Source organism: Aquila chrysaetos, chromosome 7, assembly GCF_900496995.4.
Source record: "Aquila chrysaetos chrysaetos chromosome 7, bAquChr1.4, whole genome shotgun sequence".
Taxonomy (NCBI): Eukaryota; Metazoa; Chordata; class Aves; order Accipitriformes; family Accipitridae; genus Aquila; species Aquila chrysaetos.
Window position 1 is genome coordinate 24,101,981 of NC_044010.1, and position 72,089 is coordinate 24,174,069.

Sequence of the window (72,089 nt, forward strand, 5' to 3'; positions counted from 1 at the left end):
TGAACTGAATTTGCATTATTTTGTTGTTGTGAGTAAAACTAAATGCTACAATGAGAATGTGTTTTCAATGCTAGCCTAATAGACAGACTACATATTAAAGAATTGGAAAAGGCACTGTTGGGCCATGTCAGATTCCTGCTGGAAGTTATGATCATGCAAAAGAAGTGTTCCAAAGACTCCTGGTGGTTTTGCATCAGATTTATTAACCACGCTTCTCGTGAACCTCGTTTCTTGTGTGCGACATCAGTGATTTTAAAAAGAAAAGCCTGCAGCTAAACGTACATCCTGGTAAGCTGGTGTTTCTCTGCCATTCCACACAGTTGGTCAAGTGCCCCCGAACAACTTTAACAGTGACACTGCTGCCGCTCTCAAGTGAAACACTACTAGTTCATTTAATGCCTTCCTCTGACGGCATGATGATGCGTAGATCTGATGCATTCTGAAAAGGTGACATCACGGGATTGTTCCAGTAACCCAGCAGGGCCTGCTCCGCTGCCACCTCAACCCACAGCAAGAAATCAATTGGAAACCCAGTGTGTTGATCTCGGCTTGCAGGGACACCACGGGATCGCGTTGCCAGCATTGGAGCATCTCAAGAAGTCAACCCAGTTGCAGCAGTGGAGGAGCTCAGCCCTTCTGCCCACAGCCCTGTGACTCCTCCTTATTCCTAAGCACCCGGCAAAGCTTTCCCTGTGGTTGGGGCATTCCCAGACCCCCCCCCCCCCGCTCTCCCTCCACTGATGCTTTGGTGTGATCCCGTCCTGCAGAACTGTTTCTTTCCTCGTAAGTGGAACACCTGTAGAGGGCTTCATAAAATCTCCATGAGCCACATCATCTTCTAATGATTTTGAGATTTTTTTAGCTTTCTATCACATTTCTATCAAGTTTGGGTAAAATTAGCAGATTCCTGAGTTACTGGGGTAGAGTGAGAGAACAGGACAGAGAGCTGCATAAGCCTTCCCTTCTTAGGTATTAGGTGATTATTAAGAATCATGCACATTTCTCATCAGTGCTAAGTAGTATCTTCCCCAAAATAACATTTTGAACATTTTCTTTAGTATGTAGCTAGGCCCTTTTTCACCTCATGATCAGCTGCATTTCATTAACGGATGGCATGTTGCCTGACCTGATCTCCCCTCATGCTCTTCCATTAGACAAAGACTATAGGAGTATTGCCTATTTTGTCCCCCTTTTTAATATAAAAAGGGTTGAAGCTTACCCACATAACTTCAAAAGATGAGAAATGCAAAACCAGTGTTCCTATTCATTCTTTCTGCTAGCATAGGGGCACATAGGTATGCTATTGCAAATGAAATACGAAGAATTTTTTGATTTTCTTTTAGGTGTACCAGTAACACATCCGGTGTATGTTTAATGACAACTTTAAATTTCACAGTTAGAATGTTTTTGTCTCCATTTATGCACAAACAAAACTTCCTTAACTCTGTAAGTGATCACTTTCACTGCAAATTTATGACCTATACATAGCAGTCAGGTTTTTTTCCCCCTGAAATACTTGACCTGTAGCATTGATACCCGTATGTAGCATCAAGGACATTTGCTGCATGCTTATCTCAGGTTCAGCCAGCATAAAACAATATACCTGCATCTACCTAGAGACTGTACTTGCCATACACAGACATCTTTTATTGCTCGAGTCATTATATTTGGCCATCTGTAGCCACGCACAGAGGCTCTGCAAGTCAGATACATACAAGTACAAAGCAACTGTTTGCTGTTTCTCTCTCTCTCACACACACACGATCAGCAAGGCTTACAGAGTTACTCTGCTAAGCACCATTGTGCTGACACCCAGGTAAGATGCTTGAAGAGCTGCTGCTGAGCAGGTGGGCGTCGGTTCAGGAGGGCTGGATGGGGGACCCGGGCGTGAGAGCAGAGCTGCCAATCTTGGGGGCTGCTGAACTGCACTCATGCACCAAATCCACCGACGCCGTCAACACCGATGACCTGACTGCCAGCTGCAGGCTCAACACCCTTCTTTTCTTCCCAATTTCCCACCTTTTCATGTTGTTCACGCTTTACTCTTGAATCCTTGAGCTACCAATAAACTGCTGTCAACAATCTTACTTCAGCCTGTCATTTTACCTCTCCTCTTTCTCACGGTGCTGTCTCACATGGCAGCACCGTTTCCAAAATCCGAGCGGGGGTTAGGCAGCTGTGCCCAGGTCCCGGGGAAGGCCGGCAGCCGAATGGTGAGGGGGTGAGCGGAGAAGGTACCGGCAGGTTACCAAGAGTGCAAGTCAAGAGGGGCAGAGAGGAAATTCACAGGTATTACAAGTACTGAGAAGTAAACTATGATTTTTTTTTTGTTGTTGCTTATGCTAACAGAAGAACAATGGCATTTCTCAGGCTTTTCATAGCAACTCAGGAGCGGAGACTACAATGAGCAGAGGACACTAGTGCAGGCAAGGACCAGGAGGTGTCCGACGTGGCTACCTTAGGAAGGGCCTATAGAAAAGAATTGACTACATAACTACACCTTCAACTGGCAAATTAATTTGTTCTCAGTAACTGAGGAAAACAGTCCTCTAAATAAACATTCAAACAGATGGTAGATAAATGATTGCAAGACATTTCCTGCAGGTTTCAGGACTTTATGGCAATAGGCACTGTATGGGATATAAGTTAAATGGAGGTGATAAACCCAGTAAAGTTCTGGCTTTCATTCCACTGTGGGATCCACCATTGACTTGTGTTATTATTATGCTACCAAACAACAACAGTAATTTAGTAGCATCTTTGTTTTTTCCACCCTACTGCAGAATTTAATCTACCTTGAGAGCTATGGCCACTGGCATTCCTACTTCCCTTCATTCCAACACACTGTCTTAACATAAGATTCTTATGAAATCATTTTTTAAAAACTTGAAGCCAAGAGATGCTAACATACTTAATCATTGCAAAATAAAAGTGAATAGAGGGCTGCTTCACACAACACAATAAAAAAAAAGGATTATAACAAACAAATAGATTTACTTGCAGTCTTTATGCATTTAAACCCTTTCTTTCTTTAGCCAGAAGCATCATGATTTTGAGTTTTAGAACCACAGCTATCGTGTGAGAGTTTTCTTAACATGTGACCCAATCGACTTTAACAGCTTCAATGCTATTGCTACAGACAGTTTCCTTAGCGTTGTTTCGGTTATACATCACTAACTTTATATCCAGTAAAAAACAGAAACATTTTATTCATTCTTAAAACTAAAAATCCTGAGGAAAAAATAATAAAGCAAGCAATCTGCTAATCTGAAAAAGAAATTAACAGATTGCTTTATTACATTTTCCTCAGAATTTCAGTATTTAAATACATATAAGTCAATCTGTATCTTATAACTGCAAAACAAATTTAACAGCCTATGCAATCTATTACATATTTGCCACATGTAATTAGCATTTCCAATTTTGACATAAACAGCTGCATTATCTAGAAAGTGTCATGTAGCAGAAATATTTCTAATAAAGAAAACCAACCAGCCAACCAAAAAAATCAATTCTGTTCCTACAGTTTGATTAACCGAAAAGCAGTAACAAGCCCCAAGCCCCCTACTCACTTTCTGGAAATGGCTTGTCGGCTTGGAAACCAGCTCATGCATTATCATTTGGGGGTGCTAAGAGAATACCCCTGCCCAATGTGAGATCCCAAGTTTGGAAAAAGGGAGAGCAACATTTTTATAATGCAGTTACCAAGTTGCTCCTAAAAAAGGAAGAATCTGCATGAAAGTAATAGATTAAGCTCTTAAATGGATTTAACTTTGTGGTATGCTCTTTTATACTCGTCCAGATCTCATTTTCCTCAAGCAAGACTCCTCCTTGTTAATTTAACTACTGTTTAATCTGCCTTAGATGCAGCTGTGTTCTCACTGTTGGGGTCTCCAGGCACTACAATAAAAAAAAAGTAACAAAAGGTTTCAGGATTCAGTTTAGGTGAATGTTTTTATTGGTAGTATGTTCCTTTGTTAAAAAAAAAGAATTCTGTTTCTGCCCTTTACCACTAGCAATTGGGGAAAAAAAAAAAAAATCTGTAGCAATTCTACCTATGTTTTCAGAGAGGATTTCATTAAGATCCTTCTGTTTAAGTATGCCCGTTTCTGGCCAGTTCTTGTTACCATTTTAAATAAGCAATAGTTTATAATGTAAATGAAAACTGGTAAGCTTTAAGCTGTTAAGACTCTCAAACTGGATTTTATTTGATAGGTGTTCATAGCCTCAAATACCACTTTTGCAAATGCAAGTCTTTTCCCCTCTGTCTTGTTAAAGCTTTTTCACTACTTACTCAAAACACATGCATCTCATATCTGAATACCCTAAGAATCAACATTTCATATACAGAAACAACTCAAATTTAATGCAAGATTTACACCAGACAGATTTCCCAGTGAAAGTCAGGAAAGCAATGAGGAAAGAAATCCCATGCATGTGATGGTATGAGCATTTTCTTATAGCACATTATTTTAAACGAAGAACACAGCCATGTCTATCTTCTTAAACTCCTCTGGGCTACAGAGATGTGCAGCAGCAACTCCAGTTCAGAGCTGACAGACAGCTGGGGTACCTGCTGACCGCTTCTGCATCTTAGGCTTAAGAAAGAAAAGCTATATAGTTAGATTTTCTTTTAGGCCCACATGCTAGGTATATGCTTTCCTTTCCCCCTGACTCACAATACGATTGAGGGCAAAGCATAAAAAAATTTTTTTCTCCACAGCTTACGTGTCCCAGAAGTCATCCTTCCTAATTATAATCCTTCTTAAAAACAAAAGAACCCCCCCCCCCCCCCCCCAACCATGCCTGGATCAAAAACCTAATCTAATACAACAAAAATAAAATACTTTGAAACGTAGTAGGAATGACTTAAAAGTGTAGATGCTATGCTTTTAATTCCCACAAAAGCAAACAGCAAAGTTCAAGTCCCCACTCATATGTACTCTCAAGCTGTTCCAAACTCCTTTCAGGGCCCTTCCAGAAATGCATTATGGAAAAACAGTAAAATTAATCAACCTGTCCTATGTAGTCCAGATATCACTATAGGGAGGGCAATCAATAAACCTAGTCTGAACTTCAGCTTACTTCTCAGTTTGACTTTAAAATCAAATCTAACTGTTCTTCATGCTAGTCATTCCTTCAGCTCAGCTATATAAATTACTCCCTGTTTTCACTTGAAGTGATAAAATCAGAAAGCACAAGGCTAACTTTGGGCGGGGGGGGAGAATTTCTCCTCCCACCGCTGACTTTCTCAGTGCAACTCAGCAACTTTCAGTTACGCAAATGGAGCTTGACAAACTTTGGCAAAGATTAATTGAGTTTTCTTGGTATGGTAGACTGATAAAAGTTTTAAAAAAGCAAAGGCTGTTCTGTTTTATAACATATCACTATTTGCATTTCAAAATCAAAATGCTTTATCATAGTCTGATCCAACTTTATAAAAAAATCATAACAAGGTAATACAGTATTACAAATTTATTTAGTTTCTTCAAAGTAATTTTTCAGCATTGAAAATTTCACATATAAAACAACTTCTATGCATTAAAACCAAAGTATGGATTATTTTTTTTTAAATTTAAAGGAAGTGCTGTGCTTTTTTTTTAAACATCTCTCACGAACCAAATTCTTCAGTTATAAAGCTGATAAAAATAAGTGATGCACCACCACATTTTTTTAACACGCAAAATTAATCTCTTTGGGAAACAAGTTGGGTTCTTTTTTTTTAAATTGTATCATGAAAGATACAGACCTGAAAAAGGTTAAACAATCGTACACAAGGCATAAACATTACACAGAGTAATTCAGACATTTTATAAAGAGATCTGGAAAAGTACCTAAAATAGTGATATTTATTTAGTATAAAATTTCAATAATAAAATATTGCTCATAATAAATAAAACCCCATGAGTTTCATTAATACTGTTCTCCCCTTAAAGCTCTCTAGAATGTAATATGATCAGACCTGATCAAAACTCAAATTTTTATTTTTCCTCTGTATGAAGGAGGCAGGTTTACAGGCTTCAGGTCATTCTTTGTTAGAAACAATTTTATTATCAACAAAGCACAGAATTCATTTCAAGGCTCATGCGTAGTTATGGGCAAAAAAAAAAAAAATCCCTAACTATGAATAAACCTTATTACAGTAGATTTTAATACCTAAAACATTTGCCTTTTTTGTTAAAACCGAAGAGGAATAAGACTTCTCATGGATTATGAATGCAAAGAGAAAGCTGCCCAAGTTTCCTCAAAAGCTTCTAAATATCTGTGCAGCTGTACTTAATGGTTAACAAAGCTGTTTGTTAGGGAAAGTTAGCTCTATATGGGGATAGAAGTTCCATCCCCTTTATATGGGGACATTTGATTTCATCCCTGCTCGTCCCATCTGTAGACATGGCAGTTTGGAGTAATTCTTCAGGAGCTGCTCAATTGCAATATGACGGACGTTGAGCTCTGAGGCCAAAGAGTCCTTTTCTTGAACTTGCTGCGTCAGCTCTTCAAACACATCTGCAAGAACATTATTAGGTTAATGCACTTGGTCCCTGTACTTTCATAAGAGTTAAGAAGCAGTGCCAAACATTATTATGAAAGAGACACAGACATTTAAGTGGACTTATGCACAAGAACACCACACTTTTTCTGGTTCCAGAGCAGCTTGGAGTATGCATTGTGAACTGAACAGGTCACCAGTTTATAGTTTTAGGTGACCTGAGCCAAGGTGGATCACTTTGTAACTCAAAATGAAGTTGATTTCAATTGTAACAGAAATAGTGTGGCCAGCAGGACTAGGGAAGTGATCATCCCCCTGTACGCTGCACTGGTGAGGCCGCACTTTGAATACTGTGTTCAGTTTTGCTCCCTCTCTAAAAGACAGACATTGAGGTGCTAGAGTGTGTCCAAAGAAGAACAATGAAGCTGGTGAAGGGCCTGGAGCACAAGCCCTATGAGGAGCGGCTGAGGGAACTGGGGCTGTTTAGCCTGGGGAAAAGGAGGCTGAGGGGACACCTTATTGCTCTCTACAACCACCTGAAAGGAGGTTGTAGCGAGGTGGGTGTCAGCCTCTTCTCCCAGATAACAAATGATAGGACATGAGGAAATGGCCTCAGGTTGCACCAGGGGAGGTTTAGATTGGATATTAGGAAAAATTTATTCACTGAAACAGCTATCAAGCATTGGAAGAGGGCTGCCCAGGGAAGTGGTTGAGTCACCATCCCCGGAGGTATTTAAAAGGTGTGTAGATGTGGTGCTTGGGGACATGGTTTAGTGGTGGACTTGGCAGTGTTAGGTTTATGGTTGGAGTTAATGATCTTAGAGGTCTTTTCCAATGTAAACAATTCTATGATTCCAGTCAAAAGAACCCTTAAAATAAAATATTGTATTCTTCCAAGTGCCAGTTTGCAACACCGAGGGAGGTTACATAATAAAAGCAACTTGAAGTTTCTTGTTTTATATGGAAACATGATAGGTTCACTTCAAAACTTAACTGACAGAAAAGCCATTACATTTTCTTTTTTCAAACAAGACTTACTTTATTACAAAGCAACACAAACCCAAAACAGAGTATTGAAAAATTCTCACCCTGGATTTGCTTGAGCAGTTTTTCATTAACTTGCTTTAACTCTCCAGAAGTCATCATAGTCACTGTAACAATAAAATGTGTTATTACTACTACTAAAGTCACATAAGCATCCCTAAACAGACTCCTATTTTCTCAATTTGTCATCATTTGTATCCTAATAATCAGCAAATGTGTGGCAGTAAGTCAGTGGCAATATTATTCATCGATCATTTATGGAAAGGTTGAAAATTCTCCCTTTTATGTTGTCATAGACAAAAATTTACCCCACAGGAAAGCCCCTTCTTCAATGTCAAAAAGCTAGAAACTCAAGTCCCCAAAACAGTAGTGTCCAGAATCAGAATTGCTTGTAAGTTGCTTGACACCTTTGAATACTTTACCTTCCTCTGATTGCAAAACATGGTTTCCACAGTGTAACCAATGCAAGTACATCTCTTTAATTGTGGGCAAGTGGACAATTCTGAGGTAAGTCCTGCTGCATTTGCAAGCCTACAGGGAACAGCTTCCGGACAGAATTTTCAGCACACAGCTACCTGTTTTGGCTATCAAGTTTTGTGCTTTATGCATATAAGAATAATGTACATAGTTTCCACTGAGTACCTCAGTGGCAAATGATGAAGAAAAATCTAGTCTGATATAAAGACCAGCATATAAAAATAGGTTTACTTCTCACTTTCTCGTGCTATGTTCTTAATGAGAACTAAAAGATCCTCTGCATTGCTCCTAGTGAGAACTAGAAGATCCTCTGCATCATTCAAAAGCCCTTCTGTCTCTCACGTTATGTGCACATTTATCATCCTCATAAAAAAAAAAAATTAAACCTCAGAGGACAGAACTGCGAAAGTACTCTACGCTGCTGTCGATCAACATCAACAAGTGGGGAAGCACTGGCCTGCTTCCTAGAAATTCCTCAATCCTGCCATACCTGCTGCTGAGATGCTCTTGGCAGCACGGTGAAAACTGACAATCCTGATCACCACAGGAAGATACAAGGCACTGAAACAAGCTTTAAGACCTTGTAATTTTAAAATATTTTATTTAAATGATGCTGCAGCTTAGCAAAGCTCTCACTGCATACTTGAAGAAAACCTGTGCTGCTAACATGCAGCTTTTGTTCAGAGATTTCTCAGTGCAAGAGGTTTCTATGTTGTAAATTTAAAGCGTAAGTTTTGAAGCATAAGTATTTGATTATCCTAAGCCTTCTCTTTCAATCTTTCTCACATCTTGCAGCTGTGGGATATTAACTTTCTGTCAGTAGTGCCAGACCAAAGAAGTTGGCAGCAGCTAAAGATAGCCTACTTGTTACTCAAGACATAAGGCCATTTAAGAGTGACACAGATTCACCTTTCTCCTCTAACAGCCAGGTACAGTGGTGCTCCTTCCTACCTTCAGCTATCAATACAACCGAAGATTCCTTTCTTGCATCTTACCACCCTTTAAGCTCCATGAAAACCCTGACTGGATTTAATACAGTAATTGACAGCTTCATAAAAATGTCAAGATTTTTTTTCCCCCTTTTATACCCAGTAGTAGGAAGTTACTTCCCATTTCTTCATTATTGTCATCAATATTTCATCAACTGTAGCGGACAGGCAGGTTCACACATTTCGTGTGTGTGCATCAGGATAGGACTGTTTCATGTCACATAATTCTGATACAGAAGGAAAAGGGAGAAGGAACAGAACACCGAATTTAAATGATAAAACATTCTTCTAGCTGTAGCTGAGGTAAATTACAAAGAAATATTGGCCAAGCTATTCACAATTACATTAACAATAGATTTTTTTTTTTTTTTTTTTTTAGTAGACTGCTATGTCATTACAGTGGAGTTACTGCAATAAGAAGGTACCTAATTCTGGCAGAGAAGATCTGACTATATTTTTCTCCAAAATACAAACTTTATATAATCATAGAGTCTCCAAATGAATGCCTTTTAAAGCTAAATACTGCAAAAAGATTAAACAAATACTTGTAATACAACGCAAAATTGCCTCAAAAGTGCATTATGCAGTCATAACAGAAGAAAAAAATCTGTTACGGTGCTTAAAACAGCTTTATGTTCCCTTGTCCCAAAATCAGAGATCAGAGAGATAAATTCCAAGTCACTAACTTCAGTTAGATAACCCCATAAACCAGGTCAAGCCTTCACAATTCCTCTGTTAAGTGCTGTCCTGGTTTATGTAATCCCAATTTATGACTCCAGAGGACAAGTGGTCAAACAGCACAGCATATCTGTTTTGATTTATGGCTTTAAGACTACTAATTCACTACAAATGCAATATAAAGCATCATACAGCAGTTAAATAATATCTTTTTATAAGGAATGAGAAATGGCCAAACTGTGCAAGGACAGGTTTGTTAGTTTGTTAAAAAAACGGGAGCCTAAAGAAACTGATTCCAACTTTTTACAATACCTCTTTCTCACTCTGTCTTCTGACATTCTGAATTCCATTATTACCTTGTTTTTCATCACCTAGTTTTCCACTGAATATTCACCAGCCTTTGTCTTCTTTCTCAGGTCTTCTGAAATTCAGAAACCCTCCCCAACTGCTTCCCTCATCTACAAAAGTAAGAGTGGATGTATTCCATTGAGGACCAGGCACTGTTCTAAAAGCAGGATGGTAACTGCAGAGATCTCTAGGAACTTAGTCCAAACACATTTCATATAGGCTGATTCCAGATTCCAATATCCTAGATTTTTCTAAAGACTTCTTCTGGTGAACTTCTTAAATAACTGGAAAACTTATTTTCCACTGCTTTCAGTATCACCACTCTCATCAAAAGATTGCTCAGGTCTACTGCTACAGCCTTTAAGAGGACATGGTGGCATAAGGGCCTTCCCATTTTCTAAGCTCAATAAATAGAAAAAAAATAATTAGTAAAATGCACAAGGAAAGCCTGCTACTATTAAGAACGTTTAACTTCATGTTATTTCACAAGTTTGCTCTACTACCTTACCTCTAATTTCCCCTATTGCTTAGGGCAGGTCTCTGTAAAATGTAACTCAAGGCACCGCACAAGTTCAGTAAGACAGTTATTTTCAGGAGCTTAGTAATCTCCACAGGCATGACTGTGCAACTGCCAGGACTGACATATTGAAGTGACTGCAATCAACTGTAACAGTAACTTTTTTGTGTAAGTTAGGCATGTCCTGTATCACACCAAGGTATAACTAACAGGAAAATTAAAAAACACAACCAACCAGCCCCCCCCCCCCCAACAACCAAACCCTCCACACTATTTGCTTAGCCATGTAGTGTTTTTCTTCACAGATTTTACAGTAACTCCAAACTGTTAAAAGCTGGATTTCAGGATGTGAATTAATGCCCTGTGGGGACATTATGTGGCCAAGAGATATTTCAAAGAATGCCCTTGCTTGCTAGGTTGCATGTAAATAGACATATACTTACATTCTTCCCTGCTGTATTGAGGATGCCTTCTATGAACGCTGGGAAGTGAATCACCTTCAGCTTTTTCAGCTTTCTGGACTTGGTTGTGATTAGACCACAAAACACTGCTGCAGCAGAAGGTAGCACCTGTTTCTTGTAACACACCAAGTCTGAAATCAGTGGATTCTCTTTGTTCCAAAAGAGTCTGCGAGCAGCCTGAGATGTCTCCAGAATTCCCATCTATCCATTTTGCAGAGTATCTAGGTACTGGGGAGTCAAACTGTGGGAGTAATTTTCTATCAGTCTGATGTCTGAAGTTAAAATGCTGGTGTTGGGATGTTTTTGAGCTTTCAGGATCAGTGTCTAAATCCTTGTTTTGTGCATACTGTATGATCCAGTTAATTTTTTTGCTCAAGATATTTTTTACTTCTGCATATGGACTTTTAGAGAGTTTTGATCGTGGACAGTCCTGATTTGCTATTAAGTGACATTTTTCAAAGCAGTCTCTGTGCCCTCTTAAAGATCTTGTATGTAGAAGATCTGACTTTGGTACTCCTGTAAAGACAGAATAGAAAAAAGTTCACTTAATGTATACTCAACTGATTTTTCAAAATCTTTACTCACAAGCAACCAAGAAAACAAAAACTTAACTGATCCTTTCCTATTAACAGTCTAATCACTGTAGTAAACAAGGATATGTGATACTCCACAATTTTTGAAGTTCCACTCAGTCTTGAGTCCTTAGCATATAAAGTTTTTTGCACATAGTAATCTCTAGTGCAGGAATTATAGATTACCTGCATGTGCCTCTTGGATGATAATGCAGATGAACCAAACTGCTAACCCTGTACATACTGCATCACACCTATGCACAAGTGTGTAAGCTGTAAAACAATCCCAGCTATGTATCAGAAAGTTCTATAGAACAATACTGAAGAGCATTTTGAGAGCAGTCATACATGCTCCCATCTTCCAGGGATAATGTTATGAGCCATCTGCTCAACAAATACTGCAGTGTGTGGGCTTGTGTCATACAAGTGGTCAAACATAATTCAGATTTCAGTCTTAGTTTATTATTTTGCATTGGTACAAGCCTTCAGCCTAGCTAGGTAAGTTAATACCTAATACTAATAATACTAATAACTAATAACTAATACTAATACTAATACTGTCAACACTTGCCAACACTAAACTGTCCTGAAATTAATTTCATGTAAGATGGATGTTTATTCTCCTCTTTGCTTGTCCTCCTTCAAAGACTATTCAAATAGCTACAGCAGGTAAGTTACTCAAAGTAATTGATAGTGATTGACATGTTAAAAAGGAACACAATCTGTGAAGATCTACAGTTGGTGAGTGAACACAGATGGTATGAGAAATTACTATTTCAGAAAGTTAATAGTACTGCAGTACAAAATAACTTTCTGCCACTTCAGTGGATATTTATTTTTCTTCAGAGTCATCTGTGCAATAGATTCAGTATCCAAGCCCACAATATTGGACAGTTCGTCATTTATCTTAACACCCAGTATACTACTTGGGAGGTTCCCAATATAATGAAAAACAATTTCATCAAACAAGTTCCTCATCACAAACAACAATATACCTGTGAACCACTGTTTGAAAGTGCTCAATGCTTACTAAAGACAGAATATTTAAATCAACATATGATAATGTAATTTGATCTTTGAAACTAGGCGACATGAACCAAGCTGCAGCCATTTTACCTTTTAGCCCAGAAGGAAGTATATAAAAGTGATTAAAATAAAAGAAAAACCAAGAAATGCAACATGTAAAATTTTATAATAGAGACTTTAATGCGCAATTAGCAGAAAGCTGCATGTTACAACAATCCTCAGTTATATCTGACTTACCCTCTTAAATCCTTGTGGTAAACTTTAAGCCCTCCACCCCAAATGATTAACAAATGATAAGCTGTTAAATGATTAAATTCTGTAAACTCCCAAACTACTCTCAAAACTAAGCTACAAAAGTAAAATTCTTAACATGAAACTAGTGAAAACAAATCCAAACACTTCATTTTGATTATCTCATTTGCTGGTAACTGGTGTTTGAAGTTAGGGAGTTCAAACACTGAGAGTAGCCATTATGAACTTTTGATTTTCCACTCTTTGGGCAGCGTTGAAACTCAAGAGCATTACTGTTCTGGTTGAGTTTGTAAGCGTATACACAAAATTTATGGGGCAAAATGACAAAGAGTGGAAAATGAATGAGGACAGTAGTGGAATTTATTTTGTTCTTAGCAGCTGGGGAAAAAGGTAAGGTCATGAAAACAGACACTCCTTCTGCCCATGAACTAAGTATTAGAACAAACAAAAACCACATCCCAAACAGAGGCACCTTTCAAGAAGTTCTTCAGCAAAGTACTAAGACAGATGTTGTCTTCATGGGTACAGAGTCAAGATTCTCACTCTACACCTCAAAGTATCTTTCAACCTCTTTCAGCAAACAGACATTCACTGACTATCCTTAAGCTCTACATGATCTATTGCCTACCTGCAAGGCTATTTTCCCTCTCTATCTTTACAGGGACTTTAAAAAAATCCAAATAATCATTTCTAGTGAAAACAAGGAAAGAAGTAATTTGTTTCATGACTTATTGGCACAATTTAAATATAGCAAGTCTGTTTAACTCTAGGAGCATGATGGAAACCCTTAAATCTTTAAGCCACAGGGAAGAGCAAACATTGTCAATTGAAGGTATAAGGCATATATTCACAACACTGCAAACCCTACAAAACCAGAATTATTTGTTCAATGTCATTTGCTTTACCCAAGTGATTCTTCAACATGCTACGCTGCTGATGCTTACAGTGCTTTCTTTTACTTACAGAAAAAGTCCTCAGATTGGCTGAAAAATAAGTTTTACACTATTTTTCTATATGATAAACACTCAGGAACCCACCTAACAATTTGACCATAAGACGAATGAATGAAGCCAATGTCTTCTGATCACAGGACAGAGTAATCCTGTCTAAACCAAATAATTGAAGATTTGGTGAAGAAGAGGGAAGAGAACTGCAGAAAGTACAGTTAGTAAGTCTGGGACAAATGTAGTTTTGCACAGATTGTTTCTAGTTCATGGCTGCTAATACGTACTACGGTCTGTTTTGCCCTCAGGATACCACCCTTTTCCCAACTCAAAAATCAAATATACCTACCAAGTTTTTACTTCTTTATTCCCCCCTGCATCTCCTCCTTCCCCAAAACTAGGGAAAGAACTACTGCAGTATTTCTATTAAAAACAGAAAAAAATGAATCTTGCAAGTGTAATGAATTATTCCCAGAGCTTGTTCTAGAGGCATGATCTCTTGCAGTTAAGTCCTCTGCCTGGCACATGTGAAGAACCCGGTCAGACTACACTTCCTCACATATATACACTATCACTTTTGGGGCAATCACAAAAGAAACACCTGTACAACAAATGACAGAATACTACAGTATCACTTAAAAAAAAAAAAAATTCCTTTGAGGCTTTCTGCTTCATTATTTCAATAAGAATAAATGTTACTTGTCCAATAGGACAAGTGAGACCACACAAAATAAACAACAATTTTAGTTACACAAAAAAACCCCAAGTGCAGCATGACTTTATGAAGCCCCATCTGACTTATGTCTAAGCCATAAGCTCAAGATTACTCAAATCTTTCCTTCTGACAAATTTATCTTTTAAAAAGTTCTGAAGATTGTTAACTTCCCCACTCCAGAGGCACGCTGCTCAAAGAATGCTGTTTTATCAGAACTCAGTGATATCGGGTATGCTTGAAATTAGCAACTATTGAAGTAATATTTTTTCTTCTGTAAAAGTCTAAGTTTTGCTATTTATATGCCACATATTAGCCATAATGTCACTATTTCTGAACATATAGCAAGTATTACAAAACAGTTCCAGTATACAGGACTACGCTCCCCATTCCGCTGCCCCCCCCCCCCCCAAATTTACGTCCTTCCCCATCTCTTACTCCACTGAAAAAAACCAAAAAGGGTAAATCTAAATACTCTTCAATACAGTAAGGAACAGAAAATGTACAAAACCAAAATGGTTTTGTACAGAATTGCTAATGGATTTGCTTCAGCATAACATAACTTGTTTGGATTCCTACTGTAACAAACACATGCAAAAAAATCCTCCAAAACCCAAACCAACCCTCAATCTTTCTTTTGTACTGAGGTGACAGTTCTTTCCTATACAGAAAACATAACATCAGCCACTAACCTTCTGGAATCGCATCCCAAGAGCTCAGCATTCACAGCAGCTGCTGTGCCAGCACAAACTAGTAATGACATACAAGTATTACAGCAAGTAAGAGTACATTTCTTTGACACAAATCCTTCTGTTGCGGGCAATACCATCACCTTTACAAGGCAGAAAAGATGCCTATTTCTTTTTGGTAAGACTTAATACTCCATTCAGCTTACTTCATATTTTTTCCTTCATCACAACTGCAGAAAAATCTACCAGCTGGTAAACTGGCATGGATCAAACAAATGATATATAAAGATGATTCAGTCTTCGAAGACACATTACTTTATTCAACACTATACACAAAGAGATGAATAAAGCAAGGTAGGACTTCTGTACATTATAAGAAGTAATATCATAATTTTGATGAACAGCTGTTGTGAGTTATGGGGATTTTCACAGGGTTTCAGTTTTGTCTCAACATCCCTGTTTGCTAATACCCATCTCAACCTTTTTATTTTTAGGCTGGTTCTTCAAGTCAGCAATCATACAACCATCAACATTTTTCTTCCCCCCACATTTTTAGGTATGTGTACATTTGTCCTTTACCTTACTTTCCAAGAAGAGGATTGCAGACTATGTCCAAGTATGTCCTACCCTTCATACTTATTTTTTCAGAGAAGGAAAAAGAACTGCAAGAAGCAGCAAAAAGCCCACAACCATCAAGAGAAGGAACACTTTATCTGCAGGAAAAAAAAAAATCCACCTAAATTCAATAACATCTAGAAGACCATATCTAACTTAAGACAGCAGATGCTATTAGGAAACAAGCTCATGCCAGAGATGATTCCTCAAGTGAACAAGATTCACAGGATAATGCCAAACCTCAAGACAAATCATAAAAGAATCTCAGTAAGTGTTTACCATCCATTATTTGCTTCTGATTCTGGTAACCCATGTGTCCTAGATGAAATAGGAATGGTATCAAATTACCCAGCAGTCTCTTTCTATGTTGAACACTTGTGAGAACAGGGCTGCTTACTTAAGAGCCTAGTATTTTGGGGACAAGGGGGAAGTGGAGCATTTCAATTCTAAAGCTATGCAAGGCAGAAACTCTTCCTTTATACTGGTATAGTTCTCAACATACTGAGTCTTAATCCAGTCCTGCAAAATAATTTTGTAAATAAATGACTAGCAATTACGCAATTTATAAAGTAGTATACATTTTTGTAACTTCTAGTTATTCGTAAGTGCAAAGTAGCAGAGAGCAGGGAGACTATTTACCATATAACCAGGTGTGTAATCACATCTCAATAAATTCCACCCCATTTTAAAGCACTTGTACGTGAAAGGAAATCAGTTTCCATCATATTAAAATCTGTTGGGTTTTGGTTTTTTTTTGTTGGTTTTTTTTTTTTTTTTTTTTAAGGGAAGAAGTCCATAAAGACTTTACTTGTGCCCTTGCAACTGGTTCACGGAGAACTATGTATACTCTTCTTCATGATAAAGATACAGAACTACATTGAAATGTTTGCTCACATTTATATATAAAGCTGGCTAGAATAGCTGTCTTATTTGGAGATTATAATAATAATAAAGAAGTTCAATTCAAAAGGAATGCTCTTGAATTCCCAGACTACTTCACATCCCTTCACAAACAAATGTTTTCATTAAAAAAAAGAAAATCAGTGATCATTAGCCTGCTTGTTTATCTTCCACAGTGGTTTGTTTTTTGTTGTTGTTTTTTTTTTTTTGTTTTTTTTTTTTTTTAAAAACCTTCTTATTTGGTCTTTCAGCTCCATCAGCTGGAAATAATGTTAAAGAAAGCGTGCATTCCCTTCTTAGCAATTTGTAATGCAATGCTGGAAACTAATTGTTTTTGCAATGGTGAATAACCTTAGCTTGAACAGCTGAAGAGGAAAAAAACCCCAGAATTTAAGATGAAGTGAACTAAAATTAACAAGAATACTTCTAGACACATGAATAGTCAATTATAAGTTTATACTACATTAGTTAAAGTCATACTAAAGTCCCTTTAAAGAATTTATAAATACTTATGGGTAAGATTTATACCTGACCATAGAGAAAGAAAAAGAAAAGCTGCCTTCTCAGTATAACACTGGCATCCACCATATATATAGCTTCCATGAATGTGTAAAGTACATGTGGTTATTAAGGACAGTCAAAGGAGAGTGAATGCACTTTGTAACACAAATTTGTATAGTACTGGCAACATGGGTGAAATTAACTGTTTAAGTCAGAACACTTTAGAAAAAGTACACCTGTAGTTTTAGCTAGTTGTGCAGGCTGCCTTCGTAGCCAGTGAAGAAATGCTTCTCGGGCACAACTCACCTCATCTTAAATAGTTACCTTTAGAAAGATTTGTGATAGGCACCTATGCTTTCTCCTTTAATCCTGTAAGCAAGCATGAACCCTTGTGAAGGACACCTGTCTGTGGCTGCCTACTTTAGGAGCCCTGGCTTTCACTACACATTCTGAAACGTCCCAGCTGCTGCTCCCCTCTGCTGTCCACCTCGCACGCACACAGTATCGCTCTGTGAACAGGCATGTCTAGCCAGCTCACAAAACAGCTCCTGAACATCTGCTAGTGTCCACTAGGAACACAAAGATCAGATGAGCTCAAGTTTGGTTTACCTAGTGTACAGCACTAAGACCTGCAGCAGACAGGGAAATGCTTCACAAGACATTAAATGTTCATGTCTATTTTAAGCCACTGCTGCATCTTAGTCTGCTTATTAAGAGTGCTGAAAGAGGGGGGTTCTTATAATAGAAAAGCAGGTCCCAAGACCTGTTCAAAATACATTAAATAAAACCAGCCCATGATAACCTAAGACAGCAAGTCATCCACACGTTCAAATGACAAGAGCTGGGGAAAACTGATACGCTTCAGTTGTACAATTCTGCCAACACTGAAAAACGGGATCTTTAGAGACAAACACATCTGCCTGACAAGACTTAAAGCCAACTACTATTTTTAAGTATATGCATGCAGTTTCATTTGAGAGTTAAATCTTATGACTTATGAGATTGGCTAGAAGGAAAATGCCAGTGCCATTCATTAACTGCCAAAACCAGACACCTGGTAAAGACCAGATATCATCTTGTTCATAAATTAAAGTTCTCTCCTCACTTTCATATGATAAAGCCAGTGCATTCCATACATCAAGTGTGCACACAAATCATCTTCCACTGCATTTCTATTAGCTCATTTGTATTTTAGTACACAGCAAAGACATACTATATAAAACAGAAGAGATCCAACTGACCCTTTAAACACATTTTCAAAATTCACGTTCCCTATGAACTACTTCACTAAGAAGAGACTTTACTACCATATTAGACAAGCCAATACATTCTGATGAAAACTTTACTGCAGGAGCTACTATGTTAAAGATGTCTCACACTTTGGAAGAAAAAAAATCAATTAAACTGACCTTGAAGAGAATGGAAGCCATGAGACAGTATTTCTGTATTCTGAATGATGCCAGGTAAGTAACATTAACTGCTCAATTTGCTTGTTTGCATGTACAAACCTCACAAATTTACACATAGAAAATGCAAGAATGTACTTTTAGAACTAGCCACACAGCTCTACTATTACTCAGCGGTACTTATATGGCACTTAGAAGATTAAGAATAGCACCACCAACTATGTTTGGACTTGAATTCGTAGTTAAGAGGTTTACTGGAAACTGCAGCAAGTTCCGCAAGTCCATTCAAGTTTGCAGTTATGAGTCATACCCCTGGACTGCAAATGTTACCTTGAAACAAGTTCTCATCTGTCTAGCCTAAAGGGCAGTGATGAAATTTTTTAGCTTTTGTTGCCAGAATAATACATTTTATTGATTATTATTTCATTAACATTGAAAAAAAGAAGGATGTGTAATTATTTTGGAACAGAATGAAATTAAACCAGCAGTTTCCAATCCTTTCAGCTATACCTTACAACCCATTTTATTTCAGTGAGATATTCTTCTGTAGGGTCTAAGAAGAAAAAAGTGAAATTTGAGTGTTTATAGCTTTTAAATAAAAAAAAAAAAAGTGGTTTAGTTGTTAAGGTGAACATAAAGAACACAGAATGATGATATTACACAAGATTTTATAGACCTTAACAGGAAAAAAGCTATGCAATAAGACAGATTTTTTTATATCATCTTTGTCTCAGCCTGGAGACTAGGATGCACCAACCTGACATTGAAATTGCCTCAAATGCTATGAGCCTATCAGCACTTTAAAGGATCATGGAAATGTAATTAATAAACATAAATCAGGACAATAGATGCCCAGTATTTACACTATCTCTTCTTTTATATTACAAGACCTGGGATACAGACTGTCATTTGCTATTCAGCTGTTGTTCAACAGAAATGGAAGCAAGCCAGTTTGCTTGTCAGCTAGCATTCTCCAAGATGTTATCATAGTTAGCAGCACCAGATAAGCAAAAGAGTAAATAAAAATCAGCTCAATCAGGTTTTCCCCTTCTATTATGGTTTTGTCTGTTACAAACCCTTTAATTTCAAGAAACTCACAGATTTTTAAATAATTCTGCATTAAGACATACCCGCATGAAACCAGGTTCAGACAGATACATTATCTACGACAAGCAATGTAAAACTAAACCGTAATTATTACAGAATTTCAACTTTGAAACCTTCAGAGACAAGTCTGATGTTTGAACAAATATATTCAGGTATTAAGTTCCTGAAGCTGGGATTTCCACAGGCATTGTCCAGAGGATCACAAAGCGTTCATTGACGAAGAACACATCTGCATTGCACAATGCATTCCCATGTGAAGATATTTGAACTCTAAACAGCACCACAGGCAGCACAACTGCTTAGCACTCTAGTCGCCTCTGCATGCTCTGTGAAACACGGGCTATATAGTTACATCCTCCTAACAGGAGAATTATAGCATAGTCAGGTATCTCTGTACAGCACCACATTCTTATGTGGAAATCCTACAACTGGCATTTCAAAGCAGCTTGTAGGGACACCATATTCAGGCAGAGGGTTTTGTTTTGTTGATACATACACATACAGACAGCTTTTATATGTAGACACACGTATATTTTTATGTGTTCATGTATTTTCTGCCCAACCACCAGTTAAACCTGCAGAACTGTTGTTAGTATTACATATTTGCTACCAGAGTTCAGTTAATCATTTTCCCATATTATAATGAAATTAAAAAGAAGAAATTTGTCTCAAACTGACAGAAAACACATGATTTCCTGGCTTATGCAATTCAGTTACACATGAATTTAAAATGTTTCCTATTTCAATTCAGAGATTACTGTGACACCTTCTCAGAAAAACAAAACAGTACACAATCTCTGATGTTCACTTTGTCTGCACAAGGCAAACAAAAGCCAACATCAAACTCCAGCAGACCCACACCACCAGGATACTCTAAACCCCATCTAGAACTTTAAAACCACTGTACAGAATCAGCTTCATTTCTCACATATGAAATAATAAATTACCATTTTAAGTATTTTGCATATTTTAAAGACTCAGGTTAGCATTCTGATGTGCTAAATCACCTGATAATGATTCTTCAGACACAAAAGCCAGTTTTGCAATAAAGTATGTATGTGTAGCTCAGTCCACTGAGCTTCCCTGCGCATGAATCCTCAAACTGAGTGAGCTGCAAGAGCAAGTGCAACAGGGACAAAAATACTGCCCTTTCAAGACACGCTTCCCCACCGCATTTAGGCTGAAGATTAGCACTACTGAACTATGCTAAGAAAGTTACTCTTTCCCTGTTCCTCAAGAAAAGTTGATAACACATAACAGGAGGAAGTTTAAACCTGCATCTTGACTTTCTGTTTCTGTATGCCCACATTCCCTTTCCTCCTTACTCTGCCAACACTCCTTAAGTCAACTTCAGAGAAACAGACCCTATAATCCATATATATCACTTCTGAATAAATTCTGTGACAGACACCACAGCTAAACTCCAAGCTGCGCTCAAACCAGCAGTTTCTGTGAATTAACTAAACTTAGTAAGAAGCACAATCACATTTTAGGCTAAGCTATCATTTTATTTTATTAAAAGTCTAAAATCTAGTATTAAAAAAATTATGATGGAGTCATGATTTCTGATAAAAAACATAAAGGTTTTATGACACAGTAACTAACTTCCTCATTCAGAATTATTTAAGGCAGACCACAGATTAAGCTTTCTGTATAGTGGTCTTCTCTATAAAGGACTATAAGAATAATTTGAATTTTTTTTTGTTTTTATCAATTATGTATCATTATTGAGCTATTGTCCAAACATAATAAAGGTTACAAAAATACACCTCAACATCTGGAAGGTAAAGGCTGAGACACATCACAACACTGATCCAGGAAGAAATCTGTCGAGTCATTACTGTTGGGGATGGTCTACGATTTGTTCATTTCAAATTACTCATCTTACTTAACCAAGACGATCTACGTTACTGTCTACACGCAAGCAAACATGTACTGCTGTTGAACTCACAGATGTCAGAAGACACAACGATTCACCAATACTAAACTATAATGTAATTAAGTGCAGCTAAGTAAATTATATTTCTATAGTGTTTTGTTTATATACCTTTGAGAAGGTGTTTCAGAGGCAGTTCAGGTGGCTAAGCCTTGGGCTAGATCAGTTTCAAGTGTGAGGATTTACCTTAGACAGCTTTAAGCAATCAGATGCTGGCACAAAGGGAAACAGAACTGTTCTCAAGAGTTTTGTTAAAGCACTAGAATATAACACCCTTTTAAAAAAGGAAACTGGGAAACCTGCTTCCAGCATTTCATACATGGAAGTTAACAGGGTGCTGCAAACAGTAGGAGTACTTAAACATGCTGCAAGATGCTGAGCTGTGACTAATAGCCTGTCTGTTCTTCAACAGCAGCAATTTCCTGCTTCACTTAGGGAGAAGCTATGCAGGCACATCAACACTAAAAATGAGCAAGCCTTAAAGCATTGACCTAGCTGTTGCATTACTATCTTTTTAGAATAGCCTATTTCACTTCCTGAATTACTTAAAAATATATGTACGTGTTTTAATTGCTTGGATTTTTAAATATCATGTTAAATAAAAAGGCAAACTATTAGTGAGAAAGACACTTATTTGTAAGTGTAGGATAGCACATCTACAGAGTTATACAACTTACAGTTGACCCTGTTCAACAAGTAGCTATGTTATAATGTATCTGAACTGCATTAAAATATAATTTTAATAATATTTTAATAATAATATATATACACAATATAATATATATAATATATATTTTAATAATAATATAAGATTTAGGTTAGATATTAGGAAAATTTTTTTTACTGAGAGGGTTGTCAGACATTGGAATAGGCTGCCCAGGGAAGTGGTTGAGTCACCATCCCTGGAGGTATTCAAAAAGCGAGTGGACGGGGTACTTCAGGACATGGTTTAGTGGGCATGGTTGATGGTTGGACTCGATGATCTTGAAGGTCTTTTCCAACCTAAATGATTCTATGATTCTATAAGCAGGAGGTTAGTATGAAAACATCCAGTATAAAATTCTGAATTAGTGAATCATCCATTTCATTCCTTACCCAGGGTTGCCAAAAGATTACTTTAGATGTATATAAATCATAGTCTTTATCACAGGAAATACAGGAATGCAGTAGATATGTCAAAAGTAGGTAGGAAGAATGTGACCATGGATATGGTAAGGGGCTGGCTCACGCAGTGGTTCAGCTAAAAAGTCTTATAAAGATTCTTTATAAAAAGTCACTTACACAATCTCCGCCGCCCTTAAACATCCTCTCCCTATAAGAGCAGTAACAGTATATCTTTTCAAAGTGGTACACAGAAGACAGAATATCAGAAGTTAAGATACTTTGATGCTATAATGATCAAAGATATTAATACTTTTCTTTACTGTGCAAAATAAAAGATTAAGAATATAACAGTGAATGTAATTTCAGATGAGCTTTCATCAGTATTCTATTCAAGTAGTCTTCTTTTAAAATTAATCAAAAATTTAGAAGATTATGCAAAGTAGTCTGCTGCACAGACTAAGTCTTTACTATTAAAGTCTACTTAGAATTCGGGGGGGAGGGGGGATATTCCAGCTAAAACATATGATCATTTTGTAAAGTAATACCCATAACAAGTAACTTTGACAAATCCACAGCTTATGTTAAATAATGGAGCAATCCAGCAATTTTTTAATGTATCCTGTTTTATTTGTTTCAATACTTCCAAAACAAAACTAGATTCTGAATGTAATCGAAGTACTTAATTCTCATTATGGCAATATGGGTTTTTTCTCATTTTAAAGCCTAGAGAAGAAACATCTTTGCTTCATATTGAGAACCATAAGCCTATCATTTTAAAGCAATAAGAAAACTCAAGCAGATTGACAGGCTGTCTTGGGTTAGATAGTTGGTCTGTGTTTTACCAAAAAAGTGCAAATACACAAGCATGTCTCTTGTAAACAAAAGCATAAAGCATGCAAATTATTACTGAACTATGAAAGCATCATTCAGATTAAAATATATTGCCTCTAGTAGCAACAAAGCCTTTAAAGGCATCATTTTTTTTTAAAAATCAAACCAGAACTAAGTATTTAAAAGTGATTCCAATTTGCTAATGCATTTTTCAGATTTCTGTAAGGTAAGAACAAAATTTTATTACCTATACATGCCTTAAAAGTCAGATGCACAACAGAAACAGTGTATGGAATACATACCCTTCCAGCCCCCTACATTCCAGTCAGTTTTATGCTTTTAGGGTTCAGAATAAGCAACCAGATCACTGGGTACAGTGCTCATACCTCATAGCACTTTCCCCTCAGAAAGACTTCATCTTAAGACCTTTAGTGTACTCCCATATATGTCAAAGACACAGCAAGTCTTATTGTCTGTCATCAAGAAATGGGACTATTCACGTAACAGCGTTAAGATCTTCATATTCAATTGCTCCATACCAATACAGATTACTCTAGGTAGTCACATGTAAGTACAATTGGTAAATACTACTTTATATAACTGGAATCAAGCAACAATATTTACACTTTCAAAAAATACTTATTTGACTTAAAAAAGGGAAATAACTCATTTACTGCTCATTCATGCCCAATACTTGATTCATGCATGAAAAGCAGCAACAAGATAGGTAAATTCTTTAGGAAAAAAAGGTGTGAAATTCTGAAAATACCATTTTGAAGGCCAGAGACTATGCTTACAAGATTAGTCTTTTAAAAGATGGACAAAATTCCCACTTTATAATTTGCAAACTTTAAGAAGCTTTGACAATGAACTTGGTTTTATCATATTACATGTATTGTCACCTTATGAATGCAAAAATAAATAACCCTCTGATTACTTCTAGTGAAAGTGAAACATTGATCTGCTTCCAAAAAACCCCTATTGTGCTTTAAAATTTGCAATTTAAGTAAGTTTTATACATAGACCCCTCTAACTATTGAACAAAAATCCTGAATAAAGGCAGGAGACAAACTCCTGCCGATTTGAGTTAACACCAGAGGTCTAATACCAGAAGGTGAAATTAACACCAGGACATTTCAGAAGCTCTTGAAAGGTGGGTACATCTTTACAACTAGGGGAGCAGGCGCTAGAGCAGCTAGGGCACACACCTTCGCTGGAAATGAGCTACTTGGGAACGTAACAAACTAGTTTGGCCAGCAAGAAAACTTTCTAAGCATACATGTTTTCAAACCTAAGCCTTTACGAAAGCTTTCAGGTAAGCTCAATTCACACTCGGCTCTAAGCTAAGCAGTCTGTGACCAAAATTTGACGAAGATGACTCGCTTTAAAACGTTACCTTCGATGTTCAGCTCAAAACAAACGTGGCAGAACGAGAGCGTTTCCTTCTCGGTCCCCAGCTTGCAGACGCTGCAGACGTTGTCATCGTCCAAGTCGATGCTCACAAACTGCTCTTCGTTCATAGTGCCCTTGGGGGGTGGCGACAAGGGACGGGACCGTTATTTCAACCGCCACCCCGGCGAAGCACCGGCCGCCCCGCGTCTGGGGAGGCGGCCGGCGGCACCACACACCGCCTCCCCGGGCCCCGGCCCGCTCCGACACGCCGGGCCGAGAGCGGAACGAGGGAGGGAGCGTCCCGGGAAAGTTTCTTCCTCAGAGCGCGGAGGGGAGGGGGGGGGGCGGCGCGGGCAGCGGTGAGGTCGCACAGCGACCGAGTCCTCCCACCGCCTTCCCGCCCGCGCACTCCTCCTTTCGTCCGGAGGCTGCCCCGTCCCGCCCCGCTCCCCGCCAAGCTCCATGCTCAGGCTCCTCATCACCCACCCACCCACCCACCGCCAGCCTCCGCGCACCGGCGGCACGGACGCTCCGCCACCGCTCGAACCGCCCCGGCCCCGCTCACCGCCACGCCGTTCCCCGCCGCCGCCCTGTCCCAGCGCCGCGCTCCACTATTGTTCGGCCGCCAGCGCCTCTGCCGCCGGAGCTCGGCGCCAGGCACCGCCCGCCGCTTCCGGCCGAGACCACGGCTCCTGCGGAGGGGTGTGGGGGGGTGGGCCCTAGAGCCGCGCTCCGCCGCACCTCAGCGGCAGACGTCGCCTCAGAGCAGGGCCATGAAGGGCGGTGAGGCGGAAGGAGCGAGCGGCTGCCGCCTCCCCGCCCCTCCGCGCGGCCACAGCCACAGGGAGCTCCCCTGCTCCCCGGCAGTATTGGGCTCTCCCAGAGCGCGGCTGCGGTGCCTCCCCCGCGCGGGGGAACGGGGGCGGGGCGGGGGCATGAGGGGAACTCCGCCCGGGGCCGCGGCAGCCCCGCCCCCCTCCCCGCCCCGCCCCGTCCCGGGGGGGGGGGGGGGGGGGGGGAGCGAGCGGGGGGGGGGAGCGAGCCGGCATGATCCGTGTGGCGGTGTTAGATACCTCGTTTGGGGCCTAGTTCTGCAGTTATCCCAGCGTACATTTGCATTTAATTAGCTGGTGATACATGATACAGAGTGCCCGCGGGATTCGGGTTGATTAGGTTTTGTCAGAAATGCCAAAAAAAAAAAAAAAGTGTGTAGGAATTGAGGCCAGGGCGGGTTTGCCGAACGGCAGAGAGGGAATAAAGTCAAGTTCTGCTGCCACGCGTGTGTGCACAGAACTGGCAAATCTGTGCTGAATTTTAGCTATGTCCTTTCATGGCTCAGGATGGGATTACTCTAGCCTGAGCTTCCCAGGAAATAAAAATTGCTCCTCAGGGATTGTTGCTGGGTTTTGCTTCATGTACCTATGGAGGAAGGAAAGAAAAAAGTTAACTGTTGAACGGGGTTAAAAGTTGGTGTGCATGGAAGGCAGGAGATGGAGGAGAAAGGGGAATGTGCATAAGAGAGAAACAGTCTTTAAGTCCCAAGTATACATATTTGACGTGATGGAAAATACCAAGAACAGGCTGTAAGTATGACCTGAATGGAAAGCAAAAGCAAGCCAGGTCTGTGCTTGCACTTAGTACGTGAAGCCACAACTGGTAGATCGTATCAGCTTGAGAATTTCCACAACTGATGGAAATTACGTATAACAGGTTCCTACATGTCAAAGTAGGATTGTTTACGAAACAGCTAAGTAATCTTCCAGAATCCCCTCCGTCAAAACACGTCTCTACAGTTTTTATTGTTTCTTTCACTATTTTTTTGGGGCATTTTCTTCAATTTTATCAAAAAGAAGGAAAAAAGAAATCTCACGCTGTGCTAGAGTCCCATCCTTCACAGCTCTTAAGCAGTGAGTCAACTTCAGCTTTGCTTCTGTTGGAGGATGACGGAGCATATTTCATCCCAGAGCTTCCTGAAATCTTCCTCAAATTGTTTCTCCCATGGGCTGAGACTGGACTTGGGAGAAGGGTTGCATTTCCCTGTCCCCTCGTCCGCTGCTTTTTTGATATGCCTGAAGATTGCTAAGGAAGCAGCAGCCTGACTTCATTGCAAAAGCAATATTCGGACACAAAAAAGGACGTCAGCCTGGGGTAGAAGATTTAGAAACAGAAAGGAGAGACTGGCCAGATGATGGTAGAGGATTATAAAATCTATAAATATTGGAGTATTTTCCTCTCCAGAATCTGATGTAGATCCAAAGGCTATTGAGTCTCAACAGCCCATCGCCACAGAGCAGCAGCAGCTGTGAACTCCAGTGGCAAAAAAAGTCATGAATCTTGTTAATAAATGACATGTGGGAGACAGTATGGCTCTCTGTAACTGAGCTGCTTTTCTTGTAAAAAATTGCTCTAAAATATAGAGGTCATAGCAATAAAAATAGTGAAAGAGAACTAATGCTTCAGGTACAAAGTTATGAAAAAACCTAGCAAATACCAAGATGAAGAAGATTGTCTGCAATTTTAACTACTGCCCATGATGTGGTTTATATGTATACATACACATACGTATTTCCTCCCAGGTCCCTTGGTTCATCAGTGCACGTTATTCAAGCTAACGGTTTACTTACATTGGAAAATTATTTTAGTAGCAAACAAATCCATTCTGTCTTTTTATGCTTCTTTTTCCCTACTGAGTTTGCATTTTTGTTATAGGAAGGCTTTGGCAGTGATCATGTTTTAATAATTCCCACTGCTTCACCTTCCCCCAGCTGCTTGGTTGTGTTCCCATACTGTTTTCTCGCTGTCTTTCAGTGTTTGTGAGATGACACAAGGGACTGGATCACTGATTTAAAAGAAAGAAAATTAATTCTACCTCAGATCGATTCACTCCTCTGCTTCACACTGCAGCCCTTTAAGCACTGGTGGGAAGACAGCTGAAGGGGTGATGCATAGATGAAAATGAGTACTCTGGCCCCTGTATCATGAAATCATGTCTTGAGCTTCATTAGGATCTTCACTCCAAATCAGAAATGAAAGCTTGTGTCAGTGTTTTAGGGACATACTTAGTTCCAGTTTCCCAAGTGAAGATTTAGAAGTTCTAAAGCTAAATGACATTTCTTACTGAAAAATACAGTGTTAAACAGGAGTCCAGGGAGAGGTGGGCTTGCTTGGGCATTATCAAAAATACTGCAGTGAATCCCCAGTGGAGATAATGAATAGTATTGGCACTGCTCAAATGAAGGTACCTGTGTAGGTTTCTGTGTGTATATTAAAAGAGACTCAGGAAAGGAGAAAAGTTTATAAAGAATTTGAATTTGAAACTCACCGTCTAGGTGAGGTAGGTCTGCCCCCCTGAAAACATCTGAAAAGTAACATTTCAAAATCAGCCTGACTCCTGTCTCTTCCCTCTCTGCTCTCTTCATTCTGCTGTCCCCTGGGCTCAGGGATATTTTTTCCCCTCTGTAGGTCAGGCTACTGGGGCTTTTCGAGGCACTCTGGCAGATCTTCCTGTTCTTCAGGCAGTTCTGTGTCTGCAGCTAATAAACACATATATTTTCTCCAACTCTTCTGGTTTTTTGTATTCTGCTAGTTTTTTTCGAGTTTCTTTTACTTGTTGCTGTCTTTTTTTATAGATCTCTTGTTTCTGTGTTCTTTAACCTTTCCTAGTTTATTTTGTCTTTCACCCCTGGAAGACTGAACAAACATAGGTAGGAATACTTTGCTGTACCATCTATCTTTACTCCTCTATTTTGTGACCTGTTATCTCTTCTTATTCTCCCAGTCCTCTTTCAACTTCACTCAGTGTGCAGACTTTACTATAAGGTATTATTTTTAACCTTTATTGACTAGTCTTAGTCCCCTTAGTGTGTGGTGTAAAACCTAATCGAAGGGAGGTAGTTTCACTTTCCCTCTCCCTCCCATTTCCTTTGTGTTGGATCTGGTGATCTTATGGCTCCTGCAAGGTGAAATGAGTCACTGAGGTGATCCAAAAGAAAAAGAACAAAATTAAAAAAAACCTCAGAACTTTTCTTGATCAACTCATTGAAATGACTATATATTCACCTACATTATTGCGAGATTTGGTGTGAGGGTTTTTGGGGTGGGAATGCAACTGACCTTCCAGCAGTCTGAAATTGCATCAAACATGATGTAACATCACCAGTTTTATCTCTTGCTCCTGGTCCTTCTGTTCATTTATCCAGTCCCTTTGCTATATCTTCCCTCTAGTCTATGATCCCATGATCCTCTTTTTGGTAACAGTGCCAGCTGAAGTATTGCCTGCTTCTATTCATTTTTCCCCATTACTTTAGTTTTTGTTGGGTAATGTGCTGAAAAGTAAAGAATATCAGTCAGATTCCTGTCCAGTTCACTGCATGATTGCCCAGACATTCACTGTGGTACAGCAGGGGTTCTGTCAAGACGGCAGGAGGAGTAGAGAGCAGTAGTAGAGTCTGTTTAGACCAACTGCATGAATACATGGGTAAAGACAGCCTAAGTGTTTCTTCTCCTACCTTCTTCTGTTTTTCTATTCTTCCCCTTCTGACCATTTTCCTCCTGTCCCTTTCCTCTATGTCCATCCTGTTCTGCCATATGAAACCACGCAGTTTCTCCAGTGCTCGTTCTGTAGAACACTCCTGTCTATGCTATGGCACACCACCAGTCTTTATCTCTTATACCTTGTCTTCTTCTTCTTGCACTCACTGAATTGCATGCCTTCATTAAACTGAGATCTTCTCCTGTGGAAATTTAGTTTTGTTCATTAATCAGTGACAGAAGAAGATGTAGGGCTGTTCTGGACACTCAGTAAACTCAGCACCGAACTTGAAGAGACACAGCTAAGGAAAATTTTAAAAGCTAACTATGATACCACTGGTCTAATTCACAGAGGTAATCTCAGTAAACCAGCTAGAAAAGGAGAGGTTGCTCATCGTTAAGTTTTTTGGCTTCATGATTGGCCTCTGAAATTAAATATCCAGCTAGTGTGAAAAATTATTCCTTGGAAAGTCATGTCCTATATTTTCTGAGGTTAGAAAAACAAATCTGCAACTGTGCACATCTAATAGACCACAAAATGGAGGAAGCTGAGCCAATCTAAAATGACTCCTGAGTCACAGCACGCGAGGGTGGAGCAACAACAATTCGTGTCTTACAAAGAAAGGCTTATAGCATGTTGCTGGCTACAGTGGATCAGAGACATGATAAATCAGTATGTGGGTATTCAAACAAGTCATGAATAGGAGACAGAGGAAGGGGGTGACTTCTCTGCCTTCACATTCTGATAAAAGACTTCCTAGTAACTAGTTTATCCTGATTTTCTATTCAGAAGAGCACACAAGATGTCCTAATCCTAACAAGATCTCATTCATTAATTATAATGACGAAATAGCACTTAATTTCTAAGTGGTGTTTATGCATTCCTTTTTCATCCATAGAACTAAATATCCTTTACAATGCCTCTTGCCCCTTTAATGATCAACAACTCTCTTTAAAGCTCTTTACATGTCTTCTTTCGAGGTTAACTGAATGCGTTGTCTACTGCCACAGCCTTGTTTTGGGCATAGCCTCGTTTTCCGCCTTGATTGTCACAACAATCTACAAAGTTGTGGATGTCTACAAGTCACTGGAAGTGCTGACCCAAGCTGAGCACGCCTTCCTCCTGCCCAAATCTCAGCCCTTCTGTTCCACCTTAACCTCCCTTGACCTCTCACTATTGTCTGACAGTGCAAGTCATTCCATCATTTCTAAAATCAAGACTTCATATTGGCTTTTGGGTTTTGTCTGACGTGCCTTCTAATTCTTGGCTATTTCTCTTAAAGCAGCTGATTCTTGTTAATGGACTTTTAATCAGGATCTGTAATACATTCCTGAAGTCCTCACAGCTGTGAGCCCTGTCTGTAGTTCTTTTACCCATGAATTTGGCATTGACTCATATCTTATGCTGGTGATTCATGGCTCTCCATCTCTATTGCTGACCTGTCTTTCCACACCCAGTTAAAATCAGTACCTTTATGCCACCTCCTTGAGGGCAGCTACCACACCTTACACTGGGCACAGTACATTCAGGTCCTGTTTTTTCTCTCACAAACCTTTCTTTCTCCCTCTTTTTACTGTGAATGCCACACTGCCCTTCCAGTCATTTAGGTCTTTAATTTGAATACCGCTTGCAGCATAGCAGTCTTTCTGGATCTATGCATGAAGACTGTGTCTATACTATCTTGTTTCTTCCTACATGTCAATTAGAAGATTCAGCCATGTTGACTGTCTCAGTGCCCCTGTCACCTCACACGTCAGCTATTACCAGCTTCTCTCTCTGACTCCTGCGACTTCCACTGTGTTCTCCAAAACCTCATTCAGAATTGCACGGTGAGGATTATCTTCCTTGCTGACATAATGTCTATGTCTCTCTTCTGGCTTTCCATTTCATCAGCATCAAAGGCACACTCATTGTCCTCTTCAAAGTTTCTGATCAATTGACTCTGTACTGAATCAGCTTTATTGTCACATTGAGCATCAGCCCTCATGTAGTCTCTGTCAGTAATACTAGTCTTCACTGTCTCATTAGTGTAGTTCTTACACAATCACCTTTGGCCTTTTTACAAAATACCTCCTCTTTTGCTGGAAGTTCCTTGCAAACTTTAAAGGAATTAGTTCATGCTGTTATCTCACCCAAGACTTATTTCTGCATTGTTGCCCAGAGATGTTGCTGAGAGCTGAACATGTAAAATGCAGTCATTGTGCTCTGTACCCTTCATTCTCTTCACCAGTGCTATTTATCCAGTTGTTCTACTCTTTGTATTTTTGCAACCTATAAACTCTAGTCTTCCTTTTATTACAAATACTTATGCAGTTGTTATCAAAGCCTTACAGCTGCCAGACAACTGAAAACCATCTTAAGTAGTCTGCAGTCTCATGTTGCTTGAGTAAAAGTTTCATTAAAGTTTTGGCTAATTGGTATATAATATTATGTGAGAAATTTTGGGAAGTGCCAGAGTGCCACTGGCTCCCCAAATGTGAGGACCACTGAGTAGCACAGAAAGCCCTGATTTTCGATAAGGAGAATTTTTGTAATAATATGACAATATCAACACAGCATTATGAAACCTACATATATACCTACAGCATTATGAAACTTCTGTGGTCTTTAATGGCTTTCCACATGTTGAAATATTAACCTGAAAAGTATACAACAAGATAGTTACCTGTCTGAGAGGGCAGAAAGATGTATATCACTATCTACTATAAAGATTAAGGTGCAGCCTCTGAAGTATGTAGGTGTTTCAGCATCTCAGCAAATGGTCTATACTTACCTAGAGAACTGATAGGATTAGTTGTGCTATCAGACTACAGAGTATGTTATCTTTGTACTACAGTCTTCTGTAGCAGCGAACGCAAGGAGAACAGCATCTTCATGCTACTGTTCTCCCAATTTTTTTTTTAATCCTGAAACTGCTCTTTAACAGGATATCAGAAGGGGCTGATCCATTAAATGGTTTCTTCCCCTGTTTATTTCCTAGAGTTAAAGTTCAGTAGACCAAAAAAAAAAAAAAAAAAAAAAAAAGAAGAAAAAAAAGAAATATCACCTACCTGTGTAAAATTGTACAACAAACTAAAGAAACTTGTAAAAAATGAGAACCACTTTCTCCTTTGAATGCCATTGTTTGAATTATTTCTTCTCTACATGCTGTATTTTGATGATAATAGTTCTCCAAGTGGTAGGATTCCTCTGTGATGGTAGTGCTTGTCTCAAGAAACATATACCCGATTGAAGTGCCTGAATCATTCACTGCAACAGTAATTCCAATTACTGCTGCAGCAGAATCATCCTCTTTGGAAACTCATTTATCCAGTGACACTGTTTGCTGCTACTCCTGCCTCTTGTTGCTGTCACCATTTATGTGTTTATATACACACAAACACATTTAAAAGTTATTGCTTCAATGAAAAAAGTCAATAGGGCAACAGAGGAAATGTACTTGCAGAAGTGAGCAGCACTTTGCAGCAATATGAATTTGCACTAGTACAGATGGTGAGCCTACCATAATACTTGCTTCACTGAGGTTTTCTGTTATAAAGGCTTTTTGTCTATGTAAGTATAGAGAGTTTCACTGTAGCATGGCTGTTAGGATCCCTGTGTTCAGGTTACTGGCTTAGCCCTGCCTTCCAGCTCTGGTGGGTATGTTTTGGTGCATTTGCCCTAACTGTACATTCAGAAACTACTTACATCAGCAAGAGGAAGAGTTAGTGCCATACCGCAGTGTTAGAAAAGACCACTACTAATTCAACCTAGATGCCTAAACATAGGAGAAGAAGGAAAGTGAGGGAGGAAAACCCCATCAAGAATTTGTGCAATAGATGTGGGCTGTCAATTTTAGAATCATCTGGGCACGACACACTCTGCAACATTTCTAATCACACACACAGTCAGGGAACGGCTGAGGCAGGAAGGCACTTTGGGAGATTGCAGGGTCCAACCTCTGCCCAGAGCAGGGTCAGCCAGAGCAGGTTGCTCAGGGCTGTGTCCAGCTGGGTTTTGAATACCTCCAAGGTTGGAGACTCCACAGCCTCTCTGGGCATCCTGTGCCAGTGTTTGACCACTCTCACAGTAAACAGGTTTTCCTTGTGTTTCAGTGGAATTTCCTATATTTCACTTAGTACCCATTGCCTCTTGTCTTGTCACTGGATAGCACTACCAAGAGCCTGGCTTCCTCTTCTTTAGTCCCCCCATCAGGTATTTATATACATTGATAAGATCCCTCTGAGCCTTCTCTGCTCCAGGCTGAACAGTCCCAGCTCTCTCGGTGTCTCCCCGTAGGACAGATGCCTTCAATCATTGTGGCACTCCACTGGACACTCTCCAGTGACTCTGTATCTCTCTTGTACTGGAGAGCCCAGCACTGGACCCAGCATTCCAGGTGTGTCTCACCAGGGCTGAGCAGAGGGGAAGTATCGCCTCCCTTGACCAGCTGGCAACACTCTGCCTAATCCAGTTCAGGAGGCTGTTGGCCTTCTCTACAGCAAGGGCATATTGCTGGATTATGTCCCACTTCTTACCCGCCAGAAACCTCGGCTCCTTTTTTGCAAAGCTGCTTTCCAGCCAGTCGGCTCCCAGCTTGTCCTGGTGCATGGGGTTATTCCTCCTGAGGTGCAGGACTTTGCACTTCTCTTTGTTGAACTTCATGAGGTTCCCATCAGCCCATTTCTCCAGCCTGTTGAGGACCATCTGAAGGGCACAACTCTCTCGTGTCTCAGCCACACCTCCCGGTTTTGTGCCAACAGCAGACTGGCTGAAGACACACTCTGTCCCATCATCCAGGTAGCTAATGAAGATATTAAACAGTATTGGCTCTGCATCAACCCCTGCGCTACACCATTAGTGACTGGCTTCCAGCTGAACTTCATGCTGCTGATCACAACTTTTTAGGCTTAGTTCTGCCAGTTTTCAGTCTACCTCATGTACTTTTATCGAGTCCATATTTCATCAGTTTGTCTGTATGGATGTTATCAGACACAGTGTTGAAAGCCTCGTTAAAGTCAAGATAAAGAACATCACTGCTTTCCTCTCATCCACTGAACTAGATATTTTATTGAAGAAGGCTCTCAGGTTGGTGAGGCATGATATTCCCTTCATAAATCCTTGCTGGTCCTAGTCACCTTCTTGATCTTCATGTGTTTGGAAATGATTTCCAGGATTATTTGTCCCATCACCTTCCCAGGGATCACGGTGAGGCTGACCAGCCTGTAGTTCTCTTCGTGCTCCTTCTGGCCCTTCTTGAAGATAGGGGTGACATTTGCTTTCTTCCAGTCCTCAGAAACTTCTCCTAATTGCCACAGCCTTTCAAAGATGATTGAGTGGCCTCACAGTGACATTGGCCAGCTCCCTCAGCAGTTGTGGCTGGATCCCATCGGGTTACAGAGCTTTGGGTATGTCCAGGTTGTTTATATGCTCCCTAACCTTATTCTCCTCCACTGAAGGTTAAGTCCTCCTTGCTCCAGACTTTCCCACTAGTCTCATGGGCCTGGGATTCCTGTAGGCTGGTCTTTACTGGTAGTCAAAGGCATTGCATACCGTGGCCTTTTCTATGTCCTTTGTCACCAGATCCCCCCGTAGTTAAGTAGTGGGCCCACATTTTCTCTGGTCTTCCTTCTTTTTGCTGAGGTACCTGTAGAAGTTCTTCTCATTGCCCTTCACATCCCTCAACCAGATTCAACTCCAGATGGTTGTTGCGTTTCTTAACCCCATTCCTGAACATTCTAGATTTCTGACTATCTTATTGATGAAATTTATCAGCCTTTGAAAAATGCAGGCGGTGCCCCATGCAGCTGCCTGATATACATGTTGTCTCTATTAAACTTAATGAGAAGCAAAGGCTGTGTTTAGTTGTGTCTTTTGACTTAATTAAAATTAAAATGACACATCACTGTATGTACAGGCTAAGCCTTAATTTCCAGAGAGTGTCAGTTAGTATTAGGCTCACTGTTGACAGTGGCCTAGTTTCCATTGATGGATTCATTAAAAGTTTTAGTCCGCAAAGTCAGGAAAAAGTAGTGACTGATAGTCCTGAACTGAAATGACGGAAAAAAAATCTCGAACCCAACTTGTTTTGTTAATCCATCCATGTACATGAAAACAGCACAGCAGGATTGGGGAACTAATCCCATTTCAAATCAGATGCCTGCTGGTTCTATTTAATGAGCATTATGTCTGTTTCTTTTTTAACCCTAAAATACCTTAATACTTAAAACAGCATTCTGATTTTTTTTTTCATTGTACTTTTGATCTATTCAGGTAAGGTACTTCCTTCTATAATTGGACCAAAGTTGGATTGCTAACTACCATCTTTACTGCCAAACCACGTGCTGAACTTCATTCATACAGAAATACCCAGAAGATGGAATTGGCACAGAGTTCTGTGAGCATTGGTACTAATGAAATTTCCTACAGATTTGTGCCTTGTGAGTAAACTCTCATGTGTAAGAAAGAATAAAGTCATGTCTTAGGGTTGAGACATTCAAAATATCTCTCTCCTCACATCTCTAGTACTTAATAAATGTTTTATACTCTCACACTGGACTCTTTTCCTGTGTAGGGGCACTGTTAAGATCTCCCCACCCTATGTGCCTATTTCTATTAAATTTGCAAAAAAATGTTGAGACTTTTATCTCTGCCAAATATGGCTGAAATCGGAGAAAGATCTATAAATTATTAACAGAGGTTAAGGAGGATGACTAAACAGATGCATTCTTTGAACAGACCACCCAAGCTATTCACAAACACATGGTGAAGCACTCTGACCTGGTGGTCCCCAGAAGTTAACCAGGAAATCACATGTGTTCTGGAAACTTTCCCTGAAGAGCTCTGGCTCTCATGGTAACAGGTGACATTTTTTTTTTACTTGACAATTGTGCAATATAATGAAAATAAACAGTTGTGTGTTACAGATATGACATGACAAATTCAAGTGTTTCCGTACAATGAAATGTAAACAAATGATGACTATGTAAGATTAGAATAAAAATAAAAACAAAAAGTGAAAGAAGAAAAGTAGATCAAGAGTAAAGTAAAAGTTGTATTATTTAGTAAAGTAAAATTTTTAATTCCAGTATAACAGTGATAAGAAAATTACCCACTGGGACAGAAATCTGATCTAATTTATCTAAGTTCAGTGACCACAGGTCAGGAAGAATTGGGCATCTGCAGTTGGGAACCTCTGCATGAACTATAGGTTTAAGGACAAAAGAAAACTTGGGGTACTTGACTTGTCCTTATATTGTCTTAATAATATAAAGATATCTTAATTTATATAAAGTGGTCAGATATGATTATACTACCTTAATATAAATAAGGTAAGTTCACTCATGCCAAACTGGCTGCAAGTTTATTTGCTACTTGGCCTGCAGACTGTTGCTTCTAATCTATCTTGCACCTGTGGGAAGCCTAAGCTCACACTTGTCTTGCACCTTGGATTTTTTCTGATACTATAACTTGCTTATCTTAACTAAGGCTCAATTGTCTTAGTCACTCATAAGTTATAGCACTATTCACATGCTATCACTGGTGGTTACCATACCGCATTTCTGATATTGTATTAAATACTATACTTAGGGCTACTAAAACCATTAAGACTGATAGCTTTCCAGATGACGTCTCACTTTTTTTGGAAGAGAAACTTTAAAAAAACCAAAGCTAATATCATATGGCTACTTAACCACTTGACAAGCTTAATATTCTTTCATACCAAGATTATGCATTAAAGCACAGACTATCTAGAATATGGAGAACAATACTCAGGTGACTGGAGAAATATCAGCTATAGGTCATTCCCATTGTTTGTGACAGATCAGTTCTCTGTAGCACCTTCAGTGCTAAGAAAGATGTTTGCAGTAGTCCAGCTTGACATCATGGATAGCCCAGGCTGGGGAATGAAATCCAGAAGTTCTTTTCTCAAGCATGTGGATTGTTTAGTTGCTAGAGCTATGGGTTTTAGAAAGACCATCAATTTTTATTATGATGGCCATTTTCCCATTATTGTGGAGAAGTATCACTTAGTAAACAGGCCAATGGTTAATCATCATCACTGTTAACAACGTGCAAATTATTTCTAGTCTAAAATGCCTATTTTTAGCTTCTGGATATTGTTGGATGGATTCAGTGTATCAAAAATGATGATAATTTCACTCACTTGTACATGGTAACCCAGCAAAGGACTTACTTAAACTACAAAATCCCTACGACTTTAACAGTGTTCGAATGTTGCTTGTCTAGTCATAACATACTTGCCGTCTTATAAACATTAACAGAAAATGATAAATAGTAGGAAACCCACAAAAATTAATATTAACAGTACTGGAGAGGTGTTTTTCATTACTCTGTGCCAAAGGCCATGTCAGCAGAATGAGTGCATGCCTAATATACCATTTCAATTTGGCAATGTTTACATCCCTTGATATCAATCCTTGCACAGAGTCCAGGATAATGAAGAATGAGGCTTACATGATCCAATTCTATTGATTATTGATATTAGCTTGATATTAGCCTGATAGCTATATATCGATATTAGGGGAAATAGAAATATACTTATGTAAAGTATATTATTTAATGTAGTTTGTTGTGTAATGTGTAAAACATGTAATGTTAATATATGTGTAAAAATGTTATATTTATGTATTGGCAGTCATCAAAGATCAGTTTTCTAGAACTGAACTGTATCACTATAGATGTATCAGTTTGTAAAAGATATTTTGGAAAATAGGAACATCTGTTGTTAAACAAATTGTAAGCATTTTTATACTGAGGAAAACTTTGATCTAAAGCCTCTTCTTAAACTGATCAAACTGCTGCTGTGATGCAGCTTCTCCAAGCCATCCTTTTAGTGTTTGCCACCCAGCTCCACTTCGATCAGCAGCAAAAGTCCTCAAATAAAGCCAGCATGACTATGTCTGTGATAGGGTGGGATTTTCTGTTTTATTCTTCTGGCCAGGGAGCAAGCAGCTGAGAACCGTGTTTCTCCAAGGGCTGTCTCACCAATTGTCAGGGAAGGGACAGAATAAGCACCAAGTTCCTTCATGAAACTACCTCACAACAAAGCTCCCTGTCTCTGCATTTTAAGACAGTAGTTTGAAATTTTTTTCAGATATCAGCTATCATCCTAGTAGTGCTTATTCTCTCAGCATCTACTGTACTGTCATTAATTTTTTGTCCGTTTCAGAACTCCTGGGAAAAAAAATTATCCTCATTCCCCAAAATGTCTTTATCTTAGATGTCATCTAGAAATATGTTAAAATAATAAAGAACATGTTAAAACAGGCAGAGGCTTAATTAAAAAATTGTTACCTACATATACAGCTGTCTATGTAAGGGAATGCCTGCAGTAACAATTAGTTCAACATCCTCTTCAGCCTAGACATCCTCAGCATCCTCTGTTGGTTTGTTTATTTAATCTTCAAGCCAGGGCAGCCTGTTCATGTATACAAGCAGCCAAAAGAGTCTGCTCAATAGCAGAATATTTGCAGTAGCATATTTGCAAAATACATGATGTCCTAATAACACCTTATGTCATGAATAGGAAACTTGTGACTTCTCCATTAAAGATCAGTTAAATAAGGCTAGTTAGCACATTCAGTCACTTCACCACATAATGGACAGCAGACCAATTTTATATTTTTCATGCATTTCAGACTTGGCACATTGTGATTAGTGACTCGTACATGTGGCCAATCTGATAAAGACATTTATCATCATCCGAAATCATTGCTAATTTTCTGTATAGTTTGAATTATTCTTCCTTCTTCTGTGCAACAGCTTAAAAGAAAAAGCATTTTGGATGGATGAATCAGAAGCGTAACAATTCTCCATGTTAACTGTGATATGCATTATAACATTCAGAAAAGAATAAAAGTTTGCAAATGCTGAGTTGTCACGATTATCAGAAGACTTAAAGGTAGATGGGACTACAGGAGATCTCTAGCTGTAAATATATGTCACGTATAAAGTTATATTTCAGTAAACAAAAGCTATACTCTGTGGACTAGAGCAACCAAAAGGACAAACACACCACAGTAATAGCACAGTAGTGCTGACCTACTTGAGGAAGCTGTACAGTAACTAGCATGCAGCTCTGGCTCTTTTTCAGTAAAACAGTATGTGACCTCCCAAATCGGCATGTAATTTGAAACATAAAATGACCAGACATATCTTTTGGCAACACAGTTATTAACTTGTTAAATTTATCTGGAACCCACAAGGCCACCTCTTACATCACAGTGATGCAACATCTACTAATTGAAAGTCAGTTTTGTGCCAGCCAAGGACACTGGCTGCAAAAAGCAGACACAGACATGTCCAGCAGGGAGGTATTTTCATTATTACTTCCTCTGGCTCCCTTACTCTACCTGCCATCTCTCTTTGCTACTCTCTCTTTCTCTCTCCCACCTACCTGTACAGAAAAAAAACCCTTAAAGCATAGCTTTATTGGGAGGGAAAAAAAAAAGGAATGATATATGCTGGCCATATGGAATTGTCTTACTATGAGAAACTTTTGAAATTTATTCCTTAGGATGTTTCTTGGTAAAGTAAATGAGTGAACAGGTGTGTCAAATAGCACTGCTACTCTTTTTTTGAAGGGAAAGGTAACAACTGGCCTGATGAAATCTTGAGGACTGTGGACAAAATCAGAATGAAATTTCCCTTACTTTTCAGTGCAGGTTTACTTAAATGCTGTTTATATTCACAAGACATGCAGGATTCAGACCTAACATTTCTCAAGTCTGCCAGATACTCTGACAGATTTTAATATTTCTGGTTAAAGCTTTTTTAAAAATCTAGTTCACCCATTCACTATCCTTCCTGATATATTTATCTAGGGCACATTTTTGTACAAGCTGTAAAAAAAACTAGCAGAAAAAGATTGTTGACCTGGAGATTTTCTGGATCTTTAGCATTTAGAAATCTATTTCGTAAGTAGAATCAAATTATTCCTGAGGGTAGGAAAGGCCAAGGTACTGTGGTTTTTTTCTGAATTGCTACAGGTTTTGCACATAGCATGATCCATAATGCAGTTGTTCCCCACTGCTCACGTTGGGAAAAGCACCTGAGACATTAGTGCCACAGTCTGGAGAGGACCTCCTGACTGAATAGAGGTAGGAGGAACCAAAATGATTAGAACATAGTTGAAAGGACTAGTAAGATATAGCTGGAAGAAAGTGGAGATCACAGTCTACTGTTGGGAAGTGACTTCTATTATGAGTATCCCAAATTTTGGTGCTGCCAGATACATACTCATACAGCCCACTCACATAAAACCTCATGAATTCAATGGAAGGACTTCTATTCATTTCAGTGGGTCTTGCCCCAAAGTGTAGCAGTCTGTTGAGTTATTACCTTTTTCAGTTTTCTATATGCTTTCTCACTTGGATGTAGGGAAACTTCCTGTTTCTTGCTGCAAATCACCTGGCTTTTCAACCAGTGTGTTAATACAAAATATTTGACCAAAGCCAGAAAATTAAAATGTTTCATTGTACGAAATGGAAGGAATAGTGATATCCGAGGCTGCTTTATAACTCTAGCAGACACAACTCTGATTCATATGTTGTCTAAGCTTTGGAGAGCTCCAGATCTTCTTCCACATCTCAGTAGCGTGACTCTGGCTCATCTTTACATTTCAGAGTATGAGTGAGACTTTTGAGTATTTTCTTTTTAGGAGTTTTCTCATCTAGTAACTATGCTTTACCTCTTTATTTTCTTTAGGTTTGTTACAGAACTTGTCACCTGATGATGATGTTCAGCAAGTGTAGTGTTAACATCAAGGGCAGCCTGCCTGACTTGCATGCTGATGTTAATGAAGCTGTGAATTGTGTCATATTAGCCTCATTTTCTTCCCATATGCTTACTCTCATTTTCCCGTCAGAAGCTGCAACTCCACTTTTCATCTTCATTTATATGCCCAAAATGCAACCAGCTTAATTACCAATTATAACCTTACTCATTTAAAAGCTAAATCAACTGGAAACAACACTAAAAAGTGTCTCCCTTGAGGAGAACTAAAGACTTTGTGTTAATTTTCTTCACATATTTTGATTAGTATAAAGCACTGTGTAACTTACAAGTTATTCTCCCCAAATGATGTTAATTTTAAATTGAGATGACACATGCATACTCATGGGATGACAGTCAGAGCAACCTGTCTTCTCTTCCTCCTTCAACTCTGACCTGCCTCACAAAATTATTTTTCCCTGGGAAACTGAAAATGAAGCACTATAGCACCCAGCTCTGCCAGCAGCTTTTTATTTATGTCCACCTTCTCTTGCTTTATTTCTTATCTGCCTGACCTGTGCTATTTCTTCGAGTTGGAAGTCCCTTGTGGGTTTCTTTTAAATGCAATTCTTCCATCTTAGGAAATGAGAACTCCATAAACTTCCAGGTAGGTTTCACAGGACCCTGTCAAGCAATGGAAGGCATAATAGCTGTTGGGCTTGATATACTAGTGACTGCCACATAACATCCCTCCAATCAATACTGTAAAACTCTCAGACACTAGCTGCTGAGTGAATTTACAGTTCCTAGTGACAATCTCCATTACTGCAATAAAGGCCAGAGTAGCTATAAGAAAAGAAAACTGGATTTGGAGAGCTGCCATTATTATTTATGGAATATTTGCATGCTATAATTTATCAACTATTTGGAACATGCCACCCTCTCTTTATGGGAGATGCAAGACATGTTTTTCAGCTGTTCCTTTTTACAAATCAAAAAGCTTAAGGTATTGAAAATTCTTCTTTTTTCTAAAAATAACCCAGTGCGACTAACAGAAAATGCAATAAATCTTTGAAAATGAGTGAAATACTTGCACAGTGATGAACTTGGTGCATTTACGTTGCCTGTAGCTCAAGTGTGAGCAGAATCTAAGACTGAATGTTGTTGTGTGCCCCACACGTGCGGCAGCCCATAGTCTCCATACAGAGCCACCTGTATCCATCCCTCGTCTTCTTTTGAGAATGAAAGGCTCCAACCCTGCTTCCATCCTGGGAAAAAAAACTAACAGAAAGCATTCACAGTTCCCTCATCTCTTATGGTTCATAAAAGTTTTAGCCTCTGATTAGCAGGGATGTCCTGATTACACTTCCCTTTTCATGTATCTAGAAATTACTAAACCCAACCTCATAATAAGATTAATATGTTATTCTGCATTTAACAGTCTCTCTGGTTTGTTCCTCTTTGATTGTTTGACCTATGAGTGTTTTATGGACCACCTGTCTGGCTGTGATGGACAATACTCTGATCCTAGTAAAATAAACAACAGTTTTGCCATTATTCCAGGCAGAACTAGGATTTTGCCCTTGTGGGGGGTTGACCCTGGCAGGGTGCCAGGTGCGCACCAAAGCCGCTCTATCACTTCCCCTCCTCATCTGGACAGGGGAGAGAAAATATAACAAAAGTTTTGTGGGTCGAGATAAGAATGGGGAGAGATCACTCACCAATTACCGTCACAGGCAAAACAGACTTGACTCGGGGAAAATTAATTTATTACCAATCAAACCAGAATAGGGTAATGAGAAATAAAACCAAATCTTAAAACACCTTCCCCCCACCCCTCCTTTCTTCTCAGGCACAGCTTCACTCCTGAATTCCCTACTCCTCCCTCCTGAGCAGTGCAGGGGGATGGGGAAAGTGGATTGCTGTCAGTTCATCACACATTGTCTCTGCCGCTCCTTCCTCTTCAGGGGGAGGACTCCTCATACTCTTCCCCTGCTCCAGCGTGGGTCCTTCCCATGGGAGACAGTCCTCCATGAACTTCTCCAACATGGGTCCTTCCCACGGGCTGCAGTCCTTCATGAACTGCTCCAGCATGGGTCCCTTCCGCAGGCTGCAGTCCTTCAGGCACAGACTGCTCCAGCATGGGTCCTCCATGGGGTCACAAGTCCTGCCAGCAAATCTGCTCCAGCATGGCCTCCTCTCTCTCCACAGATCCGCAGGTCCTGCCAGGAGCCTGCTCCGGCGTGGGCTTCCCACGGCGTCACAGCCTCCCTCGGGCACCCACCTGCTCCGGCGTGGGGTCCTCCCCGGGCTGCAGGTGGATATCTGCTCCACCGTGGGCCTCCATGGGCTGCAGGGGGACAGCCTGCCTCAGCATGGTCTTCCCCACGGGCTGCAGGGGAATCTCTGCTCCAGCGCCTGGAGCATCTCCTCCCCCTCCTTCTTCACTGACCTTGGTGTCTGCAGGGTTGTTTCTCTTACATGTTCTCACTCCTCTCTCCAGCTGCTGTTTCTGTCTGTCCCAGCAACTTTTTTTCCCTTCTTAAAAATGTTATCCCAGAGGCACTACCACTGTCACTGATGGGCTCGGCCTTGGCCAGCGGTGGGTCCGTCTTGGAGCCGGCTGGCATTGGCTCTGTCGGACATGGGGGCAGCTTCTGAGATCTTCTCACAGAGTACACCCCTGCAGCCCCTCTGCTACCAAAACCTTGCCATGCAAACCCAATACAGCCCTATATGTCTCTCTTCCTATTAATTATACCGTCCTTTCTTAAAAATTATGAAGGTAAGCTTTTGTTCTGTTCAGCTTGCAATAGGTAGGCCTGAAGGGATGTGATCATTCCTTTTTAGGACAGTGGACAGATGAATGCAATGCAAGAGGCTCAACCACCGAAAAACGGTGGTTATATAAAAACAAATGTATATAAACTGGCACAGTACATTTCGGCTTGAAACCTAGCAGGATGTTTCTAATAATCAGAAAAAAATAAGTTACTTAAAGCAGTGTGACGAGAAACCTAGACAGTTTTCAGATGTGAGTTTCACAAGTTTACGGAAGAAATCATATCAATATCTGTCAGAGCAGGGTAGTGGATTCAGTGACTGAAGTTTTCCGTTCTTGTCTTATTTCTGAGGTCCTTTGTCCTTAACAACATCATGTCATGCAGACATGAGCAAACACACAAAACGAGATGAAGCTACGGTGCAGGCAATATATGTTTCCCTTTCAGCAATTTTTCATTTTCACATTTCAGCCTTCCTTTTCTCACACCACCTGACATTTTTATTTAATTCCCAGTTCCTGGGAAGTATGTGATACTGTTTTTTCTTTAAGCTAAAGCGCAGGTTCACAAATCCTAATGAAGACCATGAGTGCACTGTTCCAATTGGAAAACTGGCAGGCAAAAAAGAAAATTTTGAACTTTTGAAGGTACTTGATGGGGATTTTTCTATGAAGATCTACATAGTGGCTTTAAATATTCGTTTTGAGGGAATTTCCGCTCTGGCAGTTACGAAGGGAGCTTACTCTTGGGAAAAGCTGGTGCTTTTGGAAGCACTATGGGAGAAATTCACATTTATGCACCTCTTTCTTACATTGCACTGGAGATGGTGGCATGGTTCACTAGCTGTCTTCTGGTCTTCTATTTTTAGCAAGGAGGAGGAAGCACTGTGAGCCATGCCATGAAGTTCAGCACACAATGTTTCAGTATGCTTCAAAATAACACATTTCAGGGGTTTTGCAGCAACACTGGCATTGCCCTAACCTGTGCCTCACTCTGCAATATAGGCATGGATCATCTTAGTGCCTGCTGATTTCTATGAGCTTTCTACTTAATGGTACTCAGCACCTTGTACAAGGATTAAATTCTGAAATCACAGCAGCAGGTGTGTCTCTGAGTTTAGCTGCTCTATTTATAGTGTTTTCCTGTAAGCATAACACTGCAATTGTCATTCACACTCTCTTCCTCCAATTCTGTGTGGCACCAGGCTGAGGACATAATAAACATCCTTTTATGAACATGACCTTCTTGGAGAAATAGAAATTAATTGCCTAAACAACATCACATGCAATTAAACAAAAAAAACTTATTATGAAGGAACTTTAAATTTAATGCTTACAACATCAGGAAATTCTGAGCTGAATTGTAATATAGCAATACATTTTATTTATTAATTTTTACTTTAAAGTGATACATTTACATCAAATTGCCTGTGAAAATTATGTACAAATTCAGCAAGACAGATTTTCTGCATAGTGTAGTGAATAAAAATAAGAGCACACGTGTATTGGCTTTGTGTGGCAAGGTTTTGGTAGCGGGGGGGTGTGGGCGGTTACAGGGGTGGCTTCTGCAAGAAGCTGCTGGAAGCTTCCCTGTGTCCAACAGAGCCAATACCAGCTGGCTCTAAGACGGACCTGCCGCTGGCCAAGGCCGAGCCCATCAGTGACAGTGGTAGTGCCTCTGGGATAACATTTTTAAGAAGGAAAAAAAGTTGCTGGGACAGACAGAAACAGCAGCTGGAGAGAGGAGTGAGAACATGTAAGAGAACCAACCCTGCAGACACCAAGGTCAGTGAAGAAGGAGGGGGAGGAGGTGCTCCAGGCGCCGGAGCAGAGATTCCCCTGCAGCCCGTGGTAAGACCATGGTGATGCAGGCTGTCTCCCTGCAGCCCAGGGAGGTCCACGGTGGAGCAGATATCCACCTGCAGCCCGGGGAGGACCCCACACCGGAGCAGGTGGGTGCCCGAGGGAGGCTGTGACGCCGTGGGAAGCCCACGCCGGAGCAGGCTCCTGGCAGGACCTGCGGATCTGTGGAGAGAGAGGCGGCCACGCTGGAGCAGATTTGCTGGCAGGACTTGTGACCCCATGGAGGACCCACGCTGGAGCAGTCTGTGCCTGAAGGACTGCAGCCCGTGGGAAGGACCCATGTTGGAGAAGTTCATGGAGGACTGTCTCCCATGGGAAGGACCCACGCTGGAGCAGGGGAAGAGTGCGATGAGTCCTGCCCCTGAGGATGATGAAGCGACAGAAAATAACATGTGATGAACTGACCGTAAACCCCATTCCCCGTCCCCCTGCGCTGCTGCGGGGGGTAGGTAGAGAATCTGAGAATGAAGTTGTGCCCAGGAAGAAGGGAGGGGTAGAGGGAAGGTGTTCTGAGATTTGGTTTTATTTCTCATTACCCTACTCTGGTTGATTGGTAATAAATTGAGTTAATTTTCCCCAAGCTGAGTCTGTTTTGCCTGTGACGGTAATTGGTGAGTTGATCTCTCCTGTCCTTATCTCAACCCACAAACTCTTTGTTATATTTTCTCTCCCCTGTCCAGCTGAGGAGGGGGAGTGATAGAATGGCTTTGGTGGGCTCCTGGCATCCAGCCAGGGTCAACCCACCACAACAGGATAAGTGATTACTGCATTTCAAAATCAGTCATTAACTTACAGTTAACTATCAGCCATTGGTAGGGTAAGGTACAAGAGTAGGTAGACCAACGTGATCATTTATTTTTATCTGAAGCTGGTGAAGTCCAGACTGTGGTAAATGGTTCAGGGGCAAAGAAATGGAGCAAGAGACAAGAACTCCCAAATCTTATTTTAATTAATGTTTTGCGTACAAGAAACCTTAATAATGATGTGTCTCATGATACCTATTTGCAAAAGAAAGGCTTGTGGATCCCTGGAAGCAAGCTTGGTCATTATGTACAGTACTTTAGTTCTGTGTCAGACACAGATGACTGAGGGAAAGCCAGCACAAAACAGCTGAGCTCAAAACAGGGAATCTTCTGTGCATGGGCCATGTCCTTACCCTCTGAGGAACTTTACAGCACCTCAGCAGTGTGAACAAAAATCAGTGAAACTGAAAATCGGGTCTGTTTTTTCAAACCATATTTGCTGCTTAAGGAGAATGATATTCTATTGGTTTAGACTAAGGTGACATTTTTAAGACTTTCTTCACAGCGGAGGTGCAGAAACATAATCTATTGTTTTAGATAAAAGCTCAGATTTAGGAGCACAACTTTGTAAGAGGGAATAAAGACTGCAGCTAATTTTACTGCAGCTAAACTGGAGAAAACACAAGGCTCTGTCTTTTAAAACAGAGATTCAATCCATTTTTCCCTGTAGTGGTGACATAACATTTACATTTCCACAGGTAATGAACTAGATCTTGCCAGCAGACCAGCCCCACAGGGACCTCGTTCCCAAAGCTTAAGTATTATTTTTTTTTTCCATCTGCTCCACATGGAGCTTGAGGTAAGCTATTCTTAATGTCTTATGAGGATCACCATTTCTTGAAAGAAAATGCACTTTTAATTTTCATCTTTAAACAAAAAAGATCTTACTACTACCTGTCATGGCTTCTTTGCTGCAGTTGCCATTACTGCTTTTAATTGGTACTTCACTAGTTTTGGAGATGGGGTTTTAAAGCCCATAAAACCACAGGGAGTTAGCTCTCAGTCTAAATGGACCTTCTGAGGATACGGGAAGACTTAGCACTGTTACTCACATCTCACAAAAGGCCATGAAAAACAGTGTCTATTAATTTTAAATAGTTTCATAGGCAGCTGCTCCTTCCCATAACTATGTTTATTTCCTATTAGTCCTTAAGTACATTCCAGGTAGGAAATGAAATAAGTGCCAAGGAAATACGCAGCTTCTTTCTGCTAGGGATCTCTCCCAGTCCAGTTCCTTTGCCCTCATCCACCTAAAGTGTTTATACAGCTGCCTTAGTCTCTCTGAGGGATTAGCATAAAAATCCGTATTAAGGGCCAACGGATCTGTCTTCCAATTATGGAAATGGGATCAGTAGGAAATTAATAGCATGCAGTTGCAGTGCCCTCCTGATTCAAATGTGCCTTCAAGGGCTGAGCCTCTGGGGAGCTTTTTGCTTGTGGCTCTTCCCCAGGAGGCCGATGCTTGTTCGTGCCTCCTTTTTTAATACCCACCTGGCCATACCAGAGGTGCTGTACCATGGCCTGTGTCAAAGGAAAGATGCTGTTGCCCAATGTGGAGCAGCAGTCAGCCAGTGAGTGCAGTGGGTCAGCAGCAGAAAGGCTAAAAGCAGCTCAGGCAATGGCAGCTCCAGCTGGCAGCCAGTTATGCCTTAGATACCTGGGTGTGAAAAAAAGCCAGGCTCACTGGCTCAGTGTGATGGCAGGGGAGTTTATGGATACCAGTGCAGTGGAAGAGGAAGGTCGGTTGCTGTTTCCACTGACTCTCTGTACCCAAGACATGTTTACAGCATGATCGTCTGATACGCAAGCTTTTACATACTGGAGTATTTCCCTGTGTTTCAAAACACTTCTAGGCACACCTGAGCCCCCACAGCCTTTTCTGGGCTGCAGTAGCCTGCCTGCAGTCCTAAAGCAAGCCAGGGACAGCTCACGGCTTTTTCTGCAGTCTCTTCCCTGGGCATCCTGCATCCCTGTGTACTGTGGACCCTTCACCAGACTCGGACATGACCCATGTGGTCTGGGCTATACCTGAATATGTGAAAAAATCGGATCTAGGAAGTTAGCCTGAATGGGGTAAGTGAAGACGGTCCAGTAAGATCTGCAGTTCCCAGGGGAAGTCTCTGATGTTGTGTGGCACCTCTGAAACCAGGGAGCAGCACCTGCAGAGGAAACCAGAGGATTGTAGCTGACTGGGTACCTGCAAACACTAAATGTAAGGAAAAGTGAAGAGAAGGGCTGCAGCGACTTTTCTTGCTGTTCTACATCTCATTGCCACGCCTCTGAGACCCCCGTTAGACATTGCTTTCTGTTTTGTACTCAGGCTAGCTTCCTACCTGTGCCAGCCTTTTAAATGCTTTTTTCCCACTGAAAGTAATTTACAGATGAAAGATATATAGAACTATAATAAAGAAAACAGGCAACTCACCAAGGAAATTAACTACTTCCCTTTCTCCACGTTACCTTGGTTTTCTAAAGAAAAAAGGTTTCAGTGACTGTACTGCAGCCTAGTAGCTTGGTAAAAAACACTGTTGCTAGTAACTGGCCACAGGATTTGTACTGGTTCTGCAAGACCTCAGGATGAAGGCTTGTCAGATTTGTTTTGTTTAAACTTGTCTTGACCTGCCTGGAGCTTTGTCTTCACATGTTTTAGATGTAACAGCAATCTTTCTAATGACCAGTTGGCTATGCCCATGTTTTTTGTCTTTGGTTATCTTTGTATGGTATGACTGTAATTTTACGTAGATAGTAGTCACAAGCAGTTATTCTGCACAGAACAATGTATTTATGACTAACACAAAGACACAGTGTAGGGAAACACAGCCCTGGTGTAGGGAACACCGTTCGGAAGATCTCGCGATGTCACGGAAAGGTAGAAGGCTAGTCGTCGCCTCCCTATGACATATCAGTAATCCCACCTACCGTTGTTAGTATAAAAGGAATTAACTGCGCAATAAAGGACGGAGTTGGCACTCACACCATGTGTGTTATCTGTCTCTTCCCTGGTCCAGGCCGACCAGTGATCTAATCGCGGCACCTTGATATGTAGCACTGCTACACCTGGTATGACAGCAGAAGCCTTGAGAAGTGGAGCACAGGACACTGCTTGCAGGTGCACAGGCATGGGATGGTCAGAGATGGGACACAGGGTGGCCCTGGAGACCCCACAGCTATACATAGCTTGCCAACAGTCCATTACAGAAATACAGACCTGGAGGTAAACAAAACTGGTTTTAGGGTAATGAAAAGCACAAAGAAAAAATATCTAAACTATGTAAAACAAACCATATATAGTAAATTGAAATGTAATATGAACTGCAGACCAGTGAAGTAAAGCAAGGTTTTAAAGTGTTAGCAAACATACAAAAAGGACCCTAAGCAGATCCTAAGGGGAGGAAGAAGACACCATCAACATCAAACTCCTCCTGGCGAAGGAGTCAGGATGCTGATGGCTCACTATACCCCTCCACCCAGACTGAAGTCACTGACCTTGGGAATCAGAGGGGCAGTGACAGGGTAGCATAACACCAGAAAAAAAAAGGGCTAGTTATTAAAAGTGTGTGTATAGCATTTTTAACTGTATTACATTATTATTATTATCATCATCATCATTATCATCATCAAGTAACTTCTGAACCTACTAACTGAGACAAAAATGAAGAAAAGTCTCAAAGCCTCAAATATACCATGCCCCTACTAGCTTGGTGAAAACCAGTGCTCAAACAGAAGAGACCTTAATTCTCCCACTGAGGAAAACACAAGAGAACAGTGTTGATGTCTGTTTTCTTTGGCAGCAGTCAGTGCATTGCTGCAGCACACGTTATCCCCTGCCCAGTGGACTGGCACAGGAAACTGGAAAGAAATGGGGGAGGCACTGGGATTGTGATAGTGAGAAGAGATTATTTAAAGGAAGAGGACATATTTTTGTAGGAAACCTGGCTTAATAGTTCTGTTGCTCACAGAAGCACTATTCTCATGACACTTTTGGACATTACATTACATTACATTACATTACACTAAGTCATTTAACTTAAGGAAAAATTTCCTGTAATTTCAGTGAAATTTCAGTTCAGGCCCGGGGTTTGCAAGAAGCTCAAAGATACTTCATTTACAACATCAACTATATGGATTTAATTTTATGTAACCCCTTGCTGTTTTTTTCTTAAGATCAAGGACCATTGAATATAACAGTCATTGACTTGTATCCTTTGATTTCAGTGACTTCATGTTCATGCCATAATCATTTTTTAAGATTAATTTTTTAACATGCCTAATGGTGGGGGAGGGGGAGCATTTTGTTAGGAAATCTGAAACTACATTTCAGGAAGGATGCTAAAGAAAGGAATATCCTTTGAAGTGCAGCTGAATGCCCCAATTACTATAATTTTTGTAATTACTTTTTTCTCTTTTGAAATTGAAGTCGATTAATTGCAATTTCCTCTTACTGAACAGTAGGAAGAGAAAAATTCATACCGAGAATAAACTCTCCTCACACAGCCACAGCATGATCTCATAGCCCAAAAGTCTGAGGGCAGTATTCTGCTCTGGCATTGGAAATAGCATTAGAAGTGTTTGTAATATTATGCCTGTGTAGAAATGAAAGTCATTTATCAGAGCATTTAGGTCTTAGTGCTGATGAGAAGCCTTCTGCAGGACCATAGAAGTAGTCCATAATCTCCTACAAGGACAGGATAATGAGCCCTATCTATCCGATGAGTTCAACAGCAGCAGGCCTAGGCCCAGAGTCCCTCAGCAGAGATAGATACTAAATTGATTTCTATACTTATATCAAATAGCCTCATTTGATTCCAGTGGGGATAATTTTTCATTCAAGCAAAGCTCTTGGCTTGAATGCAAATGTTCCTTCATAGGCATTCAATGAATGAAAGTACAATGATGCATACATGGACTTCATTAGTTTGTTTATTACTAATCATCTGGCAGAAGATAAGTGTATCTGTTTTCACTTGTTCTGATGCAAGGATGTCACCATCACAAAAATGATGCAAATGCAAGCAGAACTTGATCCAAACTATCCATAGAATTATTTTGTACTGTATAGTACATTTGTAGCATTACTGCTCTTGGGACTGAACATTGCTCACTTGCTGTTGACATAACTAAATTGCATTTCAGCCATCCAGGTACATTATTTCTGCACTGTGAGTTGCCTTTTCAGTAATATACTGCAGCTAGTGGTAATTAGTTTGGAGATAAATGCAAGACCTCTGTAAAAAGGATTAACTATTGTATACCTAATAGCAAAAGCAAAGTGCTTTTTCTCCAATATAGATCTCGTAAGAGGGGATACGTTACAGCATCCAGGAATGGCCAAGAGCTGTGACAAACCTAGGTGCTAAGGGAGAACCTGTCTGTGCCTGATTTACTTAAAAAAGAATAATAAATATTTTTTTTAGATCCATTACAAATCTCCTGGTGAGACTGCACTATTGCCAAGACTATAGTCGGCAAGGATTGTAAGGAGAAGGAATACATTAGACTGGGAGAGCTTATGGGTCTGGGATTTTCGGCCTTTTTTCCCCTAGCTGTATCAATCCATCTAATAAAACCTGGCTGCTTCTTTGTATTATTATTATTATTATTACTACTACTACTACTACTACTACTATTTCAAGCAAGTTAAAGGCTAGAAACATAAAAGTACATCTGACTGTACAACACGTAGTAGTGCAACACATAACCTTGAGGGCACTTGGTCTCTCCCAGAAAAATCACAGTCCTGAGCTGGGAGCCTAGGCTTCCTCTGTGAGCCATGAGAAGAATTAGATACCCAAGATGATACCGATGTGTGCAGAGCAGGAAACAGCCACAGGAAACACTGAAAACAAGTGGGTCTGCTCTTGTCTTGGCCTTAAACCATTTATTATGTTTCACAAGTCTGATTCTTCCTCTTCAAGCTCTCTCCAAGTCTCAACTTTATGAAGACAAGACTATTATATAAAAGTGCATGTAAGGAGACAGATACAGTAACTTTTTTTATCTAGTAGCTCAATATTTGAAATTCTCACCAAGATAACAAAAAACTAGAATAATTTTCTTCCTCTGCCTGAGAGGCTGTAAATCTGTATCTCTCACCTCTTGCAAACAGTCTAACAATCAGACCAATTCAGAAGAGAGGACCCTTACTGCTTCTCCTTGAAAAGGCTTCCATTTGCAGGAAATTATAATGAATGTATTTGTCCCAATAGAAGGGGACAGTTTGGTATCAGAGCACTTCCCTGCATGGAAAAAACCACCTGGATTTCTGTCGTTCAATATCCTGTGTGATACCTGTGTAATATAAACTATATAAACTGTAATCGAAACTGTGCCTGAAACTGATGTGGTAGGTATGCTGTGAGGTCATCGCTTTACATTTGGCTGTGCAGCTGAGGGAAGGAGAGAAAAGCCAGGTCTCTGGCTCACATTTAGTCTGGGATGCTTATTTACACATTACTGTCAAACCTTAGGCAGCTGCAGGCACACATATGGTTTAGGCACCTTTGGAACTAGGTATGCTGGTGTTTCAAGAGGCTATTGAGCAGAGAATGTAAATTTTATTTATATGTAATATTGCACTTAGGTGCCAACATACCTGCTTGCATCATCTCTTGAACCACAGCTGATGTTCCAGTTTCTTCACCATCTTCACCTGAAGTGTGAAATCCTGGCTTTGCTGAATTGCAAAATTCCCTTGGTTTTAATAGGGCTCAGAATTTACCTCTGAAGCAGAAAGAATGAGGAGCGTAAGAAAGAATGACCATAAATGTGAGGAACAAGAATAAGAGTAACAGTGAAGGCAGACGAGGCCATTTCTTCTTTCAGATCAGGTAAATTATGAAATTTATCTCCCTCTGTAAGTTAGTGCTATGTATGGAACTATGGGCTTGATAATTTCTGATTAAGCCACTCCAAGTATTCTGCTGACTTCTAGTCACATTGTCAAAATTCAAACAAAAATAGCAAATAAAACATTCAAAATAAAACAATATTGAGAAATGCAGCAAACTTGATCAAGACACAATTACTTAATGACTTAATTTTTACAGGACGAGAATGGGTAGGTCAGAATGCTTTACACTGTACAGCAAATGTGAGAAGGCTGAACAAAGGCATAATGCATAATAAAGGATAGCATATAGGGTATACAAAGGATAGGATACAGATATTTCCCCTCCTCTAATGATAGTTTAAAATTAGCAAGCTGATCACACACACACACACAGAGTTGTTATGTGCAACTCTTTGCCAAAAGGTACAATAATGTTCAGGGACTTGCACAACTTATTTAAAAACAAGAAAATAAAACAAAAGATTTCTAAGAGCAATGAAGAGATCCACAGTTGCATTAAAGGAGATTAAAAGAACAAGCAAACCTCAAACTCCTTGTGTGTGTGGGACATACAGACTCCTACGCAGTCACTCGTGCACAAGTAGTCACTAAATGCCTGGAGGTCAGAAGAAGCCCTTGCTGGAGAGGTTACTGATAACTGTCCACTACAGAGACTCCTCTGAGGCCTCTGGTACCAGGTAGTGCCAGGGACAGGCTGTTCCACCAGACAGACCCCATGTTTGATGTGTTATGGCAGCTCCTGCATACTTGGAGCTAAGCACTGACACTGTGATATGAAAGGCCCATGGGGACTTTAGTTGGCTGTTTTGACAAAAGTACCAGCTTTTAGATATGTCAGAGCATGCACTTGGGAACTGGACAAACAATGTTTGACATCCTTGAGGGCTCATTAAAAGGGCTCAGTACTTTTCAAGTTAAGCTTTTTGTGTTTTCCACTGACAACGCAGCTTCAAATGCTGCTGTCTAAATGGAGAAATATCAATCCAAGCATAGCAAATATGTGCTCTCTCGTTGCTTGGCAGAGATTTGGGGATCCAGGCTAAATCATTACCAGTCAGAAAAAACCCCACGTCTATTACTGCTTTTCTTTCAGCGCACAGGCAAACTTCTTAAAGATCATGTTATGTATTTGCTTCGGTATAGGACACTAAAAAAAAAAAGAAATCTATTACTACAAGGTGACTGAACCCAGAGGTCAATAAGGTAGATATTTAGATGTAAAATGTCCAACAATGATTGCCAGAGTGAAATTTCTGTGTCAACATCTACAAAATTAATTATAAGCAATGTTCATGTGCCTACGAAATAAATTGTGTCACTTCAGTGCCTCTGTGTCAGTTTAGTATAAATAGCAAGGGAAACTGAGATGATGAGCCGCATACTACAGCTTTTTTTCTGACGGGTTCCCAAAGCCAAATCCTATCACTGGGTTATTTAACAAAGTTGATCCCGAATGCTAGAAGGACAAGAAAATATTTTGCCATTAAAGGGAGATGTGCAATGAGGCAGAGTGAGGGACTGGCACATTACTTCAGTGAAAACAAAGCATACAGCCACTGTATTGTCCTGTAGGATGGCTTCAGGCACCACATGTTAAGCAATTCGCAGTGAGAAACTAAATACTAAAAAATGTCATTTTGTTTCAAAACCCTTCTACTAAGCCTGCTCTTTCAGCCCAAGCTGAAGGCCAAATCACAGCTTTCTACTGTGAACAGAGAAGCTCATGAATAGATGGAAATATTTTCCATATATCAGAGTGCAGGTGATGAGGAGGCAGTTCAAAGTGTAGCTGAAATATTAAGGGACTAGACTCATATGAACACACTTGGACACATAGTATTTTGGAATACATGCTGAGGTCTCTGCTGTGCTGACCACACTTCACAATAGCACTGGTGAGGGCTTTAAGACGTAGTATATGAAAGAAAGACCCGTAAGAAACAAAAAAGTCCTTCTTGTTCAAGCAGATGAATCTATATGGCTTATGACTTTTCTGAAGCTTAGCAACCAAACAGAAACTTGGATTTTTACAGTGGTAAACCAAATGCAGCTCAGTTTCCATAGCTCTTCTTTGTGGAGTGGTCTTACTTCCATTGCAATTCACATATTTGTTTGGGTGATATGGAAGAATATATAAGCCATAGCCCTTTCTGAAAAGCCATCAGTGTTCCTTTAAGTATATCATAAGCTATTTTGCCTCAACCTACTGACAAATATGAGAGGCACCAATGGTAAGAAGCTGAGCTAGGCTAAGCTATGGCTTGACTGAGCTATAGCATGCTGTATAATTTCTGACTTGCCAGAACCAGTAAAGCAAATATTCTTTCATTAAAAATACCACATAAACCTGAATTAATTAGATGCAAATAAAAATTGTAGTCTAAGCCATTTGAATAATCCCCTGCCAGTCTAATTTTCCTTAAGAAGCATATGTGTATAACTGAGGATGTTTTATAATCCCAAGTGGATTAAACCTTTTATCTCAGCATGCCATAATGTCTCAATTTCTTCCTTTATGTTAATACAACAGTATGACTAGGAATTATTAATGGACATTTATTAAAATAAACCTGAACATTGGTGGTTGCAGGATCTCACAGCCTTTGCAAAGTACAGTTAACTGAATATTGGTGAAAATCATCTTCTATAATGGACATCTTTAGGAATTTCATATCGTTGCATTTTTCAATGGGCAAGGCACTTTTCACTGATTGAGGCTTTCTTCAGGGAACATTTTAAATTTTCTTCCATTTTTAAATTATCTCTCCAGAAAATATTTAATGCTGGATTGGAACAGACTGAGCTAAGGCATTTTAGATTCTTAGACAGTTTCCAATGATCCATTTTGTATGACCTGATGAAATGCTTCGTGAAAGGCAGTTTCTGGATTCCTGTGCTTCTGTCGGCCTTTATGGTCTAGGTGTGGTATGGTCTTAACAGCATTGGTTCCATCTCTTTTCTTGTTAAAACAACATGGAAATAAAAATCAGAATACCTATTCCATATGGAAGACTATGACTCCAAACACTCAAACTGTGACATGCTCAAGAGGAGAAACTGTCGGATCAAGATGGAATGAGACATTTCAACATTTTAAAATTCAATTTTCTCAAAAAAAATCATTTCAGGAAAAAAGAATGATGCTTTGACTCATCATGCTGATTTGGGATGAAAAGAAGATTTTGGAATGGAATTTTCCTCTCAATGTAAATTAGAAATTTGAATAGCTCCCTGCAATATCACAAATATGTATCATATGGGATTTTAAACTTCTTGCTGCCCTCCTGTGGATGAAATGAACAATTACTTCAGTAACAACGTGGGAAAACCCCCCGAACCAACATAAAATAACTGCCTTAGTAGAAGGTAAGTTCCAGATAAATTAATAAGATTGTCTTGGGACATGAATGTGGATTCCAATCCTCAAAAAACCTGTTGAAATCAGGCAAATCAGATTTAATCTCTGTCACACTTTTCTGTATATGTAGACAACAGTTGACTGTGAAGTTAAAATTAATAAAGTGTATTAAAATCCTTAGAAGAAAGCCAGACAGAAGTGCAAAACATTTTTATTGAGCACATCGATGCTAGACCAAGCTTATGATCAGCCAACAAGTTCCAGGATGACAGAAAACATGGGACTTAATCTAAACAGCCCCTAAAACTGCTACCATACAGAGTTGGGCTACCACACAGGATGTTGAATAATTTTCAGTTTTCCTTTTCTGTCACCATAGCGTAGGATGGATGGGTTGTTTAGAACTGGATTTAGAGCTCCTGTCAAATTGCTTTGTCACAAAAATCATAGAATAATATAATCATTTAGGTTGCAAAAGACCTTCAAGATCATTGAGTCCAACCATCAACCATGCCCATTAAACCATGTCCTTGTCTACGCGCTTTTTGAATACCTCCTGCGATGGTGACTCAACCACTTCCCTGGGCAGCCTGTTCTAATACCTGACAAGCCTTTCAGTAAAGAAATTTTTCCTAATACCCAATCTAAACCTCCCCTGCCGCAACTTGAGGCCATTTCCTCTCGTCCTATCTCCAGCCACCTGACAGAAGAGACCAAGACCCACCTCACTACAACCTCTTTTCAGGTAGTTGTAGAGAGCAATAAGGTCTCCCCTCAGCCTCCTCTTTTCTAGACTGAACAGCCCCAGTTCCCTCAGCCACTCCTCATAAGACTTGTGCTCCAGGCCCCTCACCAACTTGGTTGCCCTCCTCTGAACACGCTCCAGCAACTCAATGTCTTTCCTGTAGTGAGGGGCCCAAAACTGAACACAGGACTCGAGGTGCGGCCTCACCAGTGCCGAGTACAGGGGAACAATCACCTCCCTGCTCCTGCTGGCCACACTATTTCTGATACAGGCCAGGATGCCGTTGGCCTTCTTGGCCACCTGGGCACACTGCTGGCTTATATTCAGCCGGCTGTCGACCAGCACCCCCAGGTCCTTTTCTGCTGGACAGCTTTCCAGCCACTCTTCCCCAAGCCTGTAGCGCTGCATGGGGTTGCCATGACCAAAGTGCAGGACCCGGCACTTGGCCTTGTTGAACTTCATATGATTGGCCTCAGCCCACCGATCCAGCCTGTCCAGATCTCTTTGTAGAGCCTCCCTATCCTCAAGCAGATCGACCCTGCCTCCCAACTTGGTGTCGTCTGCAAACTTGCTGAGGGTGCACTCGATCCTCTTATCCAGATAATTGATAAAGACATTTGTAGGGAACACCGTTCGGAAGATCTCGCGATGTCACGGAAAGGTAGAAGGCTAGTCGTCGCCTCCCTATGACATATCAGTAATCCCACCTACCGTTGTTAGTATAAAAGGAATTAACTGCGCAATAAAGGACGGAGTTGGCACTCACACCATGTGTGTTATCTGTCTCTTCCCTGGTCCAGGCCGACCAGTGATCTAATCACGGCACCTTGATATGTAGCACTGCTACATAGTGGTGACCCCGATGTGATCGGCCGCACAGGCGACGATGGGGCTTGCGCAAGCGATTAAGGTATTAAAGGTGTTAGCTTATGAGGTGGGTGCCCGCGGTTCGATTAGGAGGGGCCCCACGGGCGAATGCATCCAATGGATGCTGCGCCGGGGGGACATTGAGTTTCCTAGATAAGTTTTGAGCCCCCCAAATTGGGGAGAGATTCGGGAGTCCTTGCTCCGATCCGAGCGCGGAGCTGCTGAACGATCGCAGAGTTGGGGGCAGGTGGAGCAGGTGGTCGCGGCGGGACGGGAGGCTGAGGCGTGCTGGTTGGCGGCGCGAGCTGCTGCGTCTGCGGGTGCAGCGCCGCCTCGGGAGCAGCGGGGACAGCGCCCTCGGGGACAGCGGGTCGGACTCAGACGGAGCGGGCGGCCGTGGAGCGGGGCTCGCAGAGTGGTCCGTCTTTGATCGCGGACATGGGCACGGAGGGTGCGGCGGAGACGGAGGTTTTTCCTGCAGAGGCGGCACCAGCAGGACCTGATGCGCCCCCCCCGCCACTATCCATGAGAGGAGTTGCGGCGGGTGGTTCGGCAGCTCATGGGGAGGGACGGTTTGCAACGCCTCAGGCACAGGCACAGGGCATACGCGGGCGTGACTTTACGGCACTTGCAACAACTGCCTTGGCCGCACTTGGGCGTCTCGCGGCCATGGATAGAGCGGACCCCCCTCGCGTGAAAGTTCCGCAGGGGATTGCCGAGAGGTTTACTGCCTTTTTAGATCGGCTTCAGCTTGCTGTGTAGGCGGCAAACCTCCCGGAGGCGGCTGAAGAGGCGATTGTGCTTGAATGTGCTAGGGCTCAAGCTAACCCACAGAGCGCAGCGCTTGTCTCTCATTTGCCAGCGGGTTCGTCCCTAGGTAACATGATACGCCATGTACTGGAGAGAGACCAACAACGGGAAGCGCGTCCGATAGTGGCGGCCTTGCAACAACTTTTGCAGGCGGGTACAGCCTGATACTGCTTTTGAGGAGGCAGTCTGTAAGCAGGCCGCTAATGAGCAGGATTCTGATTCTGATAATAATTCTTTTGTATCAGGCAGGGTGGACTCTGAAAAAGAGCCGGAATTATATCCCTCATTACCTCCACCGCTGCCTCCCACGGCCGTCCCGCCGCTGCCTCCCGCGGCCTCTGCGCGGCCGGGACCGCTGCCGTGCCGCCGCCGGCCCCCGCCCCCCCCACCCCAATCGCCTGGTACTCCCTCTCCAGGGTCTGCAGAACTTACAACGGAACCTGGCTTTGCTGCACTGCCTGTATCTACTTTTCCTGCTAATCCCTCTAACTCTGTGCCTCTGTCTAATCCATGACGATTCACTTAATGATTTGGGAAAAAATACACATAGTTTGATGCAATGCTGTCGAGGAAAAGCTCTACAGCAAGGAGATACCATGTTTACTTTTCCTGTTGTATGCACACCTGCCTCAAGAAATGCAAGAACCTCAAGAGTTAGAGTTCTTAGGATCAGTCATCATGAATCCCTGTGTGATGTTTAATTACACCCATAACACCACTCAAAAGGGTCAGAATGTAAATGCTATTTTGCCTGTATATAGAAATGCTACAGCTTGGTGTAACTATATCTATTCCAGAATATCACACTCTTTTTTCTATTCCAGCTGCTTTACCTACGCGGATGTTTTTAATCTGTGGGAATAGAGCGTGGGAGAGGAATTCCATCGAGACTTAACAGGAGGCCATGTAGCCTCGGACGACTTACGTTACTAACACCCAATATTAATATGATTCACAGTAAAAGGCTCACGATAACTGACACAGGTTTAACTGGATGGCTAACAAGTTTGGGAATTACGGGATGATTAAAAGATTTGCTTATGCATGGCTTAGTTATTTTAATTGTAATATTAGCAGTTGTAATGATTGTACTACGTATCATAAAATAGTTGAACGTATGATTGCAAAAGCATTTCATGTAACTTGGCTTGCATAAAAATAATTAAAAAAAAAAAGAGAGAGAGAGAGGAAGAGACAGAAAGAAAAAAAATTAATGAAAACAAACAGCTGGAGAGGGGGAAGAGAGATGCGGTTGCAGAACACACAGACATGGCAGCTGAAGAGTGAGAACATCTAAGACAAATAACCCTGCAGACACCAAGGTCAGTGCAGAAGGAGGGGGAAGAGATGCTCCAGGCGCCGGAGCAGAGATTCCCCTGCAGCCCGTGGTGAAGACCATGGTGAGACGGGTCGTTCCCCTGCGGTCTGTGGAGGTCCACGCTGGAGCAGTGTGCTCCTGAAGGACTGCACGCTGTGGAGGGGACCCATGCTGAAGATCTTCGTGGAGGACTGTCTCCCGTGGGAGAGATCCCACACTGGAACAGGGGAAGAGTGTGATGAGTGCTGCCACTGAGGAGGATGAAGTGACAGAGACAATGTGTGATGAACTAATCGCAAAACCTCATTTCCCGTTCCCCTGTCCAGCTGTGGAGGAGAGAGTGATAGGATAGCTATGGTAGGTAACTGGTGTTCAGCCAGGATCAACCCATCACATAGACAAAATGCATTATAACATAGAATGAAATTACATTGCAATTGGGAATTTCAAAAACAAGGACTCTGTGTAACTCCTTTACAAGGGAATGAAAGTGTATGTGATTGGAATTAGGTGAAGGCACATTTGCAAGGTGCATTTGCTACTAATATTGCAGGAGAGACCTAAGACCTTGCACAGATATTACAAGATCAAATGGGAAATATACGAAATTAGCAGAATAAGGTGTTTTTCAAAGAATTGTCTAATACTGTTGAATGCTTAAATCCAAAAACATGATTTGAAGGTTTAAATTTGTATATCTGAATTTATATTGCTATTGGAGAATTATTAATCATTTGTGTGTTTGCAGCAATCAGAATCACCTGAGGAGCAGTACGAGGATTGCGTCAGTTCGAAGCTAGAGTCCTCGCTGCCTTCCTCGTGAATCTGATGTTCCTAAACAAAAAAGGGGGCGATGTGGGAGCAGCTCGGAACACCTGGCATTTGTTTTCAAGAGTGACCGTTAGAATTTGTTGTGCTGCATGTTTGCCAAGCCTTGAAGAACTAGTTTTACAAGGTCAGGTTGGAGGATGGCCTTGTGTAGGCCTGGGAAGATGTGGCTGAAGACAGTCACGAGTATGTCTATGGAATGTTTTTATCTTTAACTGTTCTGAGGACTGGCAAACATCCCAGCTGGGTCAGATATGCCCTCCTGTGCTAGTAGTATTGGCTGTGAGTCGTTAGTACTTTCTGGATCTTTGTTGAAACATATATAAGTTGGATTCTTTTGTGAAATAAAGGGAATCTTGCATGGAAAAAAAAAAAAAAGGGAAATTGTGGGAGATTTCATAGAAAATGGGGGAACATTTCTTTGAGCCTGATTATTTAGAGTTAGCATAAGTAGCCCGCAGTCAACATGAGTGGACCGGAGTACGCTCCCTTTAAGCCACTACAGTATTTGCATGTTACCGTAGACACCTATAGTAAATATATTCTCGCTACAGCGCACAGGAAGCAGAATAGCTTGGTGGTTGTACAACACTGGCGTGCTTGCATAGCCCAACTGGGGATTCCACGACAGATCAAGACGAATAATGGTACAGCTTATACTGCGGAAAAGTTGAAACGATTTTGTGCAATCTGGGGTATAGCCCTTGTACATGGCACACCTTATAACAGCACCGGCCAGACCATTGTAGAACGAGCACATCGAACCTTAAAGACCCTGCTAGATTGTCTTAGGGAGGGGGACCAGGCGGAGCCCTCCTGCTTACGGGATAATTCACCTGTTCTCCGTGCACAGCGTCTCCTGTTAACTGCGTTAACTTCATTAAATCAGACAATTCGGGGGGACCTGGACCAGACGACGGTGCAACGACATTTTACGGCTACGGAAGAGAAAGGCCCCTACCCGTTGGTCTGTGTGCGTGATCCCCAGACACGCCAATGGGACGGACCGTTTGAGCTGCGTTGCCTCAGGCGGGGGTACGCCTGTGTACAGACACCTGAAGGGCTACTGAAATGGGTCCCTAGTCGCATGGTTCGTCCTGTCCTAACCTCATAGTGTTTTGAGTGTTTTTTCTTTACAGATTGCTGTTATCCTTTCCTGGCTTGTGATGTCTTGGGTATCTGCTACGAATTTCTGACGCTGGAGCAATTAATAAACAAGATAACAGAACTGCAGAAGCAAGAAGGCGCTGCAAGACCTTTATAGCAATTAAGAAAACTGTCATTTCGGCTTAGAACATTTAGCTGCGGGATGGGGACTTAGGAGTTGGTTTGTATCTTTGTTAAAAATCGGGGTTTCTTTTATTCTTGTGTATTTTATTAGGTATAATGTTGCTTTTACTGTGTTTAATTAATTGTGTTCATATATCTTGTAGGTCACCTTAGCCAACATAACAGGTCAAGATTCTCTGTGCACTGCAACCACATCACAAAGCCCGTGAACCAATAGACAGGATGGCTATGACTCGTGCGGCACGTCTGGCCAGCGACCGCATGTGCCATAGGCTCCCTATGTTTCAACTGAGGCAAATTTTAGCACCCGCTGGCCACGTGTGCTGAAATCTGTTCCTCTGCAAATGTACAAATACCGGCATTTTCCGAAGAGCATCGGGCTGGTGTACAGCAAGGCCATCGTTGCCTCTGTGGGGACGCCCACGTAAAGCTGGCACCTACCGATTGCTGGGCTGAGTTGGCGGATGGTGGTGACTAGATCTGCTAATACTCTTCTAATAGAAAAAGGGAGGGGGAATTGTTGTGGGAACATATTTAGCTAACGGTCACAAGAGCATTCCAGACGCCTTTAGAAGGCCTTGAACAGAATAAACAAGAAGACAAAAATAAGAAAGATACCAATTAGAAAAACACAGGTGCATATTCCACGATAAAGAGAACTTGGCACAAACAACCTCAATTTGGCAGTTTATCTTGACCAATTAGACTGAGATAAGTCTCGTATGTTTAGTTAGTATGACCAATTATATTTTATGTTTATGCGCGTGTGCAGTGTTGATGCAGCCAATCATTGAGTGCAACTGGACGCGTGGACAGTGCATGAATAGTGTGTGTAACCAATGGGAGCTAGTTGGACATGAGGAGGGGGAGATGTAGGGAACACCGTTCGGAAGATCTCGCGATGTCACGGAAAGGTAGAAGGCTAGTCGTCGCCTCCCTATGACATATCAGTAATCCCACCTACCGTTGTTAGTATAAAAGGAATTAACTGCGCAATAAAGGACGGAGTTGGCACTCACACCATGTGTGTTATCTGTCTCTTCCCTGGTCCAGGCCGACCAGTGATCTAATCGCGGCACCTTGATATGTAGCACTGCTACAGACATTAAACAGAACTAGCCCCAAAACTGAGCCTTGGGGAACACCACTTGTGACCCACCACCAACTGGATTTAACTCCATTCACCACAACCCTCTGGGCTTGTCCATCTAGCCAGTTTTTTACCCAGTGAAGAGTACACTGATCCAAGCCATGAGATGCCAGTTTCTCAAGGAGTATGCCACGAGAGACAGTGTCAAAGGCCTTACTGAAGTCCAGGTAGATAACATCCACAGCCTTTCCCTCATCCACTAGGCGGGTCACCTGGTCATAGAAGGAGATCAGGTTGGTCAAGCAGGACATGCCTTACATGAACCTATGCTGACTGGGCCTGATCCCCTGGTTGTCCTGCACATGCCATGTAAGCGCACTCAAGACGAAGTGTTCCATAATCTTCCCTGGTACCAAGGTCAAGCTGACAGGCCTGTAATTCCCTGGATCCTCCCTCCAAGCCTTCTTGTAAATGGGAGCCACATTGGCAAGCCTCCAGTTGTCCGGGACCTCCCCCATTGACCAGGACTGCTGATAAATGATGGAGAGTGGCTTGGCAAGCACCTCTGCCAGCTCCCTCAGTACTCTGGGATGGATCCCATCTGGTCCCATAGATTTGTGAGTGTCCAGACAGCGCAGTAGTTCACTAACTATTTCCTCCTGGATTATGGGGGGGTATATTCTGCTCTTTGTCCTTGCCTTCCAGCTGAGGGGACAGAGTACCCTGAGGATAACTGGCCTCACTATTAAAGACTGAGGGAAAGAAGGCATTAAGTACCTCAGCCTTTTCCTCATCTCTGGTAGCAATGTTCCCCTCTGTATCCATTAAAGGATAGATATTCTCCTTGGCTCTCTTTTTATTGTTAACATATTTGTAAAAACATTTTTTGTTGTCTCCTACAATAGTGGCCAGATTGAGTTTTAGCTGAGCTTTCGCCTTTCTAATTTCCTCTCTGCATGACTTAACAAGATCCCTGTACTCTTCCTGAGTTGCCTGCCCTTTCTTCCAGAGATGATAAACTCTCCTTTTTTTCTTGAGTCCTAGCAAAAGCTCCCCATTCAGCCAGGCCAGTCGTCTTCCTCAGTGGTTCATCTTGTGGTGCATGGGAATTAGCCTGGTCCTGAACCGTTCACATTTCCTTCTTAAAGAATGTCCATCCTTCCTGGACCCCTTTGCCCTTCAGGACTGTCTCCCAAGGGACTTTCTCAACGAGTGTCCTGGAAAGGCCAAAGTTTGCCCTCTGGAAGTCCATAGTGGTGGTTTTGCTGACCACCTTCTTTGCCTCACCAAAAATTAAGAATCCTATCATTTCATGGTCACTAAGCCTGAGATGGCCTCCGACCATCACACCTCCCACCAGTCCTTCCCTGTTTGTAAACAGTAGGTCTAGCAAGGCTCCTCCCCTGGTAGGCTCACCTACCAGCTGTGTCAGGAAGTTATCTTTCACACACTCCAGGAACCTCCTAGACTGCTTACTCTCTGCTGTGTTGTATTTCCAGCAGACATCTGGAAAGTTGATGATGAAGAAGAAGATAAAGGTGAATGATACAAGAAGTTATACCTGAAGTTAACAACAAAGGAAAAAAAAGAGAGAAGAAAAACCAAACCAGAAGGTCTTTACTACAGGCAACTAACCTGTCTGTGAAAAAGAACACCTGCTTTCTCTTTTTATCTGTTAACCACTTAAGCCCCCTTTCCTGAGACAACCTCAGTTCTACATTTGTTCTTTCCAGTCCAAAAAATCTTGAGAGTCAGCATCACTTGTAACACAGTTGGTATTATGCAAAAAGACGCGAATTTCACACCATGGCATGATGTGCCAGAATATCTCACGTCATAATTCAAAACAGCACCTAGGAAACAGAGTAAAGTTCTTCATGTAAATTTTTGTCCAAAATTGTACAATATTTTTTTAAAGCAGATTGTGGAGTTTAGAACCCAGATCCCTAGTGCAAGCCTGTAGGTCTTGTGTTCCCAATCTCTTTGACACTGCTCAGGGTCTCATACAGGCCTCTCATCATTTGCTTGCGTTGTGCTAAAACACAAATGGAGCTACATCAATTTTCTGGGGCTGAAGACTAGGCTCGAGGCAGTAAGAGTCATGTTATTAGGAATTATGGGCATGTTCATAAGATACTTGGCTTGGATCTGGATATGTATCTGGTTGTATCCAAAGCCCCAGACTCCCACCTCTTATTCTTTGGGGCTGGGATTTTGCCTGATTTTCAGGGAAGGTCCAACCTGACTCTTAGTCATGTGGGTTACTGATTTCCTTCGGTGTTGGGCTTTGTCAAAACTTGAGATACAAACTCTGTCCTTCACTGGACAAGTTTGAAATTGTTTCCAAGATGTCTTGCTCCATCACCTCCCCTAGGGGTGGAGGTGAATCTGGTAGGCCTAGCGAAGATCATGGAAAGGGGCCGCACAGGAGTATGGTGTGCAATGGTCCAGGAAGGAGAAAAGCCTGGGTGCTGTTTGTTTTCTTGGAAGGGCAGTAGGGGCTGACCAGGGTGCACTCTTTTTCAGAAAAGAAAGCAGCCTGTGGAAGAAGCAGTCAGGGAAATGCTCCCAAGGAGCATGAGCAACAAGCACAGGGTATATCCTCAAGCACATGCTCCTCTGGGTGCTTTGTGTGTGAGCAGCAATTGTACATGCACAGAGGTGCAGACGAGGTGTACTCCGTTAGCAGTCATGTGGCCAGGCATCAGGCTTCATACTCAGAAGTGCTTTAATGAATAAGTGTTTTGCAGGAAGCCAACAGAAGCCTCTCTGAGCCAAAAGACCTGTGGGGCCAGTTCGTGCTGGGGAAGGGGTGCGGGGACACTGTGGAAAGCCCTGGCCAAGACCAGCCCATTCATTCAGCTTACTTCCAGGCTGTGAATGAAGGGGCAGCAGTGGGTTTGAGGTGCCCCGCTGTGCTGGCTGGGATGTTGGCTGGGATGCAATTAATTTTCTTCTTTTTTGGTGCCCAACGTGGGGCTTAAAGGGTTTGAGATAACAACAGATCTGATTTGAATGTGCTAGATCGAATTTATAGCTGTTATTACTGTTTAGCTATTACTCGACAGGCTCCTGTGCTTGCCGTGGGGCTTGCTTGCCTCACTGTATATTAGAGTCTAGTGCTTGTTAGTGGCTGCTTTTTCCTTTTGCTGCTTGCTGTACTGCTGTAGTGCTTATCATCTCACCTTGCTGTGCCTGGGAACATTTTGAGAACAGCAATGGCAATGTGCCTGGGCTGGCAGATGGCCAGGACATCGCTGCTGTTTCTGTGAGGCTGTACTAGACAGGCTGGAACTCCAGTGTGAACTTGTGTCAAAGGGACTGTGACCTGTAGATGAGTCCACAAGAGAGCAGGACACCCCGAAGTGTCTGTGGCCATGGATAAGTCCACACCAGTGCAGGTACATCTCAAAGTGACTGTGGCCGCGGTTATGTCTGTGCCACAGCAGATATACCTCTGAGGGGATTGTGGTCCAAGGATAAGTCCATGCTGCAGCAGGTACCCCTGGAAGCATCATCGGCTGTGCATGAGGTCATGCTGGAGCACCTCAAACCGTGTGGCAATGGATATCCCCACAACAGAGCAGGTACACCCCTGGAGGGACTGCAGCCATGGGTAAGGCCACGCTGGAGCAGGTATACCTCTGAAGGCATTGTGGCCCATAGAGAAGGTCACGCTGGAACAGGTGCACCTCAGAGTGACTGTGGCTGTGGATAAGTCTATGCTGCAGCAGGTATACCCTTGAAAAGACTGGCTCATAGATAAGGCTCCACTTGGAGCAGGTGCTCTCCCAAGGGACTGTAGTCTGTGGATAAATCCAAGCTGGAGCAGGGGCAAGGGAAGGAGTTCATTGCAATGTTAAACGCCATGGTCTGGCACAAAGGGACCAGAGTTGCTGATTGTAATGGAAATACCTTTAAATTGTTGTAACCCAGGATTTGAGTTGCATGTTATAGGAATTAATTACTATAGCAGGAACCACCAGCACCAATGGAGGACAAGCCTTAGAAGAAGCAGTGCAAGTGCAGCAGAGACCCGGCTTTGGTGCCCAGTAACTCCACACAACACACCGCTCCTCCTGTCCTGAGTGACGACCATAACAAATGGAGCCCAAAGTCATGGACTAAATGAACTCAATGGACATTTTGTGGACATTTGTGGACATTTTATGGACATTTTAGAGGGGTGGTCCATAGACTAAGGGAATGATATCTGTGTATTACATTAAAGGATAGGAAGGGGGGTGGTGGTTAATGAGGATGTACTGAATAGCGTGGGACCTGAGCATGATGTAAATGATATGGAATAAGGGGTGGAGAGTATGCTGGTTGTGACTGGGATACAGCCGGTTTTCTTCATAGTAGCTAGTATGGGGCTATGTTTTGGATTTTTGCTGAAAACTGTTGATAACACAGGGGTGTTTTCATTATTGCTGAGCAGTGCTTAAACAGAGTCAAGGCCTTTTCTGCCTCTTATACCACGCCACCAGTGAGTAGGCTTGGGGTGCACAAGAAGCTGGGAGGGGACACAGCTGGGACAGCTGACCCCAACTGACCAAAGTGATATCCCATACCGTATGACATCGTGCTCAGCAATAAAAAGCTGGGGAAATGTCCTGGGTTCAGCTGGGATAGAGTTAATTTTTACAGGAACCTGGGAGGTGGGGGGGCATAGCCGGGGCAGCTGACCTGAACTAGCCAAGGAGCTATTCCATACCATGTGACATCATGCTCAGTATATAAATGGGGAGTGGGCCGGGGGGAGTTGCTCTCCTGCTCTCGACTTTCGGTGGGGGAAGTGGCGGAGCGTCGGGTCCCGGATGGTGAGCAGTTGCACTGTGCATCACTCTTTTCTGTATACTCTTTCATTAGTACCGTCGTTGTTGTTGTAACTTTTTTTGCGTTGTCCCAGTAAACTGCCCTTATCTCAGCCCTCGAGGTTCCATTTTTTTTTTTTGTTTTCTCTCCTCCGTCTCCCCCCTATCCCACCGGAGGGGGGCGGGAGGAGTGAGCGAGCGGCTGCGTGGTCCTTTGTTACCGGCTGGGCTGAAACCACGACAGGAAAGAGGAAGGAAGGGGGTATGTTCAGAGTGATGGCGTTTGCCTTCCCAAGTAACTGTTACGGGTGATGGACCCCTGCTTTCCTGGAGATGGCTGAACACCTGCCTGCCCACGGGAAGCAGTGAATGAATTCCTTGTTTTGCTTTTCTTGCGTTCGTGGCTTTTGCTTTACCTATTAAACTGTCTTTATCTCACTTTTTCTCTTCTGATTCTCTCCCTCATCCCACTAGAGGGGAGTGAGTGAGCGGCTGTGTGGGGCATAGTTGCTGGCTGGGGTTAAACCACGACACCCACAAACATCCTTTCCTGGCTCGTGACCGACGAGAGTGTGGATGGTCCCTTGGGCAGTGCCACTTGCTGTTTTGCTTCTCTCTGCCCTGTGCTCCCCCACGGCGAGGACATGCACAGCAACTGGCCCTGACAGGAGGGTCTCCATCACTGCCAACAGCAGTGGTGCTCGGACATGGCAGAGTTGCCCTCTGGAAAGCCGCAGGGGCCTTTGCTGGGCTCTGCAGGGGCCTTTGCAGGGCCCTAATTACCCTCCAGAGTGCCCCGGGGCCTTATCCGGGCTTTCCTGGGGTCCGCTGGAGGACCCTGCTGCCCTCTAGAGGTACCCCCATTCTAACAAAGCTAAAAGTCTAAACCAAATCCCTTTTAAGTGTAAATTCACTTCTGCAGATGTTTTGGAGGGTCGTATAGGCTGTGTTTATTGTGATCCATTGTTTCTGTGCTTTTTAGCCCCTGACACCATCTAGATCCCTTCATCTTCCTCCAAAAGAGGCGAGAGACTGAAAAGCTAATAATGATGATCATTCCAGTTCTTGTTTTCCAGGTCATCATCTGAAACTTCTTTGACACAATTGGAGGGGATGAATCCTCTTCTGCCATTTGCCAGCTCTCCCACATACCAACCATCTTCATCTACCTGTCCAAAGACGTAAACATATTGTCCAGCAGTTAAAGGGAGCTCCAGTTTGGGCTGCTGACTGGGACCATTACGAGGTTCGTAGCTGTATTGAGCTATGAATGTTCGAAGCTTTCCTGACTGCAGGGCTGTCCTCTGCCCAAGCTGACTCTGAAGGGCTCTGAAATCCATTCTCCAGTTCACTCAGTGGGGCTTGAAACAGTTTCATGGCTCTTGGTGTTCCCTTTTTCCTTCTGTCTGAGCATGCTGCAAAAACTTGTCTTCCTTTTCTTTCCTCTGCAGTGCTGACTTTGTCCCTCGCCTTCTTTCTCCAGCTGTTGCCTTCTTTCTTCCATTTCTTTCATGGCTTTCAGTTTGCACTCGCATCTTCCAGTCGGGTTTGAAGACAGCTGATGGCTCGAGTGGCAGAACTTTGGTTCTCTGCCACTCACATTAGTTGCCCCTCCAGGTCAGCGCTTTCAGCTTGAACCCTTTCTGCCCAGGGCATCTGCCCACAGAGGTGAGAATTTTCTTCTGCCAGTCTGATGTTTTCACCCGTCATCTCCATGAGTTGCACCTCTAACACCTCACACCTTTGTCTGAGGGTGGTCACAAGCCCTCTTTGTTTGAAGCCAGTTGGGCCTGAAGTTCCTCAGCTGCCTTCCGTGAAGCTTCATTCTCCTTGTCCTGTGCCAGCAAAGCTCCAGCAAGCTCTCTCCTTTCTCCAGCCCTCTGCTGATGCAAGGATTTCATGCCCAGTTCCTCAGTGGAGCTTTGGATTGGCAGTGGCACTAGAGGATTCATCAGGTGCTCAATGGTCTGCTGCAGAGGCTGGCATCTTTCTTTCAGCTGTTCAGTGAGGGCAGCTAGCTTAGCACTTTTCTGCTGGAGCCTCTCTGACTTCTTGCACGCTTCTGGAGAGCTTGCCTTTCTCAGGAGGTGGTTCTCCATCTCCAGGGCGTGGTGTTGCCTCTCCAGGTCTTCCAGGACGTGCTGCAGGCAGGCCTTCTGCTCCAGCAGCTGGCTGCTTGCATTGCCAGGAAGCACCAAGCCTTGCCCTGCAGGCTCTGGCACCTGGAGCAGAGCATCTGCCACAGGCTGGCACGTTGCTTGCTACCCAGCACTGTGGCTTTTGGGGGGTCTCTCCTGTAGTGCCAGCTGGAAAGACCGAGGCTCGATCTGGCAGCTGGCCACTGCCAGGGCCCAAGGCCCATTTCCATCAGGGGAGCAAGGGCTCTGCATCTCCTGATGGCCCTGGTGCCCAGGAGGGCCTTCAGGCTGGGCCCAGCAGTGCAGCTTGTGGGAGCGGAGACGCTTGCTCCCCAGCTCAGCCCGCCGTGCCTCCAGCTCCCGTCGGCACTCCTCCTTCTGCACAGGGCAGCCGGGGGCCTGCACCGGGCTCCGGTGGGGCGAGGGGCAGCTGTGCACCACAGGCCCCCAGCCAGCACCATCCCGCCTCATGGCTGAGGGCACGGGGAGCGGGCCATCAGCCACCGAACACTGCTGCCAACAGTCTTTGCCTGTTCACATTCCCTGGGTCTGCCAGGGGTGGCAGCCCCTCGACCCCGTGTCAGCTGCTGCCTGCCTTCACTGTGCAGAGGCAGAGACACCATCTGCCATGGGCCAGGGTTGGGTGAGTGTGGCCTTATATACATGGCCTGGCCCCCTGCACACAATGGAGCTGGGCATCTTCCGAGAGGCCAGGCAGGGTAGATGATAGCTGTTTGATTTCTCTGTGTTCACAGTGGCTACAGCAAAAGCCCGTTGGTTCCCATTTAGGTCTTTGAAGTACCCTCTCTTGAGGTAGTCTATGACAAGGATACAAGGGGCCTCTGTGCCAGTCACAGTGGGATGCTTTTGCCACTTGTCCCCTGTTAAGCTCACCTCAGCCTGCAGTACAGAAAATTGTTGGCCTCCCCCTGTCGCTCCAGATACCTAAATGGGTTCTGTGCCCCTGTACCCTGATGGCACCAGTGTACACTGTGCACCAGTGTCTACAAAAGCCTTCTACTTCTGTGGGCCTGATGTGCCAGGCCATCGAATCCACGCAGTCCAGTATTCCCGGTCATCCCTTTCCTCCTCCTGGCTGAAGGCAGGGACCCTCTATTCTTGTTCCTGGACAGAGTATTCACTGTCTGAGCCTTTCAGTGCCCAACCAGAAGTCCCCCCACCAGGATCGAGGGAGGTGATCTCAGTCCTTCTATGTCTGGGAGATCACCGATTGCCTTCTTGCGTCTCTACAGCAACTAAGCTGACAGCCTTCTTGGGTGGCCCCTTCTCAATAGC

At 42.0% G+C, this 72,089-nt stretch overlaps 1 protein-coding gene across 5 annotated transcripts; it reads right to left on the reverse strand.

Moving 5' to 3' along the window:
• Positions 1–5,463: 5,463 nt before the first annotated feature.
• On the reverse strand, positions 5,464–25,696 carry C7H21orf91 (chromosome 7 C21orf91 homolog). 5 transcript variants are annotated; one of them, XM_041124951.1, is made up of 5 exons: positions 25,562–25,696; positions 24,993–25,122; positions 10,984–11,517; positions 7,576–7,638; positions 5,464–6,504 (listed from the first exon to the last, which is right to left on the reverse strand). In XM_041124951.1, exons 2-5 carry the CDS (start codon positions 25,114–25,116, stop codon positions 6,344–6,346), a joined length of 882 nt encoding a protein of 293 aa, XP_040980885.1. In that variant the 5' UTR covers positions 25,117–25,122; positions 25,562–25,696; the 3' UTR covers positions 5,464–6,343. The 5 variants fall into 5 exon arrangements, with proteins under 5 accessions (XP_040980885.1, XP_040980884.1, XP_029876432.1 ...); XM_041124950.1 differs by having other exon boundaries at positions 25,557–25,696; XM_030020572.2 differs by having other exon boundaries at positions 25,554–25,696.
• Between the last annotated feature and the right edge of the window lie 46,393 nt (positions 25,697–72,089).

Bases quoted from the DNA above. Each gene is read 5' to 3' on its own strand.
- C7H21orf91 (XM_041124951.1), bottom strand. From the start codon at position 25,116: ATGAACGAAGAGCAGTTTGTGAGCATCGACTTGGACGATGACAACGTC. The intron at 11,518-24,992 runs GTAACGTTTTAA...CTGTCTTTACAG, and splicing joins TTTTGAGCTGAACATCGAAG to GAGTACCAAAGTCAGATCTT. The intron at 6,505-7,575 runs GTGAGAATTTTT...ATGTTCTTGCAG, and splicing joins ACTGCTCAAGCAAATCCAGG to ATGTGTTTGAAGAGCTGACG.